The following is a 72,089-nucleotide window of genomic DNA, read 5'->3' as shown; positions in this document are numbered from 1 at the left end:
GATCCATAATGAAACAATGAAATCACATAACAGTAAAAAAAACACATTTGATATCAACAAAACAATTTAATGTTGAATAAAATTAAAAGTAACATAGATATATATATGTTTTAATTATGTATGTAATGTGAATCATAATTAGCTATTTGTCAATTTTGATTAGTTGTAATAACCACCTAAATACGGAGTAGTCTTTAAGGTGTAATAGCCACCTAATTAATTTCTTGTTGGAATTTGACAAAAAAAATTGACTCAATCATAATGAATCCAAAAATATCAAATTAAAATTATGTTACTAAATTCCTAAAACAACACATTCATATATATTAATTTTTTTGCATATTTAGAATTAATCTAAAATCATTTTACTTTTTATTAATAAAACAATAGATTGTTGATATCATAAGATAATCCTTGTAATAGACTGCATTAATATCACAACTTAATCATTCTAATGGACTACATTAATATCTACATGATTATCATTATGTGGTATATGGAGGTTACATTAATAAATATTAGGAAATTTACTTAATTTTTATTGTTTACTCAAATTTACTTGTAATTTTTAATATGTTTTTGTTGAATCAAATTAAGTTGTAATTCCAAACAATCTCTGCCAAATTATAGACAATTGAAAATCTATCAACACATGAATTTAAACATATATTAAGTAAGGCGTTTAAAGTTTGTTTAAAAAAAATTGAAAATATTTCTTTTATTGAATTAATATATTCTTATTTAAATTAACACATTCCAATAAAACACATATACATTATACAAATTCCTATAATATTAATAACAACCAATTACATTACCCATATTACACATACACATCATCAAAATTCCCACAATATTGATGAAAACCAATTACATTTAAAACCCATATTTGTTCATTAACCAATAAAAATTTTATTCAGTAATACTCATGCAAATATTCATAATTATACCTCACACCCTTTTATTGAATCCAACAAAATTTTCTCAGTCAAGCAACCACACACACATAAGATTTGACATTATCAATTACTAGGAGACCTGAATTTCTTTATCCACTTGATTATGATTATGGGGTATATGGAGGTTAAATTAATAAATATTGGGAAATTTGAATAATAAAAAATGGGGTGTGTTTTAAGTTTGTGAGATTTATCAACATAATTTTATATATTTATAAATTTTTTTAATTATTAAGATAGTGTTTCTTATTTAATAATATAGGGTTTAATCATACAATAATCATAATAATTATAATTTAAATGTTCTTAACCATTAAGAAAATGTGTTTCTAAAACAATTAAGTTTGTATGTCTTCATTGTTTTAAAAAATAATGATATATAGGTTGATTATTATTTTTATTTTATATATTTATAAATATTTTTAATGGGTTGTCTAAAACCCAGAAGTTTTGGAAGTTTTGGTTGGAATTTGACAAATTTTTGTTGAGTCAATTATAGTGAATCTAGAAATTTCAAATTAAAATTATATTATTAAATTTCTAAAACAACACATTGTTATATATTTATTTTTTTATATTTAAAATTAATCTAAAATCATTTTACTTATTTATTAATAAAACAATAGATTGTTATATCATAAGATAATCTTTGTAATTTATTGCATTAATACCACAACTTAATCACTGTAATGCTACATTAAGATCTATATGATTATGCTTACAGGGTATATGGAGGTTAAATTAAAAAATATTATTAAATTAAGATAATAAAAAATAGGTTTATTCTAAAATACTTTCCTAGTTAACCAAAATTTCAACATCTTTTAGATAATTATCTATTATTTTTTATTTCAGTAGATATTTTAGGGAAAAAGTAAATGCACCATTGAATTTGATATCTAAATATTTTTTATTATATATGTAAATGATGTTATTGCAGATTTTATTCAATTTCAATTGGATATTGAAGAATATTTAAAAATAAAATATTCTCTATTTAAAAAAAAAAAGTGTTCTATAAATCTATATACAAATTTACCTTATTTCATTCACATTTTGATTTAGTTTCTCATTTTTATTTGATTTTATATATTTTTTATTTGATGTATTATTATCTTTCATAATATTTAAGAGATACAATTGTTTTAATTAAATGTTTATATCTTTCTTTTATATATATATATATATATATGATAAATTAAACTAACTTAAATATTTTCTTATAAAATATTTAAATTTTTATAATATATTTTTTAAGATATTTAATTTTTTTTTTTAAAATAGTATTTTTATTATTTAAAATTATAATACTAAAAGATTTATTAAAAACAAAAAAAAATGATAATTTAAAAAAATCAATAATTATATATATTTTTTATTCGGAAAAACAAAATTAAATAAATTTAAAAATATTTTATAGTAAATCATTTTCTCTTTAAAAAAAAATAATTGGTATTATCTTAGTTTAATTATTAAGATTGAAATTAGTTTAATCATATAAAACAAAAAATCTAATAATTTTTTTTTTTACCAAAAACCTTTAATTTCAAATTATTTTTAATATATTTTATTTTAACAATTTATTAACTTATCAAAATCATAAAACTACAGATTTACAGTCATAAAATTATTAAAAAATTTCAACAATACACCTCGTAAATTGTAAATAAAAATCATTCATTTATTTTATAACTTATCAACTTATCAAGATCATAAAACTACATATTTATAGTCATAAATTTACCACAACTTAATCACTGTAGTGCTACATTAATATCTAGATGATTATGATTACTTGGTATATGGAGGTTAAATTAAAAAATATTAGTAAATTTAGATAATAAAAAATGGGTTTATTCTCAAATACTTTCCTAGTTATCCAAAATTTCAACACCTTTTAGATAATTATCTATTAGTTTTTATTTCAGTAGATATTTTAGGAAAAAAAATAAATGCACCATTGAATTTGATATCTAAATATTTTTTATTATATAGGAAAATAATATTATTGTAGATTTTATTCAATTTCAATTGGATATTGAAGAATATTTAAAAATAAAATGTTTTCTATTTAAAAAAAAAATTGTTCTATAAATTTATGTACCAATTTACCTTATTTCATTCACATTTTGTTTTAATTACTTTTTTTTATTTGATTTTATATATTTTTTTATTTGATGTATTATTATCTTTCATAATATTTAAGAGATACAATAGCTTTAATTAAATGTTTATATATTTCTTATATATATATATATGAATGATAAATTAAACTAATTTAAATATTCTTTTATAAAATATTTAAATTTTTATAGGATATTTAAAATTTTGACAAAACTATTATTTTTATTATTTAAAATTATAATATTAAAATATTTATTAAAAACAAAAAAAATGATAATTTAAATAAATTTAAAAAAAATCAATAATTATATATATTTTTAGATTTGGAAAAACAAAATTGAATAAATTTGAAAATATTTTATAGTAAATCATTTTCTCTTTTAAAAAAATAATTGGTATCATATTAATTTAATTATGAAGATTGAAATTAGTTTAATTATATAAATCAAAAAGCCAATAAAAAAGGTTTACCAATAACTTTTAATTTCAAAATATTTTTAATATGTTTTATTTTAATAACTTATTAACTTATCAAAATCATAAAACTACAGATTTACAGTCATAAATTTATTAAAAAAATTTCAACAATACACCTCATAAATTGTAAATAAAAATCATTCATTTATTTTAATAACTCATCAACTTATCAAAATCATAAAACTATAGATTTACATGATTATGATTACTTGGTATATGGAGGTTAAATTAAAAAATATTAGGAAATTTAGATAATAAAAGATGGGTTTATTCTCAAATACTTTCCTAGTTATAAAAAATTTCAACATCTTTTAGATAATTATCTATTATTTTTTATTTCAGTAAATATTTTAGGAAAAAAGTAAATGCACCATTGAATTTGACATCTAAATATTTTTTATTATATATGTAAATAATGTTATTGTAGATTTTATTCAATTTCAATTGGACATTGAAGAATATTTAAAAATAAAAAGTTCTCTATTTACAAAAAAAAGTTCTATATATGTATGTACGAATTTACCTTATTTCATTCACATTTTGATTTAATTACTCATTTTTATTTAATTTTATAATTTTTTTTATTTGATGTATTATTATCTTTCATAATATTTAAGAGATACAATAGTTTTAATTAAATGTTTATATCTTATATATATATATATGAATGATAAATTAAACTAATTTAAATAATTTTTAATAAAATATTTAAATTTTTATAAGATATTTTTAAAGATATTTAAAATTTTGAAAAAAATCTTATTTTTATTATTTAAAATTATAATATTAAAAGATTAATTAAAAACAAAAAAATGATAATTTAAATAAATTTAAAATATCAATAATTATATATATTTTTGGACTCGGAAAAACAAAATTGAATAAATTTAAAAATATTTTATAGTAAATCATTTTCTCTTTTAAAAAAATAATTGGTATCATATTAATCTACTTATTAAGATTGAAATTAGTTTAATTATATAAATAAAAAACCTACTAAAAAAAGTTACCAAAAACCCTTAATTTCAAAATATTTTTAACATATTTTATTTCAATAACTTATTAACTTAGTAAAGTTTAGGCTTCTGTGATCCATATCAAGTTTACAAAAGTTTCTACATCATTTGTCAACGCGTTTCGAACCAACCAGTGTGGTTCATCGTTTGAAGAAACAGATCCAGCTTAGCAAGTTAAATAGACAGAGCTGCTAAGGAGACCAACAACTACTTTTGACTAGGTACCTAGGTAAAAACCCTTTTTAATAATTAAAGGGGAAAAAGAACCCTAGGGGAACCAAAAAATATAATACTATGATAATAGTTAGTTAAAAATATTAATAAATAGCTAAAATATTAAGTAAATTTTTTTTAATTTCATGATACTAGTTAGTTAAAACAAAAAATTAAAATTTATTATATTTAAGGAAAAGAAATTTCCTGGGGGAACAATCCCTTAAACTAAATTAAAAATAATTTAAAGATAATAGTTTGTTAAAATATTAATAATCCATGATAGGAGTTAGCTAAAATAAATAGTTAAAAAAAATTATATTTAAGGAAAATACCCTAGGGGGACCAAAAATAAATTAATAGAAATAATTTAATAATAATAGTTAGCTAAAAATAGAAAAATTAGTAACTAAAATCATTTAATGATAATTAAAATATTAAGTAAAAAAATAATTCATGATACTAGTTAGTTAAAATAAATAATTAAAAAAAAATTATATTTAAGGAAAAGAAATTTCCTAGGGGACCAATCCCATAAACTAAATTAAATAAAATAATTTAAAGATAAAAGTTTGTTAAAAAAAAATAATAAAATAAATAAATAAATAAATAAAAATTATATTTAAGGAAAATACCCTAGGGGACCAACAAATAAATTAATAGAAATAATTTAATAATAATAGTTAGCTAACAATTATTTATTAATATTTTTAGCTAACTATTATTATTAAATTATTTCTATTAATTTATTTGTTGGTCCCCTAAGGTATTTTCCTTAAATATAATTTTTATTTATTTATTTTAACAAACTATTATCTTTAAATTATTTTATTTAATTTAATTTATGGGATTGGTCTCCCTAGGAAATTTCTTTTCCTTAAATATAATTTTTTTTAAATTATTTATTTTAAGTAACTAGTATCATGAATTAATTTTTTACTTAATTTTTTACTTATTTATTAATATTTTTATTATCATTAAATGATTTTAGTTACTAATTTTTCTATTTTTAGCTAACTATTATTATTAAATTATTTCTATTAATTTATTTTTGGTCCCCTAGGGTATTTTCCTTAAATATAATTTTTTAACTATTTATTTTAGCTAACTCTTATCATGGATTATTAATATTTTAACAAACTATTATCTTTAAATTATTTTTAATTTAGTTTAAGGGATTGTTCCCCCTAGGAAATTTCTTTTCCTTAAATATAAAAATTTTTAATTATTTATTTTAACTAACTAGTATCATGAAATTAAATTTTTTTTACTTAATATTTTAATTATTTATTAATATTTTTAACTAACTATTATCATAATATTATATTTTTTGGTTCCCCTAGGGTTCTTTTTCCCCTTTAATTATTAAAAAGGGTTTTGACCTAGGTACCTAGTCAAAAGTAGCTGTTGGTCTCCTTAGCCGGTTGAGGCTCTGCTCTGTCTATTTAACTTGCTAACCTGGATTTGTTTCTTCAACTTGTCGTGACGATGAACCACACTGGTTGGTTCGAAACACGTCGACAAATGATGTTTCATGTGATCTTCGCCAAAGAATCTTTTGTAAAATTATTAACTTATCAAAATCATAAAACTACAAATTTACAGCCATAAATTTATTAAATAAAAAATTTCAACAATACACCTATAAATTGTAAATAAAAACCTTGATTAATTTGTAAAAAAAATTACATAACATTTCTTATAAATAAATAATTTTATTAAAATATTAAATTGAAATACTCTAATAAACTAAAGTCATTTACGAATATTCCACATTTTAAACATACATCAACTTACTTTACAAATAAAACTTGTGCACACTCGCGAACAATGAATTGAAAAATAAGTCATGGGGAATTTTTTTTTTTGACTATAGAGTAACTATACATTGGTATAGTTACTGTAGTTGTACGTCAACGATTGTCATTGTTCTTTGTTTCCATCTCGTCATCCTGCGGAGCATTGGGTGAGAGTCGCCACGCTTCCCTCCATGCTCATCATTTTCTTGTAGAAATGGCGAGCCGTTTTTTTAGAAGCTTGTAGTTTAATTTTTTTATAGGATTTGAAGAGTAATATTGATTTTAATGGAGCATTGTTATTTTTTAATACTATTTTAAATGAAATATTAAATCAAATAATAACTTTTCATAATTTTAATATATGAATCTAAATTCCTCACAAATACTTATTGTTAAATAAAAAAAATCTTGTTACACTTAGAAAGCCAATACGCAATCAATTAAAGGTATTAAACATGTAGCATATGTTGGGATGAGATGGATGCACTTGCATGCGGTTTTAAATACTTATTGTTAAATAAAAAAAATCTTGTTACACTTAGAAAGTCAATACGCAATCAATTAAAGGTATTAAACATGTAGCATATGTTGGGATGAGATGGATGCACTTGCATGTGGTTTTTTTTAAGGTAAGATGTGATCTAAGAGATAGGGTGTAATAAACAAGAAAACAGGAGGTTAATGGAGGTACCCTACAATATACAACGCAAGTGGAGATCAGCCTCTCATTCCCAAATGGTGAGAAATTTCACTTTGTTCTAGAATCATGGCTCTACATCCTGTGTGCATACAATGCGGTCAAAAGTGGCTAGCTATTTTTAGAGTTAGGTTATTTTTTAAAATATGAACAATGCATGTCATTAATCTATATATATATATATATATATATATATTATATATATATATATATATATATATATATATTATTTAATATATATATATATATATTATTTAATATATATATATATATATATATATATATATATTTATTTTCGGTATGGATTGTTTAACAAGACTTCAGCAAAAGTGAATAAAGCCATTCAATATTAGACTAATGACAAATCTAGTTAACATTGGCTATTGAAAACAAATATAGGTATCAAAACAAATTGTGCACCTTTCTTAGGAGATAGAAGCCTACAGAAGCCCCTTCAAATCATTCGAGTAATCCTTGTACCAATCCTTCAACAATTCCAACAACTCAATCACTAAGAAAGGGTTCCTTCAATGCATCTTGAAGGAAACCTGAAAAACACTAGGTAGAGAAAATGAAGGTTATGGAATATTTTTCATCATTTTTAGAAGATAGAAGCGGAGAGAAGCCCCTTGAAATGTTTAAAGTAATCTTTCCAGTAATCCTTTAAAAATTTCAACAACTCAAGCACTAAGAAAGAAATGCATGCATCTGCGCAGCCTTTGATTATAATGGATGGAATGGTAATGAATAATAAGCACAACAAATATTTAATGACAATTTGAAACGTTCAAGATGGAGTTGCGATGTTATTTTATTATTGCTCAACGTTACAATCGGGTATGGAGTGGGAGAGTTATTCTATTATTCCTCCATGTTACAATTAGAGATGGAGTGGCGGGGTTATTATTAAGAGCATGAATGGTGAAATTGATGGATGCCTATTTTTTGGAGTTAGCGGATTGTTGGAACGATTGCTGGAATGGTGAAATTGATGGACACCTGTTTTTTGGAGTTATAGAGACATCTATTTTTTGGAGTTATTATTAATAGCACTAAAGGGTGAAATTGATGTTATTTTGAATTGGAAAGGTCACCAATGGTTTTAAATGATCTTATTGCGATATAATTAAATAAATAAAAAAACATATACTATACTTTCATATCTAAATTTTAAAATGGTACAAAAATCTTTATCACTATCACTATGAATATAATTATCACTATCCCTCTTATCACTCAAAAATTTAAAATAATTAATAATATACAAGCTATCCCTCTTATCCCTGAAATTTTTTAAATAATTAAAAATATCCACACTATTAACTTTAATTTTTGTTTTCATTTAATCTTACTCTAAATTAAAAAAATAAAAGTGTTATCAATGGTGTGCAATTTGTTGAAAGAGGTGTCTATTCATGGAGGAAGCAACAACAAAAATATCATACTATTGAAAAAACAAAACTAAAAATCACCAAAATTATAAAACCAATTTTCATGCAAATTGAATTACATAGAGTGTTTAATATGCCAGCCACCAAATCACGGAATGTGTTTGTGTTTGGTAGAGTCATTTGATAATTTTTTTTTTGGAAATAAATATTAAAATTATTTTAATTAAAGTTTATTTAAATCTTATTTTAATAAGAAAATTTTATATATATATATATATATATATATATATAATAAAAGAAAATAAAGTGATATATATTAAGTGGAAGTAAGAGAAGTAAATAACAAAATGAATTATTTAATAAAAGAATATAAAGGAATTTTGAAGTATAAAATGGAGAATTCAAAATTTTCATAGAGAGAATCTTCTATGAGGCTTTTCCAGTTGCACATTGTAGACTAATTACATTCAAGGGGAATATCTAAGTACAATCAATTAATTAGAAAACTAATTATTAATTCAAGAATCAAATAGAGAAGGAAAGGAAGATATTTATCATTATTTATTAATATATTAGTTCATCCATAAACTAAAAAATTAATTTAAAAAAAATAATTTGTCCTTCCTTTAAACTAATCTTTCTAACAATTTAAAAACTTCATAACGATTAAATTATTATATATTGACATCTCATTATATATCAAACACATTTCTTCATTATTTTATTCCAATATCTACATATTCACAATATTTAGTCATTCGTTTATCTCAGTATCTAATTATATTTTATATTATATTTGAAGTAATTTTATAATTACATAATTTATATGCTCCAAATCATTCTATTATAAATTAAATTATGAGAAAATAGTGAGATTTACCTATGTGTGGATAAAGAAATAATGCTTTCAAGATAGCTACAAAAATATACAATAAGATAGCTTGTAATAGTTGGTACAATGAAAAATATAAGTCAACAGAAAATAAATTAGTAAATGTCAATTGAAATGAGGATATTCATAAAATGAATGAATGCCATGTTAAGCTCCATTAATTTAACACAAAAGCTACCTTGATTTATGGAGTTGCAGCTTTTCTTAACTTATGGAAACCAACTGCAGTAGTTTCCTTAAGTTAAGAAAATCAACTGCAATTACTAAATTAATAATTGGGAGCTACTAAAGTGGTCCATTACTTTGATCTCATCTCTACCTTGATTTGTGGTTTTTCTAACACATAGCATTTAGAAGCTTGATGGAAGCTTAGCTATATGTTCATCTGTTTGGTCCCCAAGCTCATATCTCAACCCCCTTCAGTTCTACACCATCTAGCTGAGATAGCAGAGCTCGGAAGTGCCTTCAGAATTTTGTGTTCTTTTGCTTGGACAGAAGCTGGAGTGCTGAAGGAGAAGCTTGTGGACTGTGGCCTGCATCAATACATCACCGATGGCTGGAGGTAACTCGTATCCCTGGGCAATAAGGTTTAATGATTCTTTGAGTTTATTCCGCATGCAGAATCATTGTTAAAATTGTAGAATGTCTAACAGTTGGTATCAGAGCCTTAGTTTATCTCTGCCTTGGTGTTCTCTCGCCGCCCTTTTGTCCTTTTATTTTGAAATAATCAATGATTCGAATCCCGGTTGAACCGACCATTGTTTTATTGTATTAAAATGGCGTAGATACCCGTAACCGTGGCACTTACGGTTCGGTGTGACCAGCGTACTCTTATTCTTCAATACCACATTTTTTTTTTTTTTTTTTTTCAGGATCTTGTCTCATGGGCTTGCTTGTAATTTGTTTAATTGGGACTGCCTTTGGTGGTATTGACATTCGGAGCATTATTAAACTGAATCTGCGGATTTTTGGAGCCTTACCCATTTTGGTTATCAGGGTCTTGGAAGGCTTTTCTGTATTGGGTGATTCTATTTGTATGTTTTTGTCAATACTTTCTCAAGGTTGTTTTAGAATCAGTGCTGGAATGAGAACTTTTGGGTTTAGACAAGTTATCGATAGGAAACCCAGTTAAATGCTGAAAGTGTTATTCAAATTTCTCCAAGTCTTTGGCAAATTTCTGTGTGTTCATACTTACTGACTCTCGAATCATAGCGTGGACACAATCTCAAAGGAAAGTCACCATCTAAAAGAAGAAAAATAAGATAATGAAAATTTATTAATTCTCTGATCGATCTTTTCACATCATTAATATTCGAAGCACAGTCTCTTTCTTATTCATCTGGTCCGACCTGCCAGATTCGAACCAGCGACCTAAGGATGTCAACCAAGAATTTTTCCAGCACTTTCTTTGTCTGTTTTTTATTTGTTTCCGTAGTTTTATTTTTGACATTGACACAAATGCCAGCTCAGGTTGCATTTGTCTTGATATTTCGTCCTATCAGATGCGCTGAAGTAGATAATGTGTTGTCTGGCATTTATTTTACCGGCCACATGCATATATCAATAATTCTAATTGCAACGTATGGACCAGCTATAAATTAACAAAGCTATTGTTTCAGGAATTGGTCCTTTCCGCATAATGGATTGAGTTGAATTATTGGTGGTCAGATAGGTCTACAACATTGCGTATGCGAACATTTTCATTGGTCCACTAAGGTAGCATATTTGATGCAATGAGCGCTCTACTGGTTAAAATAAAAGGCTTAGGTTTGAACATAGGAAGAGCGTCAAATTTAATATGCTATGCTGAAGGTCACATAGCAATGAGTTACGTGTGCTCTTCCGTTTAGCAAGACTTTTGAGTTGAGGATTATAATCCTTTATTTGGCCGATTACATCACATCAACTTCCATGCCATGGACACTTGGATGGTGATGTGTTATGTATCCGGGAAAAAGTTGAACTATTACTTGTACTCCGTCATGCTATATATGCTGAGTAAATATCTAAAGTGCTGGCGAGTCAACTTAAAGGGCTGGTTTTACGTGGTGCAAGTAGCATGAAGGCAAGGCCTATTTGTTTCTCACATGTTGCTTATTAATACTCCGTCAAGCCAGGTCACCACTCATTTCATAGGAGTAGTCGTATTTTTATAACCGTTCACAAAACTTTTGGTTTATGTGACTTGGTTTTGTCACAAGCACGTGGGTTTGTTTGTTTAATAATGGAGTTGGTTACATATATAACCAACCTTATATTTAGACCACTATTAAATTCCGCTTCATAGAGTCCCGAACGTAATTTAAAAGGGTTCTTCTGATTATTTATTTATTTTCTTTAAAGGGAGTGTCTTGTATTTGTTATGTAACCCATGGCATATGTGTTGATCCCGAGTCTTTATTTCTCATTCGGGCAATCAATTTTTTATTCCATGATTATTGCGCATGAAGTTAAATATTGCGCATGAGTTCATTTATATATATTTGAGGGAAGTAAAGCCAAACGTGTTAGTGATTCAAAATTTTTGCATGGTGGAAGCCGCATTGAAAAGACTGTGGCATCAGTCCATCCTAGCGTGAATACGCATATACCATTAACTCAGGTTCTTGGCATCTGCAATCACATTCATTTTTTAAGATCATTTTATGTTATTTGATAATTTTGGGTGGAGGTTATACCATGCCAAGTATTTGTTTAACGTTGGATTTTGTTTATAACACATGGTATTACCCTTTGATTATATACCATAACGGTTTATATGTATGTTAAAGATTGTTATGGTATATGTTATTTTTATTTATATAGTTAATTTGGATAAACTATATAAGATCAACAATGCAAAATGCAAAGTAAATTGATTACATTACATTGAACTTACATTTATGAACATTTGTAATTAAAGAGAAATAAGAAATGGTTTATTTCTCATTTGGGCATTCAGTTCGCATGAAGTTCAGATTTAGCATTGTTGAAAATCAATTTTGTGAGTCAATCTCCGGGTTAAGTTTATAAATTGAACAATCAATTTGTAGTCATACTGACTGCTTTAACCTGCTTTTGAATTTGCTGGAGAATTATTACAGTTATATGGAGTTTATTAAAATGTCATTTTGACTTACTCCTTTCAGTAAACATTATTTTTCTCTCTGGTTAAGTTTTGTTTATGCAACAAAATTAATGTCTAGTGATCCATGTAATTTTAATTAATTAGAGAGTAGCCACAACATCTTTAATTAAATAAAATTATATATTGATTGGCAAGATCACATAAAGATTATTTAGACATTAAATTGTAATTAATTACACTGAATATAATAAATTTTATCCCACAGGAATTTTTATTATATTTATGTGATTAATTAGGATAAAATTTCATAACCTACCCACAGGAGTTATGAATTAATAAGTTTTATCATAAAGTTTTATTGAATCAGCTTGAATTGAAAATTTAGCCCACAGGCAATTTTCATGTCATTTGATTCAATTCTTTTTAGCATGTTTTACATTGGTAAAACATGAAAGTTCATAAAAGTTTTGTTGAATCTGCTTGAATTGAAAATTTAGCCCACAGGCAATTTTCATGTCATTTGATTCAATTCTTTTTAGCATGTTTTACATTGGTAAAACATGAAAGTTTATAAAGTTTTATTGAATCTGTTTGAATTGAAAATTTAGCCCACAGGCAATTTTCATGTCATTTGATTCAATTCCTTTTAGCATGTTTTACATTGGTAAAACGTGAAAGTTCATAAAGTTTTATTGAATCTGCTTGAATTGAAAATTTAGCCCACAGGAAATTTTCATGTCATTTGATTCAATTCTTTTTACCATGTTTTACATTGGTAAAACATGAAAGTTTATTAAGCCTCAACATAAGCATGTGATTCTTTATTTTGATGCAGTAGTACAACCTGCAAATTTCTCTGAAATTCGTTCTGACATTCCCGAACTTGAGGAAGTAATCTCGTTTGGTTATTATGAATCTAATATGATTAACGTTAATATTAACACATGGTGGATTGATTCTGGATCAACAATTCACATTTTGAATTCCTTGCAGGGTTTGCAGAACCTAAGGAAGCCAGTGGGAAGTGAGCAAAGCATCTTATCAGGAAACAAGATGGGCTCGCATGTGAAAGCTATAGGAACATGTTATTTAGCTTTAAGTAGTGGTTTTGTTTTGGAGTTAGAAAGGACCTTTTATGTTCCAAGTTTTCTAGAAACTTGATCTCAGTTTCAAGGCTTGTACCTTTTGGATATTCCTTAAAATTTTCAGAAAAATCTTTCAGTCTATTCTATAAATCTGATTATGTTGGGAATGGTATTTTGTCTAATGGTCTTTACTGCATTAATTTACAAAACAATGTCACATATGATTCAATGCATGTTCACACTGGTACTAAAGGATGATGATTAATAACACTTCTTCATTAATGATTGATAACACTTCTTCATGAATAACACATCTTCATTGATTCCCCTCTAGTCATGGTGAGCAATTGGTTTGCAAGCTCAAGAAGTCATTGTATGGTTTAAAACAAGCATCCTCCAAATGGTATTTGAAATTCCATAATGTAATTTCTTCTTTTGGTTTTGTAGGAAACATTATGGATCAATGTATATACCTGAAGGTTAGTGGGAGTAAAATTTGTTTTCTTGTTTTACATATGGATGACCTTTTTGCTAGCAACCAATGATAAGGGTTTGCTACATGAGGTGAGACAATTCCTCTCTAAAAGTTTTGATATGAAGGATATAGGTGAGGCATCTTATGTCATTGGCATTAAGATCCATAGAGACAGATTTCGAGGCATTTTGGGTCTGTCCCAGGAAACCTATATTAATAAAATTTTAGAGAGATTTCGGATGAAGGATTGTTCACCAAGTGTAGCTCCCATTGTGAAGCGTGATAGGTTCAATTTGAACCAATGCCCGAAGAACGACTTTGAAAGGGAACAAATGAAGAACATTCCATATGCTTCTGCTGTCGGAAGCCTAATGTAGGAATGTTGGGACGATGTCAGAGTGATCCAGGTTTAGACCACTGGAGAGCTGCAAAGAAAGTAATGAGGTACCTTCAAGGGACCAAAGACTACATGCTTATGTATATCCTGTTTGAGGCTGCTTTACATGGTGTATGGCTTAAGAATTTCATTTTTGGGCTTAGAATTATGGATTCTATCTATAAGCCATTGAGAATATATTGTGATAATTCAGCTGCTGGTTTTATGGCTAAAAAAGTGGGAGTCGAAACAAACATATCGACATTAAGTTTTTAGCTATAAGGGAACATGTTAAAGAAAATAAAGTGGTCATTAAGCACGTCAGCACTGAGTTAATGATCAATGATCCTTTGACTAAGTGCATGCCACAGTTAATTTCAAGGATCATGTATTGAATATGGGACTTGGTTCCATTATGCAGTTTTTCATTGTATGGACAATGTTAATGAAATTCTTAATTATTGTGATGTTTTTTCTCATATTATGTGCACCTTAAGTTGATTTGAGAAAATTCATTTAAGAAGGACCAAGAATAAACATAGGGTTTATTCATTAAGAAATTGTTGCCACATAAATTATAATAAGAATAAATGCATAGTAATACATGGAAGGTAATACTCGTCATTAGAGGACTTATCGCTATGATTCGTGTATCTATTACTTAATACAGATTATCAATGGTTTTTAAGTTGAGACATTAAGTTTGGAAGTATGGACCAAGTGGGAGAATGTTAAGCTCCATTAATTTAACACAAAAGCTACCTTGATTTATGGAGTTGCAGCTTTTCTTAACTTATGGAAACCAACTGCAGTAGTTTCCTTAAGTTAAGAAAATCAACTGCAATTACTAAATTAATAATTGGGAGCTACTAAAGTGGTCCATTACTTTGATCTCATCTCTACCTTGATTTGTGGTTTTTCTAACACATAGCATTTAGAAGCTTGATGGAAGCTTAGCTATATGTTCATCTGTTTGGTCCCCAAGCTCATATCTCAACCCCCTTCAGTTCTACACCATCTCGCTGAGATAGCAGAGCTCGGAAGTGCCTTCAGAATTTTGTGTTCTTTTGCTTGGACAGAAGCTGGAGTGCTGAAGGAGAAGCTTGTGGACTGTGGCCTGCATCAATACATCACCGATGGCTGGAGGTAACTCGTATCCCTGGGCAATAAGGTTTAATGATTCTTTGAGTTTATTCCGCATGCAGAATCATTGGTAAAATTGTAGAATGTCTAACATGCCAAAAAACTTATTTGGAATAATCCTTCTTAAAAAAAAATACAAATTAATTGGCATTGTAAATTTTCATCCTAAAAGAATGTGAATATAGTTACATTCATAAATTTTATTTCGAGGGAAAAAATTAAAGATTAAATGATAACATATGTTTTCTAGTTTAATAAGAAAGCCATTAAGGCAAATTTCTCATTTCTAACTAAATGTATAATAGGTTATTTTACAAGGAAATTTAAAGAAGTGTTAAACATGTTGTCAAACACAATTTATCTTCCCACTACTATGCAAAGTATATGTGAGGTGTGTGTTACATTTTACAGTGTTTCCATTATGGTTAACCCTGATAGGTGTCAATTAACAAATGGCATGGTAAATTTTTAATGGAGTTTTGTAAAAAATTAATTTAAACAAGGTTTAATCATGCGATTTAGATATGCACGAAAGTTAGTGGTTTGAATTCAATCCATTGATATTGTGGCAACTACAAGAATATACTTGCATCTTTAAATTCAAACTTTCCAATCAATTTTTTGATTAGTAAAATCATTAAAATGCCCAACTCCAATAAGAAAGATGTCTATCCCAGTAAATATATGATATATATTTGAAAACAAATTACAGCAGATTTCAATGAAAGTGAATGAGAATATGTGACGCCTAGAAATTACAGAAAATTTACATGAAAGTGAATGATAATACGGTACGCATTTTTGAAAAGGAATTACAGAAAAATTCAACGAAAGTGAAGGAGAATATGCAACGTCTGTCTTATAAGGAATTAAAGGAAATTTCCGTGATAACGGATATGTGACGTCTGTTTGATGACGAATTACAGAAACCAGACCGTCACGTTATGTCTATGATAAATACTCAGTTTTGTTAAGCTATAGGTGTGGTCTATATTGGATTTGAGTTTAAGGTGTGGTTTATATTGGATTTGAGTTTAGGATAAATAATCAGTTTTGTTACGCTATAGGTGTGGTTTATGTTGGATTTGAGGTTAGGGTGTAGTTTATATTGGATTTGAGTTGAGGAATTTCAATTTTTTTAGATGTGATTTATATTGGATTTGAACTTAAGGTGCAATTTATAGTTTATATTGGATTTGAGTTTAGGAATTTCAAATTTTTAAAATTCAATTAAGTTAGTGGAATTTCAAATCTTAAAATTAAAAAATGATTTGGATGCTCAGTATTTTATAACCTCGGATATTCTTGGTCAAAATTCACATAAGATGGCCTCAATTAATGATTTAGTTAATGAAATGTCTCATTTTTAAGTTAAGGGAGTTTACATGCCACGTCCTTGGTCATTACTGCCATTTCTTAGGTATTCAGAGAGTGCTATTTTTAAAAAATTAATTAATTCAGCCATTGATCTTCTGTCCGCTCGCATGGCTATCACGTACCGTTTCAATTTCGGGTCCTCCATGCAGATAACCAGAAAGTAGAGGAGGTGCCGATGATGGAAAATGCAATTTAGACATTTCAAAAGCCATCCGTTCACCCTGCAAGTCTGGAAGATAATGTGGGAAACATTTTTTCCATTCGATGTGTTCAATGTATTTTAGCATAGACAATGACAGAACGTTAATGCTATTGTTTGCCATTTGTACTGTTACATATTGGTTTCATTTCATGTACCATGGAGTCATGGTCATTTCTCCCTTCTGCGGCGATAAACTAATCTGGTCTTTGCGGTTAGTGATTACATCAAGTATATTATTGGAAAATTTGTAATATTGAATATAATCTCATCTGTTATAGGGTTTCGATCCCATGGTTAATTTCCCATATAGTCTCTACAAATTTTCTGTTCCAGAGAGATTGAGTCGAATCTTATTCAAATGCCAATAAGCAAACTAGACACTGATAATGTCCGCTGAAGCAATCATCTAATTGGATTGTCGAGCGCTCTGTATTGGTTTGTCAGTCTTGGCTTGGCGCAACAGGCATGTCAAGTTCTCTGGCGAAGGTACATTTTACCTTGAATATCGTGGATAGCATAAGTGCATAGCGGTTTTCGAAGGCATGCAAGGGTTTCTATTTTTTATGTTTTTGGAAGACAGATCTCTTTATAGTCAGTTCAATAATATTGGTGATGTAATTTGGGCAAACCACGTCAGAGATACCTATGTTATTTAAATGACTTTGGTGAAATCCTCATTGTTTATAAAATTATTTGTTTCAATGCACAATAGTCCATTGATATTTTTTTACAAAAGAAAGAGGGTTGGCTAAAGGGCTGATCAATGGATGCCCTAAATTGATAGCATTAGTTTGCAACTATAAACTCAATGTTTAAATAAATTGATGGCATTAGTATGCAACTATAAATTCAACATTTAAATAATGGAAAGCCGTAAGGTACTGGCAAATGTTAAAACTCAATTTAGATTTTGTTCACAGAGCTGTTTGTTCAGTGTAGATTTGTACTAATGAAAGTTGTATTTACTTAACTTTCATCAGATTTTTGAATGTTCATTTTATGATTAAACAGATTGGGTGGTCAAAGAAGAGGGTTCATGCATTTTATTGATTGAATAATATCAAAGAAGTATTTCAAAGAAGAGGGTTCATGTATTTTATTGATTTAATAATATCAAAGATGAGCGCGTTCAAGATCAAGGTATCCTTCCAGCTCAATATTTCAGGTTTAGGTTTAAATGTTTAACTAATTATGTTCACTTTGTTTAGATGTGTTAGGTAAACTTTACTTAGAGATAGAATCAAGGTTGAGATAGAATCAAAATTATTAGGTTAAATAATTTTGGTTTTGGGCATGTGGGATAGGGTAGATATGGTTTTCTGCTCTTGATATTGCATGTAATAGAGTTTTTAAAAAGGCTATATAGAATTTTTATAATGTATACCAAGGAGGTGAGTGGCTAAAGCCAACAAGGCCAGGTTGGCCAAGGTTTTTCCTTTAGGATTTTCGCCAGATAATATTGTTTTTACAATGTTTACATGTTTGTATATTGTTGTGTATTTTTGCTAGTTTATGTCTCTCGATAAATATGTTTTGTTCTCTGGTTAAGTCTATTCATTTGGTATCAAAGCCAAATGTTGGCCTTAGAGGGACACTTCTATTGCCTAGGATTTGTATTGCCCTCATGGATGAGGAGATTTGACCACTGTAAAAATCGGGATTGTGGGATTGTGGATGCATGATGCTACTCGATGTTAGAACGGAGTGTGGAGGACTATGGTGCAATTGAGGAAGATGTTGTTAGGTTAGAGAATTGGGAATCCTGAGAAGTTTGGAAACCAAAAACTGATTTGGACTGGTGTGGTGTGAGCCAATTGTTGTTTGAGTCCTCCTATACATCTTTTAGGCATTGGCCCAGGGGCAATAGACAAACGATCAGGCACTAGCCCGAGGTGCATTAGACAAACGATCAAACCAAAGGTGAGGTGACTCCTGTCTAGGCATGGAAATGCCACGCAGGTCAGATAGTGGTCCCAAAGATTGAGCAAGGTTAAGGTGGTTTTTGTTGAGATATTATTTTTACTGTCTGTTAGCTGTCATCATATTTAATTCCATCATTTTCTAGGTGTTATAGTCAGTTCATATTTAGTTCATCTTAGTTGAGTTTCATTCCAGTCATTTATTGTTGACACTTCCTATGTAATCTATTTAACTGTATTGAATGATGAAAAGAGTAGTTGTTCTATTTTGAGCTTTTACTTCTTCAATTTTTGTCATGATATTATAACCTTATATTTAGTTCACTTTAATTGAGTTTCACTCCAGTCATTTAACACTTCTTATATAGTCTATTTAATTATGTTGAAGGATGAGAAGAGTAGTTTTTCTATTTTGAATTTTTTTGTCACTGTATCATGATGTAACAAAAAAAAGGAAAAAGAGCGTTTAATTTTTTTTTTGTGAACACAATAGAGAACGAAAGGAGCTAGAATTATGAAAATCGAAAACGTGGAAATGCTGTTGCAAGCTAGACGGTTATTTTTTTTTTAATTTGAAGTGACCATCACACCTAGTCTCTGTGCTTAAGTGTGCTGATCAACGAAGACTTACCAAACTGAGAAATTTGGTGACACGTTTTGTATCGAGAAATGTGTTGACAACAAGTCTTCAAATCTTCGTTTCAACGTTAAATTTGCAGCCGAAATTTTTAAAAAGGGAGCTGAATTTTAGCACGGCTACCATTTTAAAACGAGGTATGAAAAGTCAAGCTGCACTAAACGACAAACATCTTTTTTTAAAGCGTCAAGTCGTTTTCAAAGGTTCCACGTTTTTTATTCGGATTCAAAGGCTTAATCGAATTATGTTCAGGTTTGGTCATTTTTTTCCAAAGGCTTAAACGTATTACGTGAAGGATTATTCGCGAAGGCTTGCTCATTTGTATTATGTGAAGGATTATTCGAAACTTAAAAAAAAAAAATAGGAGCTTTTTGAAAGTTATTTTTTTTCGAAATTGAAAGATCATTTTAACCATTTTAAAAAGGTCTCTTTTAATGGAGGAAGTTTTCTTCCACAGGGGAATTTGAAAAAAAAGGTGGTTTTATTGAAAAAAAAATGAGTTAAAAGAAAAACAACGGACATAAAATTTGTAAGGGCAATTAAAAAATGAGATTTTAAAAAGTAGCATGTTTATATTAAAAAAATTACTTTCTCAAGTTTTGTTACAAACTTTGAATTTGCTTGGAAAAAATTATGAGTTTTCGTCTTTAAGAATGAATACATTTTTGCAAGCTCGTGATTGTTGGGATACCTTGTAAAATGGTTATGTAGAGCCGAACCAACAACAATTAGCAACTATGAGCAATAATCAGAGGAATGTCGTTGCAAAACTTAGAAATAAAGAGAATAGAGCCGAATGTTGGATACATAACTTAGTTGATGACTCTATATTTGAAAACATAACCAATGCATCAACAACAAAAGAAGATTGGGATATTTTAAAAGTTGCATATCAAGTTAAAGATACACTAAAAACTATACAACTCCATACATTGAGAGCTTAATTCAAAACCCTGAAGATGGCTAACATAGAGAATGTGGACCAGTTCATGACTAGAGTTATGGGAATAGTCAATCAGATCATACTCATTGGTGAAACCATTACATATTAGAAGATTTTTGAAAAATTGTTTCAAAGCCTACAACCATTCTAGAATAAAAAGATCTTACAACTTTTTCAGTAAACCAGTTGAATGGATCACTTCTGGGACATGAAGCAAAACTTGGTAGAAGATTCCATGGAACAAGCTTTCAAAGCACAACTTTCTCTTGGCAGAGGCAGAGGATGTAGATGCAATAAAAAGTGAGGTAGAGGTCGAGGAAGAGGCAGAACAGGAACAAAATCATGCACCAAAGCACTTGAGACCTTCACAAAACTAAACATAGTGAAGCATAACATGGATTAAATCGAATGACCAATGCTATTATTAAAAGAAATTTGGGCATTATGAACATGAATGTAGAAAGAAATAATCAGATGAACAAAGAAGTAGTGTCCATCTCCCCAACAATGAAGGAGAATCTTCTAAAACAATGTTTCTTTCATGCCATCTTTATGAAGACAATCACAGTGAGGACAGTTGGTTGTTGGACAGTTGCTGCAACAATCATATGATAGGTAACAAAAATCTGATTTATTACATTGATGCTTCCATAACATCCAAAATTACTCTTGGTGATCTAGGTGGCTCCAAAATTGCTCATAATCCAGAAATAGTTCAAATTAAAGATCCCGTATTTCACCCAAACCAGGACAATATCGTAGTGCTCGTCGTCATGATTCCAACGCTATGAATGGCACTCAAATCCGAGTTTGTATTCTCAAGATATAGTAAGTTAAAGTTCTGGTCAAACTAGACCAAGTGGTAGTCAGTAATGAGGCAACAATTTGGCAAAGGAACAGTGCACGGAAAACAACGGTCAGAAAGGGAGCATTTGTTACCTCTTTAATGTTTCTAGTAAATTCTAAAAATCAGTTGAAAATTTTTTCCACTAATTTTTTATATTGAAAACAAAAAAAAAACAAATGCAACAAGCTACCACCTTGCCAATGGTATATATATATATATATTATAAAGGGCAGCGAGTGGTCAAACCCCACCATCGCGTCACATACCATGGTCATTACCATATAAACTAGGTAGGGAAAATTTTAAGAATGAAAATTTATCTTAATGTTTAGAAATCTTGGTAAATATTACTAGTCATTAACAAAAAACTATAAAATGTTTAGTGACATATTTGTGAAAATACTCAAATTCCTAATGATATATAGTCTCTACAAAATTTTGGCGATTTTTAAGCTAAAATAATTTTATACTAATTTGGCTGAATTATTTTAGAAAAAAGATGGAAAAGTAGCCCACTTGTGAATATTACCCCCTAAAATTTTCCCTAAAACTAGGGCTAGCAGGGATTGATCCTGCTATACCAGCTATGTGGCCCACCTCTGGGCAGCCCCATAACACAACATATGCCATAAACTGCACACCACTCCACCCAATCAGGTATAACAAACTGCCATGATTACAAAACGATTCAAAAACATTAATACACCAAAATAAAAATTACTAGATAGTTAAATGGGGAGTCCCACGAGGGTTGGAACATGGGACTGCCCCTCCCAACTTAGTTGGGCACCTATTTGCCAATAGGGTTTGACCTTGGAGAATCCTCCCTCAGAAATTATATTAAACCAAAATATTCATTTGACGAGGGAAGCGAAGGAGAGGCCAAGCAGAAGAGCGAAAATGGAACCGGAGGCAAAACCCCTCCCCAACTAGGCACATTTTTCGAGGAGATAATTTTCTAGGGGAATATTCCCTGGAATGTTCTAGGGGAATATTACTTGGAATATTCTACAAAATATTCTCATGCAAAATCTTGGAGGAATGAGAAAGATTCCCTAGAGGGTGATTTTTGACAGAGACAAAATCATGCCAATTTTATATTCAAACGAACCATAATTTCACATGGAAAGTGATAGTCTGGTCTATTTCCTCATATGAATAGTAGAAATCCAAGCAACCAACGACAAAGAATCTTTGTAGAATCTTGTAGAATCTATAAGATTCCCTTGGAGGTTGATATTTTACAGAGGTAGAGTGATGCCGACTTTTTAGTCATTTTTCACACAATTTCACGAGTGTAGTGGTGTGCTGAGAATTTTTATCTAAGTAGTGAATTTTTTGGCCATCTATAAGAAAGAATCTTTGGGGAATCTTCGAGATTCCCGAGGGTCCAGAATTTGACGGTGTCAGAAAGGGGCCAAGGTTATAGTCGTTTGACACGATTTTGCCTCATGAATTCAACAATGCATTCTATTTCACCGATAGATATTTGCATTTTTAGGCCATCCCCGAAAGTGGAGGTATATGATGTAGTTATGCCATGTCTTTCTTCTAATTTGGTGAGAGTATGTTTTTTGTTGAGATCCTTGTTACCATTATGTCGAAAGATACTTGTAATCCATGTTATGTGAGAATTTATTGCTTGTCATGCTGAAGGAGGGCCCATATGAGTGAGACTTTCTATAGGAGAACTTCTTGTGGAGAGACATGCCACTCAAGTTGAGGGAATTTATCCTTGTAATGACAAATAATATACCATGTGCATCATCATCATTTTGCAGCATTTAATGAAGTGGCCCCACTGTTGACATCGGGCCCGACAACGTAACCCACACTAGGTGAAGTCCACTATTAATGTGTGTGTGTGTCCTGTTAGGGTCCTATAATAATAGGATTCATAATTTTGAATTGGCTATGATTAGTCTTGTCATATTGTACATACTTTTTCTTTCTACAAAATGTTCTCCCATATTAAAAATAAAAAATGTAAAGAGGGCAAGTCCTAAAAGAAAAATCAAAGGACTAAAAGAAAAAGATATATATATATATATATATATATATATATATATATATATATATATATATGAACCCCACGAAAAAGAGATAAAAAAATAGATTTTTAAAGTGATGCAAATTCAAATTCCACTACGTTTTACTTTACTGGGCAAAATAAGGTTGTGTGTAGCTTGTCAAAAATGCCACAATCCATGATGATCAAATAGTTTAATCTCGATTCATTCATGCTTTAAATTTCATGCTGATAGATAGAGAAATAAAGATCTAGCCAAACTGTTTAATCTTAGCAGACTAGTAGTTAGGTAGAGAAGAATGAGGAACTCATCAGTTTAATGTGAGCCCTTGGAAGTTATAAGGTTAGAATTAGATAGTTTGCTTATCAAAGAAAAGGAAATCAAGGGTCAGCAAGCTCAAATTCACCCAATAAATGAAGAGAAAATGCTAGGGTAAATAAAGGGTAGGTAGAAGAGGTTTTGAAATGCACAATGTTGATAGATCAAATGCACTTTCATCATGGTTAAACCCTATGATTCATATGTAGGAGGAACTATCAAAGGAAAGAGGACATTCACAAAAATTGTGTATTACTTTGGGTATTTACCCTAAAACGTTCTATATGATTTTAGGGCTAAATACTAAATCTCATTCACTAATATCCTCTCATTTCACTAAACTGCTTACATCTCTAAATTTCCCTCCATTACCCCTCATCACTTTTCATCCACTAATTTCCCCTTCTTGATTTGAAATAACCCTTCCCTTTCATTTCCTCTTATTTTAACAAATTCCCATTATAAAAACCCTTTCCCTTCATTTTAACCCTTTTTCCCCTTGATTTCACACTTTTCTCTAGACATTACCCTTTAAAAATCATTTTTCCCTTATTAATTTCTCTTTTTCCCTTAAAAACCCACTAAACCCCCTTATCCTAAGTTATTTCCTAACCTATAGTCCCACTTTATGTATTTAAACCCCCCACATTATAATTCCCTGACCCTCACTAAACCGTTCAATATATTTAACCCTTCGCATTATTTATCCCCGGGTCCCGCCAACCACACCTTGACTCAGCCCTTGCAAGTCCTCCACATGATAGCCCTCTGATCAAACACTCCCAAATCCGATGGCCCATATCCATATTGTGTGCTCCCATCGTCTAACTTTTAAAATCCCAAAATCACGTGAGATTCGTGGTTTTTCCCAAGTGACCTTTTACTAAGTGGCAGCCCCACGTTATATCGTGTGATCTCAAAAAATATTGCCCTCCACTCAAAAGTGGTGCGATATGCCGTAGAACCACCTCCCTATGTAAAAGGAAACTGCCCATTGTTCATTTATTAATTTCGCACCCAAATTTTAGCCACTGTTGGTTAAAAGCCAAAAAATCCCCCTTTTCACTCTTTTCACTGTTATTTTGTTGTAAAATACCTCTGTCAACCAATTCTAACACCCGGGAACTCTGCTCAACCATTTTTTACCCATTTACAACCTGAAGACCCTGCAGACTCTAAATTGAAGCAACATAGAGACAATTGAAGCCTCAAAAACCTTCGCTGCTAGTACAGAACCCTGTCTGCACACCAAATCTCTGTTTTTCTAGGTATTCTTGAAAGAACCAAAACGGCCCTCTACTTAAGCTTTGCATAGTAATTATAAAAGGTTAATTAATTAAATTAATTAAAAACCATGCCAAACTAAAGAAACCCATTGAGCATCTGAGGAAACCATTTTCTGCAGACTATATTCACCCCTCCCACTGTTCCAGAAGTCTCGAGCTTACTCCTTAAACCTGATAAACAATAATTCAACAGAATAAACCATATTATGGATTCCCAAAGAATTCTAAATGAGAAACCCCTGCAAACCCCTCACCTGAATGTTGACCATCTCCCATTGGTTGACAGATACTTCCAAATCAAAGACACAGTTTCCAGCAGACATATATTGAAACTCCACTTCTAGAGTAAAGACAAGTTCCTAAACCAAAATGATGACATTCATCTATGGGAATCAAATTTTCCCAAATACTTGTTCCCACAGGTATACTAGTTCCCTGAAATCATCCACCTTTGTCAAATCTGCTATATCGCAAGCCAAAGAGTTGTAGTCTCTCATAACCAGCAAATTTTGCTTACAATCACTGCAGAGTCAATAAACCCAATGTTGCAGATCTAGCCAAACCCAAATGAAACCCCACTTTCCATTGAAAACCTACTTGAATTCTACTTGAAGTTCGACCTTCCCTATAAGACTCAAATCTTTCAGACTTACATCCTAGAAGAGTCTCATACTCCTACAAACAGTCCTCCATACTCTGCCACTGTAACAGCCCGAGTGAAAATTCCATGTCAAAATATAGAAATGCCACGGATGATGGGACACGTATTCCACGCTGAATGGTGGGAAAGACATCCTAGGGGGGTGTTCATTTGGTTATTTATGGCTAAGGAAATTGGCAAAGAAAATGGCTAAGGCATTAAAGAGGAAAAATGGTATTTTGGCACATTTATTTATGAAAATAATGAAAATTAGGAGAAAAGGAAGGTGAAAGGTCACAGGTTGCATGTGAGGAGGAAATTGAAGAAAAATAATGGAAAATGAATAAAATAGATGCCTCATTAATAAAAAGGCTTCTGAGGATTAGTGGGCAACACTTGGTCAGTTTAGCTTTGGAGCTCTCTCATTATTTTCTCTCTCTCTCATACTCTTGGACACTTAGAGTTTTCTTGGAGCACTTTGGCATTGGAGAAAGAAAGGCAAAGAAGGCAAGAGGAAGCAAAGATCAAGCAGGGAAAGGCAAGATCAAGCAGCTACAACCACCTTCATTACAGGTATCAACTTGCATGTGTATTTTCCTTGCTATATTTCGCATGCATGGGATTTCATGTGGTTCTTTCCAACCATGGCATGGGTTTTTCTAGGTGTGACAGTATTTTCAGCCTAGCCTTGCCATTTCCTAATAGCTTTAAGAGATGCGTTCTCTCATGTGTTTTTTGGGGGGTGGCCAGGTTGGATTCGAAGTTGAGTGGGGTGGATCTTTGAATTGAAAAACACATGGTGGTAGTGGTCCCTAAAATAGGTTGAGGATGCATGGAAACACTGGCCTAGTAGCCCCTGAACCAGACTGTGGGTTGCGGTAAAGCCATATTGTGTGCCTTGGTGGGCCTAGGAATCCTTTCCTGTGAATGATGAGATATATGATAAAGCCAAGAGGTGGATTTTCTCTCTGTTGGGCCTAGTGATTCCGAGATGGAATGCACGGTAATGCCTAGAGAGAATGTCTTGGTGTAGGGCCTAGTGATCCCTGGATTAGACTACAAATGCATGATAAAGCCTGAGAGACTAGGAGGCACTCAAATTCCTCACAGTGTAGGCTAAGAACTCCGATGGAGTGCACATTGATTGGTGTTTCTTGATGTATTCTATGAGACCAAATTCATGCTTGGAATATAGCACGAGGGTGACTGGATGAACAGAAACTTGGCTCAGCCAATCCATGGTCAGGTGGAATGTGGTAGTCCCATCACCGGTTGGTTCATTGTATTTATTAATAAGAAATTCATTCCCTTGATTTTCATGTCAATATATATGTGTGTGTGTGTGTGTGTGTGTATGAATTTTGGTAACTGATATGTCCATTGTATTTATGTTCCTATTATGTCGGTTATGTGTACATTTTATGGTAGCAACTATGTTTGGCTCTTAGCATGTTTTTACTTGCGTTTGAATGGATATTGTATTTATGACTCAATAACTAATAAGGAAACAAAAGACATGAGGAAGCAATGGTTCATATTGATTCTCAAATAAGTATGAGATTACTACACTTAATTCTATTGTTTACACCTGTAGGTTAGATGTTGATGATATGTTTGACGAAATGCCTGCCATGGCTAGTAGGGATCTGGTTATGATTTTGTTCATATTATTACTTTTGTATCCTTACGAGTTCTAAATGATCATTCCATTCTAGGTAGTGCTCAGGCTCTAGGCTAGAAAAGGTGGCTCAAATCCCAGAATGTTAGCATCAGTGCTGAGACTAACTCACCTAGGCAGTGTTTGGGAAGCATTATAAAGCACCTCGATAGTGTCTAGGGAGTGTTATAAAGCACCTGGGTAGTGTCTGGGGAGCATTGGTGTTGAAACTAACTCGTCTGGGCAGTGTCTAGGAAGCATTATAAAGCACCCGGGCAGTGTTTGGGGAGTGTTAGTGCTGAAACTAACTTTCGTGGGCAGTGTCTAGGGAGCGTTACCCTGCCCTTAAGTCTCTCAAACAACTATAGGACCCAAGGATAGGCAGTCTGAGTGGCTGAATTGTCTTCTAAAGGGTATGTGGATGATGTTGGATGACTGTTTGTGATTTTCTGTAGATTCCATTTCCTTAATGTCACCAAAGAGGTTGAAACTTATCATACCGGCCTCTTGTCACATGTTTACTCTGGCTGGTAGGTTGCCCTGGTAGATGTGGGAGGAGGCTATTATAGAATGGTATCAGAGCATGGTTCAACTCTCAGACTGAATGTATCACGCCCCCAGGCCGGCAGTAGTCTTTCAACCACTCTTGGCGAGGTGCGGCACCACCGAACGCTTTCTTTTCACCAATACTTATGTTCATGGACTACGCCTAACCATTAGTCTACTTAGTTTGTTTTTTTCAACCAAGTAATATTATGTTTCCTTTATACCAATGAACACCCATACACATTCATTATCATCAACAATTTTACATGAAGAAGACAATTGCACAGTATAAAGGGAGGGGCAACTCCCTGAGCAATGAGTTTGCCCGAATAATATATTATACAGTCTTTCAATATTACAAAGCTTTACAAGTATACTTGGAAACACAAAGTTTCAGACTTAGCCAAATTTACAACTTCTCACACCTTCGTGTGATAACCAAGATTTCCTTGCCCAAGTCAGGCGAACACGCCCTGACACGAGCTACCAACCAAACTTCACAACTGAACCTTGTGCCGACAAGCGAGCGATCTCACCCGAGTCTACCTCTGCACGGTGGGTGGGCGACCTCACCCAAGTCCCCTTCTCCACCTCCGTGTTTTTGTTTGCACGATGGGTGGGCGCAAACCTGAGTCACCCAAGAACCCGTGTCAACCGGGCGTCTGACACCTTCACCCGCACTCCTTCCAAACAACGGGCGCTCCTTGCCCACGCTGACGCCTTTCACCCAAAAACTAAGTCGTTTGTGCATTCACCGTGTAGCCTGCCCGTGAGCAGGCACATAGACCTACGCCTCCACGCGGTCTTCTAACACTTCTTCGCACCTTTTACTTGATGTTCCAATGAAGAGCGTTCGAATTGTGTCTTCCAAGCTCCAACGCTCTGCAATATGTATATCCATCATGAGCGGTCGTGCCACCCTTGGCCGACCTGCGTTTTTGTTGTCCAGTCGACGCCTTCCATTGTTAACTTGCTTGGTCGGCTCATCAATCAATTCCCGAGTTACAATCCATCCATCGTTGGATTTTCTCGAATGAACCCCCAGCTCATCCATTATAAATAGATGACTTTGCCTCTAAACTTTCATACGCACGCATCCAAGTGTTTTTCCCTTGCCATATTTCGTTCAACCGCATGCTCATTTGCCTTCGCTAACTTGTTGCACTTGCCTGGCGGTGATGCCTTGGACTGTAAGTCCTTACATCCTCCCCCACTTGAAACCATGTCGTCCTCGACAATATCTCATCCCGGCAACCAAATGTCACCAAGATCACCATACCCGGGTATACACCCCATCGGTATGTCATACATCGGAAATCATCTCAATCTATGATCATCAACCACCCTGTAAAAATCTCCACATGTTGCTCCCCATCATGGAAGGCTGGCCCTTCCATCCAAGCTACATTCTTTCTGCAGCATCTCATGTCGACCTCATCATGTGTCGTCCTCGTGTGAACTGCTGCCATGATACTCCAACACAATGCTAACACATCTTTGTACACTTCGCGACCCCATGTTTGAACTAGTCAGGTGATTAGTCCAACTGTCGCAATCAAACCATGATAATGCACATCCTCATGCCACCATTAGTCGTTTCTCAGAACATCCCCACATCCTCAACTCAATCAAGAATCCATCTCCATATAAGTGTAATCCATGCTCAGGTCCATGAAGTAAACTTCATCTCGTCTTCAACATGTTGTCCATGATGTTTGGTACTAATGTGTTGCATGAAATCAACCACATCTACCCAAACATCATCATCCATTTGCAAAACATTCATCTCCTCAAAGTGAAGAGATCATCGCATCAAACCGGACTCTCGATGTGCCACATCCAGGTCCATGAAGCTACCTCCATCATATCTGTATGTGCCATCCTTCAAGTCTACCATAGAAACAAGTATACACCTGTGTCATATATCCATGTGCTGCCCATGATCATAGATCAATCAGCTCCCATGTGTCAAAAGTGGTTAAGTCTCTGCTTAACCCATGCCCAAGCGTTGCCACCAAGGCATCATCATAATTGTAACTCGATCACTCCAAAGTGTCTCATATCGATCCTCCACACCAAGTCACTTTTCCAAGCCACACATAACCTCAACACCTCAATGCATCAGATCCTCCAAGACCACCATATAGGAAGTCCCCAAAAGTCACAACAATCTCATGTCATCATGAGCTCCATGAGTCATCCCCAACCAACACTCTAGCAAGCATACAAGTCTCGGCCCAAAGGTCTTTGTAAGATGCCTCGGTTCTCCATGTAGTAGGAATGCTCCATAGTCTACTCACAACTCCATCCAAGTCCATGGCCTTGTTGTGCATAAGTGCACAACCTCTCCATCGGTTCATAAGTAAAACATCTCCATGTCACATCAGCAAATCCACCTACACAACATTCCTGCCTTGGCACTCCTCATTGGATGCCCATAAGTTACACCTCTACAAGTGCTCCTGCATAAGACTACCACGCTCCATGTCTCCAACCTGATGTCTATGACTAAGTTGTCCATGTAGTCCAACTAGGTAGACCCATCACAAAAATAGGTCATCCTCATCCAAGTATGCAATCTTCAGTCTAGTGAACTCGGTCACCCAACCATATCATCATCACATGGGTCTCTCCACCATGGCTCCCCCACTAAAGGTTCCACTAAGACTTTCTCTTGGTCTCGGCCATGAGAAGTCCACCCAAGTATCATCAAGCTCAAGTGTGTGCCCTCCTCCAATCTGTCCATGAGTCATGCCGGGCACCTAGCCAATTCTCCATATGGATAAAGCATGACCCATTCATCCGCAATGATCATCATGTTCATCCCTTGTCACGGGCCCTTGTACCTTCTATCATAAGGTCACAAACAACCCCAACAAGTCCTGCAATAGTCAACAATCCTTGCTTCTCCATACAAGGTCTCATCATAGACATCCATGGTAGGATGTTCCCTTGCATCAGCAACCTGACTTTGCTCTTCCCTGCATATGGTTCATCTACCAAATTCTCAAGTGAAAAGCAAGTATCAATAGTACTTACATCATCATCCGAGGTTCCTCCATGTGAGTATCCTCATTCATCCATGTCTGAAAACTGCACGATCCTGGTCCAACTTGATCAATCTCAAGTTCATCCTCCATCGTTGTCATATCTGCAACATCCTCAATCATCACGACTTCCTCTTCCTTGTCAGCACAATTTGCAACTTCATCCTGCTCCATTGTCCAACCAAGTTGAATAAGTTTGTCTTCAACATTCTTTTCCAATACTTCAAGTTCCTTTCAAATCCAGGGATTCTCTTCTTTAATCCGCTTCAACCTGTATAAGGTAAGCAAGAGCTTCCCTTCACATTCTTCCAAACCTGCCATGCCTTGTCATTCAGCTTGGCCCAAGCACTAAGCTTCACCTTTGCTAAACGTTTTTCACCATTCACCAACTTCACCAAGTTCCATGCAATCATGAACCAGCCCTTGTTCCACTTGTATGTGAAACTAGCTTCCTTCACCTGTAAGTACCAGATTCCATTGTCATCAATTGTCAAGCGTCTTCAACCTTGAATCAGCTTCAATGCTTCAACACCATAGTCACGTGCAACCTTGCTCTGATACCAACTATCACACCCCCAGGCTGGCGGTATCCGTTCAACCACTCTTGGCGAGGTGCAGCACCACTGAACACTTTCTTTTCACCAATACTTATGTTCATGGACTACGCCTAACCATTAGTCTACTTAGTTTGTTTTTCACAACCAAGTATTATTATGTTTCCTTATACCAATGAACACCCATACACATTCATTATCATCAACAATTTTACATGAAGAACAAAATTGCACAGTATAAAGGCAGGGGAAACTCCCTGAACAATGAGTCTGCCTGAATAATATATTATACAGTCTTTCAATATTACAAAGATTTAAAAGTATACTTGGAAACACCAAGTTTCATACTTAGCCAAATTTACAACTTCTCAAACCTTCATGTGATAACCAAGATTTCCTTGCCCAAGTCAGGCGGACGCGCCCTCACACGAGCTGCCAACCAAACTTCACAACTAAACCTTGTGTCGACGGGTGGGCGACCTCACCCGAGTCACCCTTCGTTTACCTCTGCACGGTGGGCGGGCGACCTCACCCAAGTCCCCTTCTCCACCTCTGCATTTGTCTTCGCACGACGGGCAGGTGCTCACCCGAGTCACCTAAGAACCTATGTCAACCGGGTGTCCGACACCTTCACCCATGCTCCTTCTGAACAATGGGTCTTCCTTTCCCATGCCTGCGCCTTTCACCCAACACCCAAGTCGTTTGTGCGTTCACTGTGTAGCTTGCCCGTGAGCAGGCGCATAGACCTGCGCCTCCACACAGTCTTCTAACGCTTCTCCGCACCTTTTACTTGATGTTCCAATGAAGAGCATTCAAATTGTGTCTTCCAAGCTCCAATGCTCCACAATATATATATCCATCGTGAGCGGTCATGCCACCCTTGGCCAACTTGCATTTTTGTTATCCAGTCGATGCCTTCCATTGTTAACTTGCTTGGTCAGCTCATCAACCAACGCCCAAGTTACAATCCATCCATCGTTGGCTTTGCTCAAACGAACCCCTAGCTCTTCCATTATAAATAGATGACTTTGCCTCTACAATTTCACATGCACGCATGCAAGTGTTTTCGCCCTAACATATTTCGTTCAACCGCGTGCTTGTTTTCCTTCGCTAACTTGTCGCACTTGCCCGACAGTGATGCCTTGGACTACAGGTCCTTACAGAATGGGTTGAATGTGTGTTGGTCATGCATGCATGTCAATTGCATGTGTGTCCCTTACACTTATATACGTGTTTCATTGGCTTGATGATTGACTGTGGTTGTATTATGGGTGTTATGAAGAAATTGATGTTGATTTCGTGAAATGTATTGGTCATGCATATGTGACTGCTTGCATATGGATTATATGTCACTTACATGTTGATTTTATGTCACCTACTTACATCCTTGTATGTTAGGTTACATTTTTAATATTTTGATTACATGCATCAGCCTTGTAGGTTTATTACGAGAACTGATTGATTACGTTAGACTACATGTGTTTATGCATATTGGTAGTCGGTTGGCATTGCTTATGCATACTATTGGTTGCATGTGGCAATGTGTACAATGGAGTAATGGTTATTGTCATGCACGAATTCATGGTTTCTATAGTTGATATGGTCACACATTGATGATTGGACTCTAGCTAGAAGGATGTGTATATGGTTTTGTACTTATGTGTTATATGTCTATATGCAGTCGTTATGCATGTATGGTATTGGTTATAGTTATGCAAGAATAATAGGCCAAATATGCCTTGTGAAGCCATTTTATGAAATTTAGGTCATCATGGTGCTAGTGGTATGTCATGATGCTAATGTGTTGAATGAGGTAAAGCATGAGATGTAAATCATCATAATGAGGTTGTAGCATTAGACTTTGGGATAAGAGTAGATTGTCATACAGGTAGTGTATGTTTGGCATGCAAGTATGTAAGTTAAGGATTGTTACATGCATTAGGGTTATATACATTAGATTTATAAAAATGTATTTGATGTTATGGTTACGTTCATGATAGATGTTGGTTGATTAATGTAGTTATGTGCACATGTTTTAGATAATCAAGAATTATAATAACGTATAGTTGTATGCATTACTATTGTTGTTTTATATTAGATAACCTCATGATTATGCTATATGTTGCTGATGAGTATGTTATAGCTTAAGTTGTTGATTGTTATATGATACTTAGCTTGATGATTCAGCTTTACGTTGTTGATTACCATGATATATAGCTTATTATTGTTATATGCTATTAGCTTAATGATTAGAGTTATTTCATTGAGATCTTGATGTTGTAATTTGGATTGGTCATATGTGTGATGGTTGTGTTCATTGCATTGAGTATCTTGATGTTATATGTAATGTGTTAACCTGGTTTGACCTATGTAGATGGTTATGGTTGCAATATTCAGGTATGATCCGACATATTTTGATATGGTGTCGTACTAATCTAGACTGATCATACATATGTGATTGTTATGCATGAACGACAAATGCTTATGAGCTTATTATGTGAACATATTAGTTAGTTATTGTGATGGATATCATGATTTATGTTTGAATTGATATGTTTTGAAGTTATATTATGCTATAATGGATTGATTGTGCAAACAAGATAGTCTCCCCTAATATGCCTTGGTTGTTGTATCTTCTGATGTGAGGAAGCCTGGCCAAGGGATGGACTACCCAGGATGGGGGTGCTAGCGGAACTTGGAAGGTGAGTGACTGCACGGAAGGGGTTACCGATTCCCGAGGGACTATGTAGCAGAGAAGGGAAGGTCATAGATGGGTTCGTTTTGGTCATTAGAATTTCCATATGGAATTAGATGCACATTGGGAGTGCACCCTGGCACAATGAGCTGGTAACTACTCACTGAGAGGACAAGTGGCATATGAATGCAGTGCTAAAAATTAGATGTAGATTTGAATATGCAATCGATTCTATACTTCTTCGGAAGGAGGTGAATCATGGTATTACTTTGAGGGTGGAGGTGTGATCCTCTAGATTCCCTTGTTGATTGATATGGGCATCGTATCCTTTATTTCCTAGTTAATAAAATGTGCATGTGTGTATATGTATATGTGGTTATTGTAAATACTGTAATGAGCTATGTTATAAAGCTCTAGTATGTGATATGTTGTCATGTTGTCATGATGTTTTGATTTTGAGCAGAAATTTCATTGTAAATACTACAACGAGTTGTGTAATAAAGCTCCATGGGAAGTATGTTTTGTTTTTAGCAGTCATGTTGGTTATAGGTGTCATTGAACAACGATGATGATCATCCCCCAAGGGGAAGGGTTCTGTAACAACCCTAGCGAAAATTCCATGTAAAAATATATAAATTCCACAGATGATGGGACACTTATTCCAAGTTGAATGGTGGGAAAGACATCCTAGGAGGTGTTCATTTGGTTGTTTATGGCTAAGGAAATTGGCAAAGGCAATGGCTAAGGCATTGAAGAGGAAAAAAGCTATTTTGTCACATTTATTTATGAAAATAATGGAAATTAGGAGAAAATGAAGGTGAAAGGTCACACGTTGCATGTGAGGAGGAAATTGAAGGAAAATAATTGAAAATGAAGAAAATAGAGGCCTCATTAATAAAAATGCTTCTAAGGATCAGTGGACAAGACTTGGTCAATTTAGCTTTAGATCTCTCTCATTATTCTCTCTCTCTCTCATACTCTTGGACATTTAGAGTTTTCCTAGAGCACTTTGGCATTGGTGCAAGAAAGGCAAAGAAGGCAGGAGGAAGCAAAGATCAAGCAGGGAAAGGCATGATCAAGAAGCTGCAACCACCTTCATTGTAGGTATCAACTTGCATGTGTATGTTCCTTGCTAGATTTGGCATGCATGGGATTGCATGTGGTTCTTTTCTACCATGGCATGGGTTTTTCTAGGTGTGACAATATTTTTAGCCTAGCCTTGCCATTTCCCGATAGCTTTGATGAGATGGGTTCTCTCATGTGTTTTGTGGGGGATAGTCAGATTAGATTCGAAGCTGAGTGGGGTGGATCTTTGAATTGACAAACACATGGTGGTAGTGGTACCTGAACTAGACTGAGGAGGCATGAAGCCAATGGCCTAGTAGCCCGTAAACCAGACTTTTGGTTGAGGTAAATCTAGATTGTGTGCCTCAGTGAGCCTAGGAATCCTTGCCTGTGAATGGTGGGATATACAGTAAAGACAAGAGGTGGATTTTCCCTCCATTGGGCCTAGTTATTTCGGGATGGAATGAATGATAAAGCCTGGATAGTATGTTTCAGTGTAGGACCTAGTGATCCCTGGATTAGACTGTGGATGCACAGTAAAGCCTGAGAGACTAGGAGGCACTCAAATTCCTCACGGTGTGGGCGGAGAACTCCATTGGAATCCACATTGATTGGTGTTTTTTGATGTGTTCTATGAGTCCCACATTCATTATTGGAATATGGCACGGGGGTGATTGGATGGTCATGGGGTTGATTGGATGAAGAGAAACTTGGCTCAGCCAATCTATGGTTGGGTGGAACGTGGCAGTCCAATCACTGGTTGGTTCATTGTATTTATTAATGAGAAATTCATTCCCTTGAGTTTCATGTGAAAATGTACTGATATATATATGGATTTTGATGGCTGATATGTCCATTGTATTTTTGTTCCTATTATGTTGGTTGTATGTACATTTTATGGCAGCAACTATGTTTGGATGTGAGCAAGTTTTTACTTGTGTTTGAATGGATATTTTATTTATGACCCAATAAGTGATAAGGCAGCAAAAGACATGAGGAAGAAATGGTTCATAGTGATTCTCAGATAAGTATGAGATCCCTACCCTTAATTCTGTTGTTTACACATGTAGGTTACATGTTGATGATATGTTTGACGAAATGCCTGTCATGGCTAATAGGGGTCTGGTTATGATTTTGTTCATATTATTGCTTTTGTATCCTTGTTACCTTGTATCCTTACCAATTCTAAATGATAATTCCATTCTGGCTAGTGTGAGGGCTCTGGGCTGAAAAAAGTGGCTCAAATCCCAGAATGCTAGCATTAGTGCTGAGACTACCTGACCTGGGCAGTGTTTGGGAAGCGTTATAAAGCACCTCGGCAGTGTTTGGGGAGCATTAGTGATGAAACTAACTCGCCTGGGTAGTGTTTGGGAAGTGTTATAAAGCACCTGGGAATTGTCTGGGGAGCATTAGTCCTGAAACTAACTCACCTAGGCAATGTCTAGGGAGCATTACCCTGCACTTAAGTCTCTCAAACAACTATAGGACCCAAGGACAGGTAGTCTGAGTGGCTGACTTGTCTTTTGAAGCTTATGTGGATGATGTTGGATGACTGTTTGTGATGTTTCGTAGATTCTTTTTCCTTAAAGTCACCAAGGAGGTTGAATCTTATCATAGTGTCCTCTCATCGCATGTTTACCCCGGGTGTCCAGTTGCTTCGGTAGATGTGGGAGGAGGGTGTTACAACCACCATTTTCTTTGAGAGGGCTAGACAAATTATAACCATGCTCTCTTTTATTCTAGGATACACCACTGATGATCTAGGAGGATCCATAGATCCAATTGCACATGTGTTCGAAGTGTCATCATCAGTGTTCATAAGTATTGTTCAGTGTCGTTCAGTGTCATCATCACTTCTGTACAGCTTCAATAGATCGACAGTGTTAGTTATGATCAGGTTGTTCAGGTAATGTTATGGTTTCATGGCATTCATTTGATGTGGTGTTTTACCTGGCCATTGACTTATGGCATCGACAGTTCTGCCAGGGTTTGGTTAGCGACATGTGTTTTGTTGTTTGACTTTGCAGGATTCATGGTTGATATAGTTGATTGTCTAAAAGGGTTCAAGTTAAAGTACCTGGTCGACAACATAGTCTTGTCATTATTACTGGTGTCAGTTTCAAAGATCTGATGGTCGCCGTCATGCAACATTGACGGATGGCACATGGAGACCACAAGGATGTACCAGGGTCGATTGTCTAGTAAAGGCTTCAATTTCGCTGATGTCACTGTGCAGAGTCGGCATGGGTCTTTGAAATTTAAATGAAACCTAAAACCTAAGCCTAGACCTAAACCCTAACTCCTAAGCTATATTATTCATCTTTTTCACCCTAAGAATTCTATGTAGATAACCTTTTTCTAAACCATGTTCAAATCCTATTCTACACATCCAGATCCTAGTACATATCCATGTATTAAAATACATCAAAACCTATGCTAAACCTACACCTAAACTCTAAACCTAATGGCATTCAAAATTCATTACCAAACCCTAGCGTTAAACTCTTATTATACCCCTCAGCCTATGTTTAAACAACAAAAAACATTGTTAAATATAAAACAAATCATAAAATGATCTAACCGCCAAAGGTAACCGCGCAGAGACCGCATACATGTGAGTTGGAGGGAAACTGTCAGAGTTAACAACTATTGACCGCGTCGAAGTCATAATCGCATTTAGTTGTAAGCCATGTGAACAGTATGGAGGTTAGTGCTAGCCGCAACCTAACTGTGCAGGAAGTCAATCATGGGAACTATCACATGTAACAGTTGCACCACCGCTAACCGTAACCGCTGCCGGGATAACTGCAGTTATCACCTGTTCACATGCGATGTCCATTTTTTCCCATGTGGTTAGAAAACAGCAGAAGTTGTCTCTTCAGAGAAGTAGTTTGTATATAAGTTTGACGTGCTTGTTAAGGTTTTCCCCCTCACCTTACTCTACTTGACTGAGGTGACAAGGATTAACCCAAAAAAAACCGACTAGAGTAGATGACACTAGTTAGCACAAAAGCGTTGTGTTTTACCAAGGTTCACTTCGAATAGTACATATTTTCCATTGACTTATCATGGACTGAAGGTAAGAAGTTCTTCATACAGAGTAAATACGATAGATAACCAAGTATTGACAACTACACAAGTCCTCTTGTAATTTACCCAACTTGTTTCAAGAGTCGCGCACAGTTTCTGCGAAACTAACCTACAAACATAAACAAGCAAACAAACAACAAAACAAAGCAAAAGTAGAGGTAAATGTGTAAGAAAAGAGAGTAAGCAAACAAGCAGGCAAACAAAAAAACATGCAAACTAAGAAGCAAACACCCATGCAAGTAAACAAACCAAAATAAAACACTACTACTACTCCTAATCTAATGGTGAATGGGTATGTTTATGTAAAGTGATACTTCCAATGCATCCATCGGTGCATTAGTCGGCCCATGTTGGTGAAGGAATGGTTCGCAAAGAGCACAACAGTGCAAACCAAAAAACATGAAAGATATAACAATGAAGACAAACACACTCCAGGCTTAAGGGCATCCACAAAAAATAAGTGAGTGAAAGCGTATGACATGTACTCTATGGAATTTCCATGGTGCTGTGCTATACTGCATGTAGATGTTAAGCATAAACATTCTCCTGACTGTGACATGCAAGCAAACGTGAGAAAGGTAGACCACATATGTTGCACACATGTGCTTTCTGTGTAAGATTCCTCCAATGTATGAGGAATGGGATGGTGTAGTTCTAGTTGAGGAATAGAAATATGAGGTTGGGATTGATCTTCAATGCATACATATGAATTATGAGGGGCCTTGGGTGTTTCAAAAATTTCCTTATTGGAAGTGAAACCAGCCTTAGGATAGCGAGGACGCGACATAACCATCAGCTCGGGATGAAGTGCCTTGACAGTCTACGGGGTTTCGACTTTGTCGAGAGATAGATCATCATAGACCAGTGTCTTAGATAGGTTAATAATGATTGAATCAACATCGTGATCATATGAAGAAGTAGAAAGATTATGACAACCAAGATCATAAAATTCTGGATCTTTTTCGACATCCTCATGATTTGATGAATCACACAGAGGGGTAAATGAGAAGGAAGAATGTTCACCCTCTACGTTTCCAGAAAAAGAAGATGAAGAATCAAGTGGATTTTCAAGGAATGAGTTGTCCTCTCCATTATTGGATGATGGACATACATCTAGTATGTTGTGGGAATGATCAACAATGGGTGCATCCTTAGACGAAGATACACGTGCGAAATCAGGGATGGAAGAATCACCAAAGATGTCACGAAAACATAGAGGAGGCTTGGATAGAAGGGAGTCATCCTTTAGTGAGGATTGATACTCAAGCTCCAAGTGATACTCTTCATGAATGATAGTGCAAGTTGGTTTTCAAACACCAACTCCATCAATGGATTGATCCTCGTTCACAATAGGTGTAAGTCTAGAGTGGAAGAACACAAGGCAATGCAATCCAGAGGATCATCAGAATATGAAGACAGAGGTTGAGGTATGAAATACATGTGACAACCCATTTGATTCAAAACCAAGTTTGCGAAAAACATGAGAGAAGTGGTGTTGGGAGGATGCGATGACTGAACGAATGTGTGTGCATATCCTCCCACATCACTATGTGGTGGTTCAGTTGTTTGATGAGGTTACGCTGGGTAGTCACTTGTGACAGCAACCATGTCCATCTGTGATTGTGCAACTCCATCACCGAAGTATGTTGAGTGTGGCTTGGGCTTCAACTTTCTTTTAGAATTAACATATTTGGTAAGACAGTACTCAAATATGCCCATGAGATACTGCAATTTCATCTGACTTTTCAAATCTTGAAAATGCGACACATGGAAGTGGTCCTAAAATTCCATAGTCAATTCATGCGAGGCCTTCCGTTGTTGTAGTAGTTTTTGGTCAAGAGTATTTGGATCAAAATGATGCAAAGTAGATTCAATGAGATCACATAACTACTCAAGTGAGTGCACGCTACTGGGAGGTAGAATCCAGCACCACCGCTATGGGGATTCGTGAAGTTTGTTTGCAAGCAGCAGGCTGACCTCTTTTGCATACAACTCTTCTACATTTTCAAGGAATGCATTGAATTCTTCTAAATACTCAAGCTAGGTTACATCGCCTTCACCATCATCTGTCAATTCAGACAAGAGATCAAAAAAGTTCCTCATGATTTTGAGAGGTTCAACATGTGAAAAACATCGTGGAAGGATGAGGTTGATAGAATCCCTGAGAGATGTGCGAAGTTTCAAAACAAGATGAGAGGACACAGCTTTTGATTTGTCCCTCCTTCTAGCACCAGAAATGTTGACAGTCCTGGACCTGCCAACATATTAGGGGATCTCCCCCGTAAGAATTCCCAACTAGAACTCAGAATGTTTGGTGTAGGAGTCTCAACAATGGGTCATATGGTATCAGCTTGACCGCGGTTGTTCATAGAGGCAAGTAATATGTCATTGTTGGTAGCAAGGGTGTGGCATGAGCAACAAGCCAAGGAAGGTGAATGAACGGTTCTAACACATGGAAGGTGGCGTGAGTGCACCCCTTGGAAACTTGTGAAAGCACACAACTAAGAAGGGAACACTCAAGAAAATATGATTCACAAAATCAAAATAAAGTAAGCCAGTAATCCAAAGTGATGGTTAAACAAATGACACATCTTAGTAAGATTCATACATACTTATAAAAAAAAATTCCATACATGCATGTGTAAGAAAATATATACATATCTCATTATAATAACCAAGGTAGTTGAAATACAATAACAACATATGCATGAAATGTGCTGGATGTTTTATATTAAGAAGTGAAAGCTCCAATCATATAGTACAACAATGACCAACCATTAGTTCTGATAGTAGAACGCTACAATCACTGTTGCTTGCTCCTCGATGGAGATGTACTAGCTCTACACTATGGAGAACCGAAGGATCATTACAATACTCTCCAAGCTTTCTCTAAGATACTCCTATCAGAAGCTTGGCTGAACAAAAGCCTCTACAAATATTTATGAGGTTCTATATATAGAAAATGGTGGGGTGACCCCTGACATTCCCCTTTGTGACTGTTCAACTACCCTCATGACTCTTCAACTACTCTATGACTATTACATTCAACTATCAACACTTGGACTTTCACTTTCCAAGATGTTACATCCAATATGCACATATACTCATGTGAGAAAAAATAGGCTTGAGCAAGCCATGCAAGACATCACTAAGACTCAAATAGTTGTGGGAAAACCAACTCTTTGACATCCCTGCGATGATTGAGGATAGTGAACTAATGCCAAGATTGGTCATCCGTGATGGTGTCCATGCGCTCAATGGTGACATCCTACTGAAAACGAACTCTTGCCTCCGTTGCATCTGGGTAGACTGATATGGCTCCTTTGGCCAACTCATTTGATAACATGCACCTCATCATCTTAAGAGCAGTTGGACCAGAAACATACTGATACATAGTGTCTGTACTGATCTCCAAGTGTGTGTTGGTGACCCTGCACATCAACTTGTCGAAATACATGTTCAACTCCAGTCGAACTTGCTTATTGTCTTCGCCTCAGTGAGTGTGACAAATTGGTGGGATCGAATGCATGCGCACAATGACATCCATGCTCCTGAATACAATTGCATGTGATCAATAACTCTTCTCACCCTGTCTGCTCCATACCATCTAATGGATGGGTCCATAACTTGTATGGGTACAGTTTCATCAGTCTATTCATGTTGCGGCCCCTGTTGTGCCTGTTCCCGCTACAACTCCTTCCATTGTCTGTGCAGCCCCTGTCCTTCTTTGACTTGTGGATTCAACACATGTAACTCCTTATCTGTTTCTCTCTCTACCTTTACGTGATCTTCTTGTTTTGTCGTCACCTCATAGCTTCAATCTCCTAAGCTAATTTCATCACAAGTGGATCTACTTGAGCTTGCAACTTTGTTCTAACTCTGTGTTGTCAACAACTTGCCTCTTTCATTTGTCACATGAAAGTGTGCTACCTTCTGCTACTGATGAGGGTGTTTCTCGTTATGATGCCACTGCCATTTCATCTTGATATCCCTATCCATGAGCAACTTGATGTCTTCATAGATAGGCAAGTTCAGAGACACTTGATCAACTGCATCCCTAGTTGCACTCCCAATGGTGTCTTTGACTCTGCTCTCCTGAAATCCACTGTACCTGTGTTGCTGAGAGGCATACGAACACTTGTGATACCTAGAGACATAAAAACACTCATGACAAGAAATTTTTCACTCGAAAATCAAAAAAACCTGGAGGACTAACGTGCAACATACTTGTGTGACTCTTTGTGAATATTGCACAATTTTCACTGTGAGGCTAGGAGTCTGACATCCAAAACTGTGTGAGGCATAGTCTAGGCTTTTAGGAGGTTGACTGACTATTGGAACTACGCAATTCATAGTCCAAACTAGCCCGCTGAGGACTGAAACAACGTAATACACAATTTCAATCTGTAGTGACATGCAAACCAACAAACTGTATTGTGTAGTTTCTGGGGCGAGAAAGGCACTACCTTCGAGAATTTCACAATGCAAGCCTATAGGTCAGTGATGGGCCAAAATTTCACAATTTTTGGAAGGAAGGTAGAGCCTTCAATTCCATAAATGTGCAATGCTAGCTGGGTAAGGCAAGGTCCGGGCCAAGGTAGCCCAGACCCATCGACAAGCGACTGAAAACATGAGAATTATACATGCATGGTGATACTGAGTGTAAACAAGAGTGAATGATCATGCATGCAAATAGTAATTGCAGGATTTAGAAAATAGGAAAACATGCATGTGTGCGAAGCGAGTCGTCACAAGGGTGTCTGTCAGTGCAAAGACAATGTCATGCATATGACAATAGTGAGATGCAAACAGAAAATACAATGAAGTTTCTACAAGCTAACATACATCAAAACGACAGCAAGAGCTCATTGAAATCAAGAAGATAGCACTTACACAAAATGAAACACAAAAAATGACAAAAACTCAATGCAAGACATGAGAAGTAGACTCACCCTAAAACAACTAAGATGGAAGTGTGGAAGACTCCTGGATGTGATGTGGGATGTCAGAGTTGCAATATCAATGTGAGGAATGAGCTTTACAACATCCAGTTCATAAGTTTTGAAAAGATCGAGGTTATGACGCACATGCCAGAAATCTAGGAAAAAGTGACACTTGTCGAGAGGTTTCTAAAATGAGCTTTGCATGTCACCTCCAACTGCTAAAAAGAGATCCCTAGATCTAGGGATGCCTTTTTCTATTTCGAGAAGAGCAACCCATGCATGAAAATTAGTTTTTCTCGACTCCGAAGGGGACCCATCAACCTGAAACCACATGAAATAACCTACTTAAATGAGAGAGGGATATGTGTAGTTTTTGAGCTGAGCTCTATTGGCTATCCCTTAGGGATTGCACAATTTTTGGGGTCAGTAGGTGACTTCTTCCCATAATTGCCCAATTTCTGGGTTGAGTTGTAGTGCAGGGTTAGATTGTGCAGTTTTCTCAAGGAAGCCTATCTAACTATTTTGCACAATTTTGGAGCTCAACAGTCTATCCAGTAGATTTGCACAATTTTTTGGGGGAAGGCTGGTTCCCCTCCAGAATTGTGCAATTTTATGACGGAGTTTCTCAGCCAACAACTAGCCAAAGTCTGGAATGACAAACTATGAGGGGATTGAAGCAAATTGACATGCACAAGCTCGAAAGCTGCTGAAAATCAATGAAGTGTATGTACTTGACAGTGCAAAACATGCTACTAAGGATGGTTGGCGGGGAGGCTCCAAAAAAAAGCGAATGTAAAATTTTGGAAGATGGGTGTAGCCGCTACAACACTTGGCGACACACTGGTAGAACTCCAGCTCTCTAAATGGACCTTGTTCATGGAAAGTAAGTCTAACACCTCTAGAAGTATTGTTTAATTCTTTGTTTGTCTTGGTTTCTACACTTGCTCGATTGTAATATGTGGCATCTTCCAAGCTCTTGGTTGGTTGACAAACATTCCAAGCCAAGCCAACACAATTGTTTTGACTGGGGATGAGGGGTATATTGGTGCACAACCATATGGTCATCATAGTTTTAATTTCATCTCTGGTATTGCTCCGCTACCAACAGGCCCGGATAGTACCCCGACGGATTCACGCAGGAACACAAGCATCGCTCTGATGCCAGTGAGTTAGGTCACTACCCTGGCAAAGTTACTTGCATCACCTCTTTATGTAGGAAGCCTTTCTCTTCTTTCGCCTTATTAATTTTCATTTTTTTGAAATTTTTTCACATTTTCATTTACATAAATGTGCATAGCACTTATTCATTTCAGAGGAGGAAAAGGGATCCTGAATTATTGAGAGAAGAAGAGGTTGTTCCTTCAGAGAAGTAGTTTTTATATACCTCTGACATGCTTGTTAAGTTTTCCCCCTCACCTTACTCTACTTGACTGAGCTAACAAGGATTAACCCAAAAAAAACCGACTAGAGTAGGTGACACTAGTTAGCGCACAAGCGTTGTGTTTTCACCAAGGTTCACTTTGAACATTACATATTTTCCATTGACTTATCATGCACTAAAGATAACAAGTTATTCATAGAAAGGAAATACAACAAATAACCAAGTAATGACAACTGTAGAAGTCTTCTTGTACTTTACCCAGCTTGTTTCAAGAGTCACGCATGGTTTCATGTGAAACTAACCTACAAACGTAAACAAGGAAACAAACAACAAAAAAAAGAAAAAGCAGAAGTAAGTGTGTAATCAAAGTGAGTAAGAAACGAGCAGGCAAACAAACAAACATGCAAACTAAGAAGAAAAACATGCATGCAAGAAAACAAACAAAAAGCAAACACTACTCCTACTCATAAGCTAAAGGTGCATGTGTCTGCTTATGTAAAGTGATACTTCCAATGCATCCATCGGCAAATTGATCGACCCATGTTGGTGAAGGCTTGGTTCGCGAATAGCACAACAATGTAAACTAGCAAACATGAAATATATAATAATGAAGACAAACACACTCTGGGCTTCAGTGCGTCCACAGAAAAGAAGTGAGTGAAATCCCATGACATGTACTCTGTGGACCTGCCATGGTGTTGTGCTATATTGTGTGCGGATGTTAAGCATAAACATTCTCCTGACTGTGACATGCAAGCAAACGTGAGAAATGTAGACCACTTACGTTGCACAAGGGTGCTTGTTGTGTAAGATTCCTCCAATGCATGAGAGATGGGATCGTGTAGTGCGAGTGGAGGAAGCGAAATATGAGGGTGGGATTGATCTTCAATGCATGCATATGAGTGATGAGGAGCCTTAGGTTTTTCAACAATTTCCTGATCAAAAGTGAAACCAACCTCAGGACAGTGAGGACCTGACATAACCATCAGCATGGGTTGAAGTGCCTCGATAGTCTGTGGGGTTTCAACTTCATCGACAGATATATCATTATAGACCAGTATCTTAGATAGATTAATAATGATTGAATCAACATCGTGAACGAATGAAGAAGTAGAGAGATCACGACAACCAAGATCAAAAAATTCAGGATGTTTGTCAGCATCCTCATGATTTGATGAATCACACAGAGTGGTTGATGAGAAGCAAGAATGTTCATCCTCTGTGTTTCTAGAAAAGGAATATGAATTATCAAGTGGATGTTCAAGGAATGATTTGTCCTCTCCGTTGTTGGATGATGGAGTAACATCTAGTATGCTCTGCAAATGATTAACAATGGGTGAATACGTAAACAAATATACACATTTCAAATCAGGGATGGAAGAATCACCAAAGATGTCAGGAAAACACGGAGGAGGCTCAGACAGAAGGGATTCATCCTTCACCGAGGATTGGTGCTCAAGCCCCCATTCATACTCTTCATGAATGATAGCGTAGGCTGGTTGTGCAACACCAACTCCATCAATGGCTTGATCCTTGTTCACAACAGGTGTAGAGTCCTTAATAGAAGAACATAAGACAATGCAATCTAGAGGATTATAATAATACAAAGACGTAGGTTGAGGTATGAAATACATGTGACAACCCATGGGACTCACAACCAATTCTGCATGAAGCATGAGAGAAGTGGTGTTGGGAGGATGTGACAGCTAAACGAATGTGTGTGCATATCCTCCCACATCACTCTAGGGGGGTGGAGTTGTTTAATGAGGGGATGGAAGACAATCACTTGTGACAGTGACAGTTTCCATCTATGATTGCATAACTCAATCACCGAAGTATGTTGAGCGGGGTTTGGGCTTGAACTTTATTTTAAGATTAACAGATTTGGTAAGACATTACTCAAATAAATCCATGAGATACTGGAATTTCATATGACTTTTTAGAGCTTGAAACTACAACACACAAAAGTGATCCCAAAATTCCATAGGTGATTCACGTGGGGCCTTCCATTGTTGCAGCAGTTTTTGGTCAAGAGGTTCAGGATCAAAATGATGGAAAGTAGATTCAATGAGATCACATAATTGCTCAAGTGAGTGCACATTGTTAGGAGGTAGACTCTAGCACCACCATTGTGGGGATTCATGAAGTGTGTATGCAAGCAGCAGGCTAGCCTCCTAACAATCACCAAAATACCTGTCATGGCTAATAGGGGTCTGGTTATGATTTTGTTCATATTATTGCTTTTGTATCCTTGTTACCTTGTATCCTTATCAATTCTAAATGATAATTCCATTCTGGCTAGTGTGAGGGCTCTGGGCTAAAAAAAGTGGCTCAAATCCCAGAATGCTAGAATCAGTGTTGAGACTACCTCACCTGGGCAGTGTTTGGGAAGCGTTATAAAGAACTTGGGCAGTGTTTGGGGAGCATTAGTGATGAAACTAACTCGCCTGGGTAGTGTTTGGAAAGTGTTATAAAGCACCTGGGAATTGTCTGGGGAGCATTAGTCCTAAAACTAACTCACCTAGGCAATGTCTAGGGAGCATTACCCTGCGCTTAAGTCTCTCAAACAACTGTAGGACCCAAGGACAGGCAGTCTGAGTGGCTGACTTGTCTTTTGAAGGTTATGTGGGTGATGTTGGATGACTGTTTGTGATTTTTCGTAGATTCCTTTTCCTTAAAGTCACCAAGGAGGTTGAATCTTATCATAGTGTCCTCTCATCGCATGTTTACCCCGGGTGTCCAGTTGCTTCGGTAGATGTGGGAGGAGGGTGTTACAACCACCATTTTCTTTGAGAGGGCTAGACAAATTATAACCATGCTCTCTTTTATTCTAGGATACACCACTGATGATCTAGGAGGATCCATAGATCCAATTGCACATGTGTTCGAAGTGTCATCTTCAGTGTTCATAAGTATTGTTCAGTGTCGTTCAGTGTCATCATCGCTACTGTACAACTTCAATAGATCGACAGTGTTAGTTATGATCAGGTTGTTCAGGTAATGTTATGGTTTCATGGCATTCATTTGATGTGGTGTTGTACCTGGCCATTGACTTGTGGCATCGACAGTTCTGCCAGGGTTTGGTTAACGACATGTGTTTTGTTGTTTGACTTTGCAGGATTCATGGTTGATATAGTTGATTGTGTAAAAGGTTTCGAGTTAAAGTACCTGGTCGACAACATTGTCTTGTCATTGTTACCAGTGTCAGTTTCAAAGATGTGATGGTCTTCGTCGTGCAACATTGACGAATGGCGCATGGACACCACAAGGATGTACCAGGGTCCATTGTCTAGTAAAGGCTTCAGTTTCGCTGATGTCACTGTGCAGAGTCGGCATGGGTCTTTGAAATTTAAATGAAACCTAAAACCTAAGCCTAGACCTAAACCCTAACTCCTAAGCTATATTATTCATCTTTGTTACCCTAAGAATTCTATGTAGATAACCTATTTCTAAACCATGTTCAAATCCTATTCTACACATCCAAATCCTAGTACATATCCATGTATTAAAATACATCAAAACCTATGCTAAACCTATACCTAAACTCTAAACCTAATGGCATTCAAAATCCATTACCAAAACCTAGCGTTAAACTCTTATTATACCCCTCAGCCTATGTTTAAACAACACAAAACATTGTTAAATATAAAACAAATCATAAAATGATCTAACCGCCAAAGGTAACCGTGCAGAGACCGCATACATGTGAGCTGGAGGGAAACTGTCGGAGTTAACAACTATTGACCGCGTCAGAGTCATAATCGCATTTAGTTGTAAGCCATGTGAACAGTATGGAGGTTAGTGCTAGCCGCAGCCTAACTGTGTAGGAAGTCAATCATGGCAACTGTCACATGTAACAGTTGCGCCACCGCTAACCGTAACCGCCGCCGGGATAACTGCAGTTATCACTTGTTCACATGCAATGTCCATTTTTTCCCACGTGGTTAGAAAATGACAGAGGTTGTCTCTTCAGAGAAGTAGTTTGTATATAACTTTGACGTGCTTGTTAAGATTTTCCCCCTTACCTTACTCTACTTGACTGAGGTGACAAGGATTAACCCAAAAACAACCGACTAGAGTAGATGACACTAGTTAGCACACAAGCATTGTGTTTTACCAAGGTTCACTTCGAATAGTACATATTTTCCATTGACTTATCATGGACTGAAGGTAAGAAGTTCTTCATACAGAGTAAAGACGATAGATAACCAAGTATTGACAACTACACAAGTCCTCTTGTAATTTACCCAACTTGTTTCAAGAGTCGCGCACAGTTTTTGTGAAACTAACCTACAAACATAAACAAGCAAACAAACAACAAAACAAATCAAAAGTAGAGGTAAATGTGTAAGAAAAGAGAGTAAGCAAACAAGCAGGCAAACAAAAAAACATGCAAACTAAGAAGCAAACACCCATGCAAGTAAACAAACCAAAAGAAAACACTACTACTACTCCTAATCTAACGGTGAATGGGTCTGCTTATGTAAAGTGATACTTCCAATGCATCCATCGGTGCATTAGTCGGCCCATGTTGGTGAAGGAATGGTTCACAAAGAGAACAACAGTGCGAACCAAAAAACATGAAAGATATAACAATGAAGACAAACACACTCCAAGCTTAAGGGCATCCACAGAAAATAAGTGAGTGAAAGCGTATGACATGTACTCTATGGAATTTCCATGGTGCTGTGCTATACTGCATGTAGATGTTAAGCATAAACATTCTCCTGACTGTGACATGCAATCAAACGTGAGAAAGGTAGACCACTTATGTTGCACACATGTGCTTTCTGTGTAAGATTCCTCCAATGTATGAGAAATGGGATCGTGTAGTTCTAGTTGAGGAATAGAAATATGAGGGTGGGATTGATCTTCAATGCATACATATGAATTATGAGGATCCTTGGGTGTTTCAAAATTTTCCTTATTGGAAGTGAAACCAGCCTTAGGATAGCGAGGACGCGACATAACCATCAGCTCGGGATGAAGTGCCTTGACAGTCTACGGGGTTTCGACTTTGTCGAGAGATAGATCATCATATACCAGTGTCTTAGATAGGTTAATAATGATTGAATCAACATCGTGATCATATGAAGAAGTAGAAAGATTGTGACAACCAAGATCATAAAATTTTGGATGTTTGTCGACATCCTCATGATTTGATGAATCACATAGAGGGGTAAATGAGAAGCAAGAATGCTCACCCTCTACGTTTCCAGAAAAAGAAGATGAAGAATCAAGTGGATTTTCAAGGAATGAGTTGTCCTCTCCATTATTGGATGATGGACATACATCTAGTATGTTGTGGGAATGATCAACAATGGGTGCATCCTTAGACGAAGATACACATGTGAAATCAGGGATGGCAGAATCACCAAAGATGTCACGAAAACATAGAGGAGGCTTGGATAGAAGGGAGTCATCCTTTAGTGAGGATTGATACTCAAGCTCCAAGTGATACTCTTCATGAATGATAGTGCAAGTTGGTTTTCAAACACCAACTCCATCAATGGATTGATCCTCGTTCACAATAGGTGTAAGTCTAGAGTGGAAGAACACAAGGCAATGCAATCCAGAGGATCATCAGAATATGAAGACAGAGGTTGAGGTATGAAATACATGTGACAACCCATGGGATTCACAACCAAGTTTGCGAAAAACATGAGAGAAGTGGTGTTGGGAGGATGCGATGACTGAACGAATGTGTGTGCATATCCTCCCACATCACTATGTGGTGGTGCAGTTGTTTGATGAGGTTACGCTGGGTAGTCACTTGTGACAGCAACCATGTCCATCTGTGATTGCGCAACTCCATCACCAAAGTATGTTGAGTGTGGCTTGGGCTTCAACTTTATTTTAGGATTAACATATTTGGTAAGACAGTACTCAAATATGCCCATGAGATACTGCAATTTCATCTGACTTTTCAAATCTTGAAAATGCGACACATGGAAGTGGTCCTAAAATTCCATAGTCAATTCATGCGAGGCCTTCCGTTGTTGTAGTAGTTTTTGGTCAAGAGTATCTAGATCAAAATGATGCAAAGTAGATTCAATGAGAACACATAACTACTCAAGTGAGTGCACGCTACTGGGAGGTAGAATCCAGCACCACCGCTATGGGGATTCGTGAAGTTTGTTTGCAAGCAGCAGGCTGACCTCTTCTGCATACAACTCTTCTACATTCTCAAGGAATGCATAGAATTCTTCTAAATACTCAAGCTAGGTTACATTGCCTTCACCATCATCCGTCAATTCAGACAAGGGATCAGAAAAGTCCCTCATGATTTTGAGAGGTTCAACATGCGAAAAACATCGTGGAAGGATGAGGTTGATAGAATCCCTGAGAGATGTGCGAAGTTTCAAAACAAGATGAGAGGACACAGATTTTGATTTGTCCCTCCTTCTAGCACCAGAAATGTTGACAGTCCTGGACCTGCCAACATATTAGGGGATCTCCCCCGTAAGAATTCCCAACTAGAACTCAGAATGTTTGGTGTAGGAGTCTCAACAATGGGTCATATGGTATCACCTTGACCACGGTTGTTCATAGAGGCAAGTAATATGCCATTTTTGGTAGCAAGGGTGTGGCATGAGCAACAAGCCAAGGAAGGTGAATGAATGGTTCTAACACATGGAAGGTGGCGTGAGTGCACCCCTTGGAAACTTGTGAAAGCACACAACTAAGAAGGGAACACTGAAGAAAAGATGCATCACAAAATCGAAATAAAGTAAGCCAGCAATCCAAAGTGATGGTTAAACAAATGACACATCTTAGTAAGATTCATACATACTTATAAAAAAAAATTCCATACATGCATGTGTAAGAAAATATATACATATATCATTGTAATAACCAAGATAGTTGAAATACAATAACAACATATGCATGAAATGTGCTGGATGTTTTATTTTAAGAAGTGAAAGCTCCAATCATATAGTACAACAATGACCAACCACTAGTTCTGATAATAGAACGCTACAATCACTGTTGCTTGCTCCTCGATGGATATGTACTAGCTCTACACTATGGAGAACCGAAGGATCGTTACAATACTATCCAAGCTTTCTCTAAGATACTCCTATCAGAAGCTTGGCTGAACAAAAGCCTCTACAAATATTTATGAGGTTCTATATATAGAAAAGGGTGGGGTGACCCCTAACATTCCCCTTTGTGACTGTTCAACTACCCTCATGACTCTTCAACTACTCTATGACTATTACATTCAACTATCAACACTTGGACTTTCACTTTCCAAGATGTTACATCCAATATGCACATATACTCATGTGAGAAAAAATAGGCTTGAGCAAGCCATGCAAGACATCACTAAGACTCAAATAGTTGTGGGAAGACCAACTCTTTGACATCCCTGCGATGATTGAAGATAGCGAACTAATGCCAAGATTGGTCATCTGTGATGGTGTCCATGCGCTCAATGGTGACATCCTACTGAAAGCGAACTCTTGCCTCCGTTGCATCTGGGTAGACTGATATGGCTCCTTTGGCCAACTCATTTGATAACATGCACCTCATCATCTTAAGAGCAGTTGGACCAGAAACATACTGATACATAGTGTCTGTACTGATCTCCAAGTGTGTGTTGGTGACCCTGCACATCAACTTGTTGAAATACATGTTCAACTCCAGTCGAACTTTCTTATTGTCTTCGCCTCGGTGAGTGTGACAAATTGGTGGGATCGAATGCATGCGCACAATGACATCCATGCTCCTGAATACAATTGCATGTGATCAATAAATCGTCTCACCCTTTCTGCCTCATACCATCTACTGGATGGGTCCATAACTTGTATGGGTACAGTTTCATCAATCTATTCATGTTGCGGCCCCTGTTGTGCCTGTTCCCGCTGCAACTCCTTCTATGTCTGTGCAGCCCCTATCCTTCTTTGACTTGTGGATTCAACACATGTAACTCCTTATTTGTTTCTCTCTCTACCTTTACGTGATCTTATTGTTGTGTCGTCACCTCATAGCTTCAATCTCCTAAGCTAATTTCATCACAAGTGGATCTACTTGAGCTTGCAACTTTGTTCTACCTCTGTGTTGTCAACAACTTGCCTCTTTCATTTGTCACATGAAAGTGTGCTACCTTCTACTACTGATGAGGGTGTTTCTCGTTATGATGCCACTGCCATTTCATCTTGATATCCCTATCCATGAGCAACTTGATGTCTTCATAGATAGGCAAGTTCAGAGACACTTGATCAACTGCATCCCTAGTTGCACTCCCTGTTGGCATTATGATTCAAGTGTTGTCCTTGATGGCAACTCACTCAGAGGTTGGTATAGGTGATGGCAACTTAATCAAAGGACAGATCTTAGTACAACAGGCCAAGAAAGTTCATACACGCAGGTTCACTATATACCAAGTCGCGTGTACGCAGGTTTGCTATATACCAAGTAGGTTATACACACAATTTCATAAACGGAAAAGAGCGTACATGTCGGAAAGCTTACTTTTGGTCCGTGGTAGTTAGTCCTTGGAATTTGTGCCTATGGTTTTGGACCATGGAGTCTCGACAGACGTGTTGATCCCTAGTATTGAGTTGATGGTATTGGGTTACTATGGTTTTGGACCGTGGTATTGTGAAGGGCCTAAAGCTATATAAGGAGAAAGATCATTAGGCCAAAGTGTGAGTGTGTGATGAAGATTTGAGGAAGTGTGAGATCCAAGTGCTGGTTATGGGTTGGTGATCTGAACCAAGGTTTCACTCATGTGGAGGATGATGAATGATGGAACGAGATCTCAAGGCTTGGAATGATTATCTTCATATGGGTTTCAGTGATTCAGTATTGGGTGATTCAGAGATTGATGATGCAGGTTGTACTTCAATGGTGATTGTTTTATGGATCCAGTATGAAAATGTATGAAACGTGGTCCCGGGAAGATCGTAGGCCAGCACCTACGTACTGGTAAACATATCATCCAGTACAAGAGCCAGGGGGTTGTAGCTCCCTTCCAGTAGCAGCTGGAAAACGAGTAAAGGTTGGAGCATTCTGTAGGGTTAGCACCTACATACTAGTAAATGGATCGGCTAGTACAAGAGCTATGAGGGTTGTAGCCCTCTGCAGGTTGTAGCCTGCGTGCTGGTAAAGGACTGCACCAGTACATTGTAAAAGAAGTTTCTTATTAAAGGAAGATAGAAACAAATTGCAGCAGGTGGTTTTCACCCACATTGGGTTTCCACCTTATATCATGGTGTTCATGTGTGTGGCTCTTGTGTGATGATCTGTTCTGTTATACTGCACCTGTTTACTGTTAATATGGTTAATAATGTTCTGATGCATTTACTGAAGATAAGCTAACTGAATCATAAGATCTCTGGATATACGCTAGTTTCTTTAGACATAGTAGCGTGTACACGCGGGTTCACTTAACTAAAGTAGCGTATATGTTTCTGAATATGAAACAAGAAAGTTTTTACTGATCTGATAATACTGATTCACCCCCCCCCCCCCTCTCAGTATTATTTCCAACACTCCCAATGGTGTCTTTGACTCTGCTCTCCTGAAATCCACTGTACCTGTGTTGCTGAGAGGCATACAAACACTTGTGATACCTAGAGACATGAAAACACTCATGACAAGAAATTTTTCACTTGAAAACCAAAAAAAACTGGAGGACTAACGTGCAACATACTTGTGTGACTCTTTGTGAATATTGCACAATTTTCACTGTGAGGCTGGGAGTCTGACATCCAAAACTGTGTGAGGCATAGTCTAGGCTTTTAGGAGGTTGGCTGACTATTGGAACTACGCAATGGACAGTCCAAACTGGCCCTCTATAGTGACATGCAAACCAACAAACTGTATTGTGTAGTTTCTGGGGCGAGAAAGGCACTACCTTCGAGAATTTCACAATGCAAGCCTATAGGTCAGTGATGGGCCAAAATTTCACAATTTTTGGAAGGAAGGTAGAGCCTTCAATTCCATAAATGTGCAATGCTAGCTGGGTAAGGCAAGGTCCGGGCCAAGGTAGCCCAGACCCATTGACAAGCGACTGAAAACATGAGAATTATACATGCATGGTGATACTGAGTGTAAACAAGAGTGAATGATCATGCCTGCAAATAGTAATTGCAGGATTTAGAAAATATGAAAACATGCATGTGTGCGGAGCGAGTCGTCGCAAGGGTGTCTGTCAGTGCAAAGACAATGTCATGCATATGACAATAGTGAGATGCAAACAAAAAATACAATGAAGTTTCTACAAGCTAACATAAATCAAAACGACAGCAAGATCTCATTGAAATCAAGAAGATAGCACTTACACAAAATGAAACACAAAAAATGACAAAAACTCAATGCAAGACATGAGAAGTAGACTCACCCTAAAACAACTAAGATGAAAGTTTGGAAGACTCCTGGATGTGATGTGGGATGTCAGAGTTGCAATATCAATGTGAGGAATGAGCTTTACAACATCCAGTTCATAATTTTTGAAAAGATCGAGGTTATGACGCACATGCCAGAAATCTAGGAAAAAGAAACACTTGTCGAGAGGTTTCTAAAATGAGCTTTTCATGTCACCTCCAACTGCTAGAAAGAGATCCCTAGATCTAGGGATGCCTTTTTCTATTTCGAGAAGAGCAACCCATGCATGAAAATTAGTTTTTCTCGACTCCGGAGGGGGCCCATCAACCTGAAGCCACATAAAATAACCTACTTAAATGAGAGAGGGATATGTGTAGTTTTTGAGCTGAGCTCTATTGGCTATCCCTTAGGGATTGCACAATTTTTGGGGTCAGTAGGTGACTTCTTCCCATAATTTCCCAATTTCTGGGTTGAGTTGTAGTGTTGGGTCAGATTGTGCAGTTTTCTCAAGGAAGCCTATCTAACTATTTTGCACAATTTTGGAGCTCAACAGTCTATCCAGTAGATTTGCACAATTTTTTGGGGGGAAGGCTGGTTCCCCTCTAGAATTGTGCAATTTTATGAGGGAGTTTCTCAGCCAACAACTAGCCCAAGTCTGGAATGACAAACTATGAGGGGATTGAAGCGAATTGACATGCACAGGCTCAAAAGCTACTGAAAATCAATGAAGTGTATGTACTTGACAGTGCAAAACATGCTACTAAGGATGGTTGGTGGGGAGGCTCCAAAAAAAAGCGAATGTAAAATTTTGGAAGATGGCTATAGCTGCTACAACACTTGGCGACACACTGGTAAAACTCCAGCTCTCTAAATGGACCTTGTTCGTGAAAAGTAAGTCTAACACCTCTAGAAGTATTGTTTAATTCTTTGTTCGTCTTGGTTTCTACACTTGCTCGATTGTAATATGTGGCATCTTCCAAGCTCTTCTTTGGTTGACACACATTCCAAGCCAAGCCAACACAATTGTTTTGACTGGGGATGAGGGGTATATTGGTGCACAACCATATGGTCATCATAGTTTTATTTTCATCTCTGGTATTGCTCCGCTACCAGCAGGCCCGGATAGTACCCCGACGGATTCACGCAGGAACACAAGCATCGCTCTGCTGCCAGTGAGTTAGGTCACTACCCTGGCAAAGTTGCTTGCATCACCTCTCTATGTAGGAATCCTTTCTCTTCTTTCGCCTTATTAATTTTCATTTTTTTGAAATTTTTTCACATTTTCATTTACATAACTATGCATAGCACTTATTCATTTCAGAGGAGGAAAAGGGATCCTGACTTATTGAGAGAAGAAGAGGTTGTTCCATCAGAGAAGTAGTTTTTATATACCTCTGACATGCTTGTTAAGTTTTTCCCCCTCAGCTTACTCTACTTGACAGAGCTAACAAGGATTAACCCAAAAACATCCGACTAGAGTAGGTGACACTAGTTAGCGCACAAGCATTATGTTTTCACCAAGGTTCACTTTGAACATTACATATTTTCCATTGACGTATCATGCACTAAAGATAACAAGTTATTCATAGAAAGGAAATACAACAAATAACCAAGTATTGACAACTGTAGAAGTCTTCTTGTACTTTACCCAGCTTGTTTCAAGAGTCACGCATGGTTTCATGTGAAACTAACCTACAAACGTAAACAAGGAAACAAACAACAAAAAAAAGAAAAAGCAGAAGTAAGTGTGTAATCAAAGTGAGTAAGAAACGAGCAGGCAAACAAACAAACATGCAAACTAAGAAGAAAAACATGCATGCAAGAAAATAAACAAAAAGAAAACACTACTCCTACTCCTAAGCTAAAGGTGCATGTGTCTGCTTATGTAAAGTGATACTTCCAATGCATCCAGCGGCAAATTGATCGACCCATGTTGGTGAAGGCTTGGTTCGTGAAGAGCACAACAATGTAAACTAGCAAACATGAAATATATAATAATGAAGACAAACACACTCTGGGCTTAAGTGTGTCCACAGAGAAGAAGTGAGTGAAATCTCATGACATGTACTCTCTGGACCTGCCATGGTGTTGTGCTATACTGTGTGTGGATGATAAGCATAAAAATTCTCCTGACTGTGACATGCAAGAAAACGTGAGAAAGGTAGACCACTTACGTTGCACAAGTGTGCTTGTTGTGTAAGATTCCTCCAATGCATGAGCGATGGGATCGTGTAGTGCGAGTGGAGGAAGCAAAATCTGAGGGTGGGATTGATCTTCAATGCATGCATATGAGTGATGAGGAGCCTTCGGTTTTTCAAAAATTTCTTGATCAAAAGTGAAACCAACCTCAGGACAGTGAGGACCTGACATAACCATCAGCATGGGTTGAAGTTCCTCGATAGTCTATGGGGTTTCAACTTCATCGACAGATATATCATCGTAGACCAGTATCTTAGATAGATTAATAATGAGTGAATCAACATCGTGAACGAATGAAGAAGTAGAGAGATCACGAAAACCAAGATCAAAAAATTCAGGATGTTTGTCAGCATCCTCATGATTTGATGAATCACACAGAGTGGTTGATGAGAATCAAGAATGTTCATCCTCTGTGTTTCTAGAAAAGGAATATGAAGAATCAAGTGGATGTTCAAGGAATGATTTGTCCTCTCCGTTGTTGGATGATGGACTAACATCTAGTATGCTCTACAAATGATTAACAATGGGTGAATACGTAAACAAATATACACATTTCAAATCAGGGATGGAAGAATCACCAAAGATGTCAGGAAAACACGGAGGAGGCTCAGACAGAAGGGATTCATCCTTCACCGAGGATTGGTGCTCAAGCCCCCATTCATACTCTTCATGAATGATAGCACAGGTTGGTTGTGCAACACCAACTCCATCAATGGCTTGATCCTTGTTCACGACAGGTGTAGAGTCCTTAATAGAAGAACATAAGACAATGCAATCTAGAGGATTATAATAATACAAAGACGTAGGTTGAGGTATGAAATACATGTGACAACCCATGGGACTCACAACCAATTCTGCATGAAGCATGAGAGAAGTGGCGTTGGGAGGATGTGACAGCTAAACGAATGTGTGTGCATATCCTCCCACATCACTCTAGGGGGGTGGAGTTGTTTAATGAGGGGACGGAAGACAATCACTTGTGACAGTGACAGTTTCCATCTATGATTGCATAACTCAATCACCGAAGTATGTTGAGCGGGGTTTGGGCTTGAACTTTCTTTTAAGATTAACAGATTTGGTAAGACATTACTCAAATACATCCATGAGATACTGGAATTTCATATGACTTTTTAGAGCTTGAAACTACAACACACAAAAGTGATCCCAAAATTCCATAGGTGATTCACGTGGGGCCTTCTGTTGTTGCAGCAGTTTTTGGTCAAGAGGTTCAGGATCAAAATGATGGAAAGTAGATTCAATGAGATCACATAATTGCTCAAGTGAGTGCACATTGTTAGGAGGTAGACTCTAGCACCACCATTGTGGGGATTCATGAAGTGTGTATGCAAGCAGCAGGCTAACGTCTTCTGCATACAACTCATCTGCATTCTCATGGAATGCATAGAAGTATTCTAAGTATTCAGGCCAGGCTACTTCGCCTTCACAATCATATGTGAATTCAGACAAGAGATCACAAATATCCATCACGATGTTGAGAGGTTCGGCATGCGAAAAACATTGCAGAGAGATGAGTCTGATAGAATCCATGATAGATGTATGAAGATTCAAAACAGGATGAGAGGACACAACTTTCATCTAGCCCTCCTTCTAGCACTAGAAATTTTGACGGTTCTGGACCCACCAACACATCAGGGGATCTTCCAAATAAGAAGTCCCAACTAGACCTCAGATAGTTTGGGGTAGCAAGGGTGTGACATGTGCAACAACCCATGGAAGGTGCATGAACGGCTCTAACACACGGAAGGTGAGGTGAGTGCGCCCCTTAGAAACCTATGAAAATATGCAGCTAAGAAGGGAACACATGAGCAAAGTTGCATTACAAACTGGAAAGAAGGTAAGCTAACAATCCAAAGTGATGTTTAAACCAACAACACATCTTAGTAAGACTTATACAAACATAAAAAGAAAATTCCATACATGCATGCGTAAAAAAATAGATACATATATCATTAGAGTAACCAAGATAGATGAAATACAATAACAATATATGCATGAAACATGTTGGCTCTGTTATATTAATAAGTGAAAGCTCCAATCATATAATACAACCATGACCAACCACTAGTCCCGATAATGGAATGTTACAATCACTGTAGCCTGCTCCTCCAAAGCGATGTACTAGCTCTATAGTGTGTAGAAGCCAAGGTTCGTTACAATACTCTCCAAGTTTTCTCTAAGATACTCCTATCAGAATCTTGGCTGACCAAAAGCCTCTACAAAGAGTTATGAGGTTCTATATATAGCAACGGGTGGGGTAACACTTGACATTCCCATTTGTGACTTTTCACCTATCCTCGTGACTTTTCAACTACTCTTATGATTGTTACATTCAACTATCGCCACTTGGACTTTCACTTTACAAGACGTTACCTCCAATCTTCACATGTACCCATGTGAGACAAAATAGGCTTGAGCAAGCCATGCAAGACATCACCTAGAATCAAACAATTATGGGAATACCAACTCTTCTACATCCTTGTGGTGATCGATGGTAGTGAACTAATGCCAAGCTTGGTTGTCAGAGATGGTGTCCGTGTGGTCAGTGGTGACATTCTACTGAAAGAAAACTCTTTCCTTTGTTGCATTCGAGTACACTGATTAGATCCTTTTTCCAAATCATTTGATAACATGTGCCTCATCGTCTTGAGTGCAGTTAGACCAGCAACATACTAATGCATAGTGTTTATGTTGATCTCTAAGTGTGTGTTGGTGACCATGCGCATCAACTTGTTGAAATACATGTTTAGCTCCAGTCAGAATTTCTTCTTGTCTTCTCCTTTGTGAGTGTGCCAAATGGGTGGGATCGCATGTGCACACACAACGAAATCCATGCTTATGAATACCCTTGCATGGAATCGACAAAACTTCTTGCCCTAACTATTCCATGCCAGCTACTGGATGGGTCCACAACCTGTATGGGCGCAATTTCATCAATCTATGGATGTTGCACCTCCTGTTGTGCTTGTTCCCACTACAACTCCTTCTGTTGTAAGCGCAGCCCCTGTATTTCCTTGAGTTTTCACTTCAACACCTATAACTCCTTCTTTGTTTCTCTCTCTACCTTTGCATGATCTTCTTATCATCTCACCACCTCGTAGACTCAATATCTCAAGATGCTTTCATCACAAGTAGATCTACTTGAGCTTGCAACTTTGTTCCACCTCTGTGATGTCAACAACCTTCCTCTTGCATTTGCCACATGCACATGTGCTACCTTCTACTGTTGATGATGGTTCTACTCTCCGTGATGCAACTTCCATTTCATCTTGATGTCCTTGTCCATGAACAACATGATGTCTTCATAGATAAGCAAGTTCATAGACACTTGATCGACAACATCCCCAATTGCACTCTCAATGGTGTCTTTAACTCTTCTCTCCTAAAATCCATTGTACCTATGCTACTAAGAGGCAGATGAACACCTGTGATACCTGGAGACATAGTAACGCTCATGACAATAAATCTGTCAGTCGAAAACCAAAACAAACTAGAGGACATACATGCAACATTCCTGTGTGACTGTCTTTGAAGATTGTGCAATTTTCAGTAGGAGGTTGGGAGACTGAATACCAAAACTGCACCATAGTCTGGGCCTTTGGGAGGCTGAGTGATTGCCGGAACTGTGCAATGCGTAGTCTAACCTTTCCTGCTAAGTACTGAAACTACGCAATGCTCAATTTCAATTAGCAGTGACAAGCAAACCACCAAACTGCATTGTGCAGTTTCTGGGGCCAGCAAGTTAGTGCCTCCCATAATTGGACAATGAAATCCTATAGGTCAGTGTTGGGCCACACTTGCGCAATTTCTAGAGGGAAGGTAGAGCCTTCACTTCCATAAATGTGAAATGCTAGTTGGGCAAGGCAAGATCTAGGGCAAGGCGGCCTAGACCCACCAACGGGCAATTGAGAACATGAGAAGTCTGAATGCATGGTTATAATGAGTGTAAACAAGAGTGAATGATCATGTATGCAAACAATAAGTGCAGGATTGAGAAAATGAGGAAACATGCATGTGTACGAAGCGAGTCACCGCAACGATGACCGTCATTGCAAAAACAACGTCATGCATTCGGCATTAGTGAGATGTGAATGAAAACTGAAACGAAGCTTCTACATGCTAACATACATCAAAATGACAACAAGCACTCATTGAAATCAAGTAGAAAAAACTTACACAAAGCTAAACACAAAAAGAGACAGAAACGCAGTGCAAGACATGAGAAGCAGACTGACCCTGAAACCACTAAGTTGAAAGTGTCAAAGAATCCTCGATGTGATGTGGGATATCAGAGCTACAAGATCAATGTGAAGAATGATCTCTATGACATCTGTGGTGAGCACCAGATTGCAGCAATAATGTTGTTACTCCTGGGCTTCTTACTTTACTTTTATCAACTCGGTAGTTCGTAACAAGCTTGGAAGCGACGATGTTATATGCACAAGTACTAGTTCTTACTGCAGGTTGCCACTTGGTCAGTCGGCGCAAGATCATTAGGAGCTCAAGCCAACTTCTTTGGATTCTAGAAGAAGCTCTATATGTGATGAAAGGAAAAAGAGAGATTACTCTATTGATGTTATTCTACTTGTAGAAGACTGAAATGTAAATCAAACCAAGGAAATCCTAGTTAACCACTAATCCTACTCTTGCAGAAAGCACTATGAAAATCATGAAAGGAATGCCATTACCTACTTAAGGAATCAAACAACATCTAACTAAGCTATTTCTGGAAGCAAATGAGCAAAAAGCATCTTTTTGGATTTTTATGTATTTTTATGTGAATTTTTCATGCATGTAATTTTATTTGTTTGTGAATGTGGCAGCGAATAGGTGGTGATGGAGGGCAGTTTCAGGATGTGAGAGGATGTACGATGATGTGGATGGGTCCTAGGAGGTCCCAGGTGGCATTCTATAGGATTTTCCCAAATTTGGTCTTCAAAAGAAAGCCTACAGGAAAATCTACAGGAGGAAAAACAATGTTCTACGGGGACGCCTACAGGAGGAGACCGAGAGAAGTTTTCACTATTTTGAAGGTGGGAGAGTAGGTGGAGAAGGTAGATGAAGGTTACGATGAAGTGTTAGGGCACCTAGGGTCTACCAAGAATCATTAGGAGAGAGAAAGATGATTGGATTTTCTCAAGGAGAGAGAGGAAAGTCTATGGAAAATGTAGGAAACTAAGGTAGAATTGAGGGGATACTTGGGCAACCTGTAGGACATGGATCAGATGGAGGGTGGAATGGCTGATAGGCTAGACCACTGCAAGAAAAGATCTGCTGCATAAACAACTGACAATTAATTAATGAGATTAAGCAAGCAAGGAAATAAGTGCATAAAAAAAAACAGAGTTTTTCCATCAAAATAAACTATGATCTATGAAAGGAAATGCTGATAACCATTGCATGAAAGAAGACTATTGCAAATAAGGAAATGAGTATGATGAAGAAGTTTTGAAGCAAAGCAAACTAGACTATGAACCAACTATAAAGCTGTAAACACTAGAAGTCCTATGAAGGAGGAAAATCTGTGTTTTTGGGGCAACAAGAGGGTCTTTGCCTCAAATAATTGTCCCGAAGGGAGGAAGAAAGGCCAAGAAATTGCTTCTAGCCTTTTGGATCTTTTCTTTATCACTGCTTAACCTTCTATAGAAAACACAAATGGAAACAAACTACTAAATCATCAAAAGAAACCTATTCTTAACCATAAAAGAAATGCATCTAACAACAACCTAATCTACAAATTGAAATGAAACATACAAATACAAGTAAAGAGGAGCTTGGATGATTGGATTAGGCCCTAACCCAAGAGAATCAACCCCCTGAGGTGAGTCAATGCTAACTCAAAAAGGATTCCATCTTTATTCTCGAAACAATACTAAGATTACATGAAATGTCACAAGATAATAAGCTTGAAGTTGAACAGATTTTACATAAACAATGTTGCAGCAAAAGTTCAACAAAAATTTGATCAACTCCATAGTGAGGCCCTAGGCCTCTCTACTTATACAAATGAAGTTGTCAACAACTTCCTCAAAATCAGGGAGGCTTGGCTCCCAAAAATCGAGATAAACATCAGTTATCCTCCACTTTGCTCAGCTGCCTGCTAATGCATGACTTGGCTGCTTGTACTCTGAGCTGAATGGAGGGAAATTCGAATTGAGGAGTAATAAATGAGGTGTATTCCCTCCTATAAGTCCTCTCCTTTGTACACTTTGAGTTATTGCTTCCATTTGTCCACTGGATCCTTGACTTTGACCACAAAAATCATCAATAATTTGCATTAAACACATATTAGAGCTCATGGCATCATAACTAACTCAACTCACTCTATAAGCATAAATATAATTAGAAAATCATGCAATAAGTTAAGAGAATGGTTGATTTTACTAGGTTTGAAGGTAAAATTATCCCATATAGTTACCCATTTATGAGGCTCATCATCACCCGTCTACTGAAAGTGTTGCTCATCCTCTGAGCAACTTAGTCCATCTCCTCATCTCTGATGGCCCTGGTGACCTCCCTAGCATCCCATGCTTCTAATGTGGTCTCTTCCTCTTTGTCATATAATCCTGCCTTTCTGTCTACATCTTTCCACTGCTATTGCTCTTCTTCTTCTTTTCTACCTTCTAGCATTCCTAGTAGCAGTGGGGGACTCAATTTGAGGCCAATCCAATTGACCTCCAACCTCTGCATGGAGTGCTTGTACATTGGCACTCTCCTTAATGCCTCTTTCATCCTCATTGGGGAGTGATACTCCCTGATTTACAGACTGTGTGGTAAAGTGTTCCATCTCCTCATACAAGCATGCACATAGTCATCCCCAAGTAACCTTTCCATATCCTCAAAATGTGCAATGGCTTGAGCCTGATCACTGATATATCTAGGGGAAATCTGAGGATTATGTGCAAGCAGGTTATGTGTGCTGATGAGTGCCATGGGGTCTGATGGCTCAGCTCTGATCATTAAAGGCTCATTCTGCTCCTTTATCATCAACTTTCTTATTGATGTTGTCCTTAACTCTTCATGGTTCATCCATGAGGCCATGGCCATTAGTTGCAGGTCCCCCAACCTAGCATTGGGGTCCCCCACATTCATGTCTGTGAGGGCCATGTTATGCAGATAGAATTCTGCCATCTTTGCCTTATCTTCTGATGTTCTTTGGTCACACAGGTCCATAAAATGCCTGTAATCTTGGAAAGCCATTATGCCTCTTTATGCCAAAGTCTTGATCTGAAATTTCATCCATTGGTCCTTGAGATATAGGCCATAGGATTTTGTTGGTGTCCTACATTGCAATGCCTCCATGGACCAGCTGGTCATGCATGCCAGTGGGTTCTCTTTCTCTTGCAGCTGTCTTGTTAGCAATTCATTTTCAGTTTCCAAGTGACTTCTTGTGATTGCTTCTCTGTGTCTGATAACGCTTAATTCTTTGCCCATTTCTCTGAGTTTGTTCTCCATGTGGCCAATATCCTCAACTCCCTTGGATTTGGCTATTTTCATCCACATATGGCTCCTTATTATTTCTTTCTCCAACTCAAAGAATAGTGGAATTGCAATTTTTGTGGAATGGTTCTCCCCCCCTCAAGAAGATTGTAGTAAGAGCCAAGACTAGGCTGGGGGTCAGGTTCTTGTGCCTTTGTTCCTTCCTCCTCCCCCTGTGGCTATCCTTCTACCCTCTTTTCAAGTTTTTCGGTCTCCTATAGTTTTGACAGGGTTTCCTGTAGAACAGTCTGTGCCTCCTATAGAACTGTTTTTGAGTCTTGTAGTTCTACTTTTTCTTTCCATGTGGGAGATCTAGGAGTCCCCCTTTCATAAGTAATAGGTGCCTTGGAAGGGGATTCTTTTCCTTGGGCAGAGGGTGAATCTTCAATAACAATAGGCACTTTAGAAGAAGGCTGGGGTTTCCCTGTTTTGATCCTTGTGCTCTTCCTAGCCCTGAAATACATTGAGGTCTGCCTCTTCCTCTTTTGTTTTGGTTTAATTGGGGTGCTGAGGGCAGTGAGAGCAGCTGCTGCCTCTCTTTCTAGGGTTTCAGGAGACACTTCTGTCTTTTCTACCCCTTTTTCTCCTCCTTCTGTCTTTTTCTCTATCTCTGTTTATTCTGTTTCTCCCTGCTCTGTTTTGGTTTCTTTCTTCTTTCCTTCTTGTTCCTCTAAATCACCAGTTTCTTCTCCTTCTTCCCCTTGCTACTCTTCCTCCTCACTACCAGTGGGGCTAATATCATAGGTCAGGGCCTTGATGTCATCTTCAGCAGTCATGTTTTGGAAAATTTCCCATGCTATAGGGATTGTAAAGGTATGGAGGGATTATTCCACTAAAATTTTGATTAAACCATGGTGAGCTAGCTAGTCTAAATTTCCTGATTTTACTTTAGTACTGGAGTCAATGAGGGACTGTAGGAGGAAGTAAGGAATGCTGAGATTCTGAGGGGTTGGAGTGTCCATGCCACACCTTAATTCATGCATGATTCTTAAGTGGTAACCATAAACAATGCTATACCTCCCCTCACAAGAAATATACTTGATGATTTGATGGCTAACCTCATCCCAAGGGTATGGTATGCTAGCTCTTCTTATTCCATTCTTATCTTCTACAGGGGTTTCATTGTTTTGGAAGAAGTTTTTCTTGGCCGCCTGGCCAATTGGTTTTTCATCCTTGCTCCAAGGCCACCCAAGAAGAAGGGTAGTGACCCTACTGATGAATTCAGGGGTTATCTCCATGGAAAGGCCTATAAAAGTGACAGTGGCATGTGTTTTGGATCGAGGGACCAAAGAGTGGGCAAATTCCTGAGCAATTTTCTCATCAAACCCTCAGAATTTCTCAAAAACGTTCATCCAATTGGCTCTTGTGAATATGTCCACTACTTGGGGGTGTGCATGGAGCCTGGAGGAGTTGGTGGGCTCCTTCCTCATAAAACCTCCTGTCATTTTGTGTATGCTTCCTTGGAAAACCAACTATGGAAATGGAGAGAATTTTTTTTTGAAGAAAAATAGAGAGATAGAGACTGTTTTTTTTTTAAGAAATAAGCAACAATTCTTTTATGAAATTCCTCCACCCAACAGTTCTATTTTCTCCTCAAAAACTAAACCATTGTTAGCATATTTTGATATTCAATGGAGGTATTCCAAGGACCTACCTTTGCAGCCCAAGAATTGTGCTAAAAACCATGTTTTTCCTCTCTAAAACAGCTTACTGGCCCTCCTGTAGAACACTGCCAACCCTCCTATAGGATTCCTATAGGTTCTCCTGTGGAACCTATAAGTGCTCCTATAGAATGCCAAGAGCAGGGATATTGGAGAGATCAACGGAGAACAATGGGTACGAGGCTTATAGGGGCATGAGAAGGTAGCAGGAGTGGAGTTTCGAGGAGAGAATGAAGGAGAAAGTTGGTGAGAGTGCTTCGACGAGGAGTACTTATGTCTTTTTATGGATATTTCCGGTGATGGAGGGTGAGCTGGCCAAGTGTACGTTGGCCCCATTTGAACCGTTGGTCCCTACCTGCCTTTTCATCATTTCCCTTTCCTTGTAATCACCCCTCATGATTGCATCGGAGTTCCCACTGCCTCCACTACCTGTCCTTGACATCTCTCTTGAGTTTGACTAAGCGCACGTGTGGTGACATCTTCGGATGAGTGAAGTCAACTGGATGAAGGTGGCCAAGTTAACAGGCCACCTCAACCCCAAACAAACTTAACCATCTCATTGTTGTTGCATGCTTTCTAATTATACCAATGCAAACAGAGGAGCGGGTTAGTCACTTACCTGGGATCTGAATGCGTTTGTTGTGAGGTGCTATGGCCTTTCCTTCTGCTGCATGCCTTTATTTATTTTGATGCATGCTTGTCTTCTTGCTGAGATATGGCTGTGCTGTGTGCAAGTTCCTTTCTGGCTGGATCCGATCTTTAGGTGTCTGCTTCAACCTTCAGATTTGCACCCTCATGCTGCTAATGCTAGATTTTAATGGGATCAACTGCTACAGGAATTCCTACAGGAGCTCTTGTAGATACTTCTCCCTTTGAAATTTTTAGCTTTTTCTATGCTTGGAGTTGTGAGGATGATGCCAAAAATGTAGATAGAGATGGAGAGGTAATGGTTAGGCTTCAGGCGAGGTGAATGGTGCTGTTATTTTCTCTTATTTTTTATTTTTTTTGTTTCTAAAATATATATATTTTTTTTTCCTGTGCAGGGAGAAGAATGCAGCTTGGGATGTTACAATGGTGCTTGGGATGTTATGCAGGTCTAGAAATGATGGAAGAGAGGTTTGAAGACTGCAAGAAGATTTATAAATCCTTTATGAAGCTTCCATTCTCCTCGAACTACTTTTAAAATCCATTTCTGGCTCTCTGTAATTTCTACAAGAGCCTCCTGTAGAAAACATAGGGCCTCCTGTAGAAAACACAATTTTCGAAAAAGGAGCAGAGTGAGGTGAAAAGAATGTCAAGAATGATGGAGAAGGCGAGGGAAGGTAGGATAGGTGCTAGTATTGGTTTCAGAGCTCCTTTGGCACCTATTGTTGCTTCCTGTAGTCCTCCTACACCTGCAATACAACTAGAAATTCATTTTTTTATTTTTTTCTGAAAACAACTAGGGCGCCTCAGGGGGGTTTTCACCCTAGTTTCCTGCCCTGGGCACCTCCAAGGGAGGTTTTCACCCTAGTTTCCTGCCCTGGGCACCTCCAAGGGAGGTTTTCACCCAGGGATCTATTGTGCTCTACAACAACCCCCCATTTCATATCATTTTTATTCACAAAACTATAATATGAAATGGGTCCCTTTTTATTTTAATTGGTATCAACTTTGTATTATTCAAAAAGGTCCGAAAAAAAAATGAAAATATTATAAAACATTTTTGAGAAACTAATTATTGGTCTTATAATATATAAATGATCAATCTTTTATCATTGCGATAAAGCGATCGCAAGATCGCATATCGCAATGACAAAGGAGGCATAATTTAAAGACCCATTGATTTTCTCCGACGCGATAACATGCAACAGGCTATTGGATATCGGCCATAATAAGTTACCATAACAAAAGTGCCTTTCGCTTTGATGCGATGCGATAAAGTCCCTTTCGCTCCGATGCGATGTGATATCGCTATCGGCGATTGGGGATATACCAAGCATGCTTTTCAAAGTGCTTAGTTAATACTCCCGATGTGATGTGATATCACTATTGGCAATCGGGGATGCCAAAAGGAACCAATATAGAGATTTAAGTTTTCCCCGACGCCCGATTGTGATAAAGCCAAAAGCGCGAACTTCAAAAAATTGTTAAAGCGGGGATATTACGATTAATTCGTATTAAAGGCCTTATCTTCCAAACAGTGATTCACCTGTGCTCAACCACCAAAACATCCAAGGCACGCTTAAACAAATCATTCGGCCAATAAAACGATATGATGGGCATTTAAAGGATTGGCAGGTTTTAACAGCCATTTAATGAAATAGTAAGCTTAAAAATCTTTCCACAGATTGTATCTGTGACCAATTTAAGTTAATCCTTCATCGTGCATTGATCAATATATCTCACTCGTATTTGGTTTTCACTACCAAGTCTCTGTATTACGTTCATTTTCACTCCTGTGCAGAACTCTTCCGAAGTAATAGATTCAAGCTGAATGGGGAAGAAGTCTAAGAAAACTGCAATCACTTCCGCTTCACCAGCCCCAGGACAACCCGTCGTTGATCCAGGAACTAAAAAGAAAGGGTTGATATCTGATACTACATGTTCAGGACTCGGCAGAACTACTTGGAAAAGTACCTATAATTTGATTGAGGCCAAAGAACCAGAGGTGACTGCAGTACAAGCCGCAACAGGTACCAATCGAAAATCTGATTCTACTTTAAAGGACTTAGCCGACTCTTTCCTTCATCGTATAGCAGCTCAGGAACAAATTCTCCCATATACGGATGTAGTGAGGTGGGCAATTGAGGAAATCCCAATCACAGATAGAACCTTCTGCACCAGAGATGGGAGAATCTTCGGTTCATTTCAGGCTAATGATTTCAGGCAAATGTATCATTTTCCTGTGCCATAGAAGAAGTACAACAAAGCATTTCTGGATAAATTCCGAAATGAGAATGAAACTAAATCTGAACCCATTCGGGATTGGAGGCAAAATCCGTTAAAACACAAGCATGAATCCTCTGGTAAGTACTCTGTTGATTCCCTATGTTCTCTTTATTGTTATGATGGGATAATGATGTGTAGATTCTGGGGGTTGTACGATTCCACTAATTTCACAATAGAAATGGTTCCCTTGATGGAAGCGGCGTGTAATAGTGAAATAATGGATTGGAAAACTATACTATCAGATAAGTTAGCAACAGCAGTTCTTGATTTTAGAACCAAAACCCGCATCACTGAAAGGCTTATTCCCCCATTCTACTACAGTGCTTATATACTAGACACCCTGTGTTTTAATTCTGAATTTCCCGTGCTCGGCTGGAGGTGGACTTCACAAGACTCCATGCCTATTCACATATACCATCAGAAATTGTGGAAAACTTCCTATAAGCACCATTTATACCAAGTCTGCAACGGCTTTATGTTACCCATTCATTACTCTATTTTTGATAAACCTGCTCCCAAGATTTCTTACCAAGCAGGAATTGATTTGACATCAATAGGAAGATGGTTCGGAGAGGAAAAATTTACTTATATAAGAATTTTCGGCAGCCAAGCCGAACCTCATGTCCTTCCTTTGTACATACCTGATAAACTGCTGGCAAGGGAGATAGCCTATCAGATTACCTCCGAAGGAGTTACACAAACTCTAAAGAAAAATAAGAAGCAGGTCTAGCCCTCTTTTCCACTGAGATGTGGTGTCTACACTTTGCATGATTTCAAACATGCAGAGAAATAATCTACAGAGATGAAGTCGTTAACTCTAGCAACTCTCCCTAATAGGCGATTTGATCCCAACAAAGTCGCCTATAATGCACTTGAACAGGCCAAATTGACAAAGTTTGACCATAAAGAAGATAAGTTTGATGACCTGTTCTCCTCAGATGAGTCGATGTTCCAAGTTAGATCGCTGGCCATAATGGAATACAAAGATGAAGGGTTAGTTGAATTCAACAGACTTAGAGAACAGAGGTTGCAAACTCTACCTCTAGATCTGTTAGCGACAACCCCAACAACAGAATCAAGCAAGCCTGAACAACAACATACTAAGGAACCTCCAGTTACATCAAAAGAATAGGAGGAAGTGCATATGAAAAAACAAGAGGAAACCCAGATGAAAGAGCAGGAGCAAAGCAGCATAGAGGTGAATGTAGATACTCAAATTGACCCGAAGTTGCTCCAAGAATGGCAGCAATTTGATTCAATTATCAGTAATATTGAATGCTCAAAAGATGTCAAGACATCAAAAGCAGCAGATACACAGGAGACCACTTCAAAACAGGTTCCAAGTGGACCCAGCGGCCTACCCAGTTCGAAAGAAGTAGAGATAATCCCAAAGGATCCCTCCGATCAGATTATTTTGCAAATAGAAGAAATTCCTCCCTTGGATGTCTTCTATAGCCCAAGACACAAAGCTGTGGTAAAACGACAGAGGAAGAGGAGAAGGACTGATCAACCTTCCCTATTCCCAGAACAAATGGTAATGGGCAACATGGTTTGGAAGGAGGAATTTGACCCCTCTGACGACCTAACAAAACTATCACAATATGTTGGAGCCTATTTGACAGCAACAATAGATAAGGCATCAGAGGTGAGTCTTTTATTGAAAACAAAAGACCAGGAGATCTTTTCATTACAAGCGCAACTATCAGAAGCACAACAGAAGGCGGAACAGGCATAGCAACAATTGTTAAGACAACAGCAAATAAGTAATCAATTAACTCAACAATTGCAGGAAGAGAAACAGAGGATTGATCACGGTGCAGTCCAAAAGCAGAAAGAGCTGTCTGAGGCATTGGCACAACAGAAAGCAGCGAATGAACAAATGTTGAAGTCAAAAGATGAGCAAATTGCTCAACTATCAGCCCAGCTAGAGAAAACCAAGAATCTTCCACAGATAGCCGAATTCAAAGTAGAGGCATTACAGATAAATAAGGCATTAATAACACAGATCAAGGTTTTATGTCAACAAATCGCCCAGGCGGAACCATTATGCGATTTGACGACATCAATAAGTGAAAAATTAGAAAAAGCTAGAACAGACTTGGATCAAGCCGATGAAACATTAACTAATTTTATTGAGTGGCAAGATACCGATCAGGGACAGGCGGCTAATTTACCAAAGATTTTAGAATCACATAAGGAGATATTATTTACAGAATGGCAGTCCCAGTTAATGAAAGCAGAGAGAGCAATTTCAAGATGCAAATCAACCACAAGTAATTTGGTCGAATTGGTTAATAATACTCTCTACTTGTTTAACATGATTTCCCATGTACTCTAGGTAAATTGACATCGGCGAAAACATTGGAGCAGTCATGTTATCTGGAACTAGAAAAAATGGGAGATTAATCGCAGGAATTAACAGTTTGACATGGGACGCCTATTGGTTCTTCTTAGTCAAACCACACAGCCAGAGAGCCGCCCTCAAATTCCTTACAGATGAAATTGGGTATATCATTCCCGATATTCAGGATGCCACCTATGCTGCCCAACTCAACTCTCACCTCAACATACCGCC

Source organism: Pinus tabuliformis, chromosome 8, assembly GCF_031772625.1.
Source record: "Pinus tabuliformis cultivar Carrire ecotype Pingquan chromosome 8, CPIR1, whole genome shotgun sequence".
Lineage (NCBI taxonomy): Eukaryota > Viridiplantae > Streptophyta > Pinopsida > Pinales > Pinaceae > Pinus > Pinus tabuliformis.
This window is presented reverse-complemented; position numbering follows the sequence as displayed.